The sequence below is a fragment of the Neolamprologus brichardi genome, chromosome 14 (assembly GCF_056152115.1).
Source record: "Neolamprologus brichardi isolate AB-2024 chromosome 14, ASM5615211v1, whole genome shotgun sequence".
NCBI lineage: Eukaryota > Metazoa > Chordata > Actinopteri > Cichliformes > Cichlidae > Neolamprologus > Neolamprologus brichardi.
Window position 1 is genome coordinate 7,561,413 of NC_142117.1, and position 72,089 is coordinate 7,633,501.

At 40.7% G+C, this 72,089-nt stretch overlaps 1 protein-coding gene across 3 annotated transcripts; it reads right to left on the reverse strand.

The window, feature by feature from the left end:
- Positions 1 to 477: 477 nt before the first annotated feature.
- ecel1 (endothelin converting enzyme-like 1) lies at positions 478 to 60,459 on the reverse strand. 3 transcript variants are annotated; one of them, XM_006801179.3, is made up of 19 exons: positions 60,289 to 60,459; positions 48,847 to 49,072; positions 47,877 to 48,748; positions 46,881 to 46,949; positions 46,273 to 46,383; positions 46,097 to 46,189; positions 40,976 to 41,100; positions 26,366 to 26,588; positions 21,820 to 21,918; positions 21,156 to 21,230; positions 17,955 to 18,058; positions 16,955 to 17,013; positions 11,093 to 11,144; positions 7,602 to 7,669; positions 6,962 to 7,086; positions 5,801 to 5,866; positions 5,140 to 5,235; positions 2,287 to 2,363; positions 478 to 2,014 (listed from the first exon to the last, which is right to left on the reverse strand). In XM_006801179.3, the coding sequence occupies exons 3-19, from the start codon at positions 48,732 to 48,734 to the stop codon at positions 1,915 to 1,917; spliced, it is 2,400 nt and encodes a 799-aa protein (XP_006801242.2). In that variant the 5' UTR covers positions 48,735 to 48,748; positions 48,847 to 49,072; positions 60,289 to 60,459; the 3' UTR covers positions 478 to 1,914. The 3 variants fall into 3 exon arrangements, with proteins under 3 accessions (XP_006801242.2, XP_035768091.2, XP_035768092.2); XM_035912198.2 differs by having other exon boundaries at positions 6,962 to 7,110; XM_035912199.2 differs by lacking the exon at positions 48,847 to 49,072 and having other exon boundaries at positions 6,962 to 7,110.
- Between the last annotated feature and the right edge of the window lie 11,630 nt (positions 60,460 to 72,089).

The following is a 72,089-nucleotide window of genomic DNA, read 5'->3' on the forward strand; positions in this document are numbered from 1 at the left end:
TATTGCTCATATTGAGTGAAAAACCTTTAACCGGTCCTTTTTATGGGCACACGTCTTAAATGCACAAAAAGTGGAGCCCCTGCTGCACACAGTTTCTTGTTTACAGTGCAGCAGTAAAGAGAAATCTTAAAGGAGAAACTCTGGAAAGAGCACTGGGTATTTGGGTGTGCCAGACTGATTGAAACACAGGTTTCTCTGATAATCTCCTCACTTGAAACAGCCTTGTGGTTTGCTCAGCTTGTTTATCCTCTGCTGTGCACATGCTTCCATAAATCCAGCCGGGCTGTGCAGGTTCTAATCAAACAGCAGGCAGAGTGGCAGAGGTGGACTTCTACTAGCCAGTGCTGGGAGGCCAAGCGAGCTGGCTCTCATCTTAGGAGGACACAAGCCCGCAAGGTAACACACTCACAGTGCTAAAGCCTGACACACAGAGTAATATTTCTCTCTCACACACACAGACCCACACAGACAGCCTCACACTGATCCTTTGTGTTTATTCAGACATTAAACAGCAACCAACAGAGAGGAAGAGACAGCAGCCACGTGTGAACTAGCAGCTGTAGAGTCGGAAGTGTGCGCGCAATGTCCTCCATGTTTATAGATCAGAGTTAGAATGTCGATCAGTATGGAAACATGCACTCTCTTCAAAACAAACTGTACACCCATAACATCTTAATCCTCTACTGTACAAAAAGTCTCAATTTTTTGTACCAACAGATTCCTTATACAAAAGTTTTGTTTTTTTTAAAGTAACACTGTACAAACGCACGATTCTCCATCTATCATTGCTGCACTTTAATGTACAGAATGTTGGCTTGCGTTATACGTACTCATCATACATTCAGTTACTGTGAATGTATGATGAGTCCCAGGTTGTGTGAAATTGCTCAGAGTTCATGAGGAAACATGGGAAATGTGAAGTGTCCAATAGCAGAAGTTCTCCAGGAGAAAAGAAAGAGCTCATGTTGCTCCATGTGCTTTCAATTCTGGTGAGGGAACTCAATCTTTTTTTACTTTTGTCTGATGTTTGACTGATTGATATACTGGCTTCTTTGAGATGTAGGCTGAATGGAGAGATCCATTTGGCGTTTCACTTTGCTACACATCCTGAGAAAAACACGAGTCTACTTTCTTCTTTTTGTGTGTTTTTTTTTAAAAAGAAAAAAAAAATCAACAAATTTAAAAAACGGTACAAACGCTCACAATAACAAGAGACCAATGCATGCCAGACGATACAGTCATGACGATTGAACACTGACCATTGCTCTCTGCAGCCACAAGAGTGCAGCAGTATGACACAAATCCAATACCAAACAGAGAGAACACTGATGATCTGACAGGCACGAGGATGCTACTCATCTCAGCTTTCTTGTAAATCGGTCAGTTTACATTCTGGACTGAAATCACACGAGTTGTGAATTTTTAATCTTCACAGAGCATTCATTTTTCTAGTTGATGCTACAAAGGAGAGAAACAAGTGAGAAAACGTGTTGCTTGATTAAAAATCGAATAACTGGGGGATCTTTGTGTGTGAGCTAAATACAAAAATAGATGATTTGAAAATAAATGTAAACATAGAAAAATATATGTAATCAAATGATACAGTGTATACATACATAATCATATAATACACACACACACTCACACGCACACTCACACACACACGCACATACACAATAAATGGTCACGTGACCCATGCTTTGTTCGATTAGTACAGTTATTAATGGACAATCAATATAAGAACTCAACATATATGATGATAATGTTGAAAATATACATTTCCTTCCTGTGTCTTTCATAGTTATGAAAGGGCTGAACGCTGTACCATCCTTTTGGATCTGGTGATGTAGTAGGGGAGTGGGTGTTCGGATTGGAGTTTTAAACATGAAGGTCATCCCATGCCAGATGGAGAGGTCACCAAACGGAGCATTTGTGTGTGGGATTCATCGGGGAACTCTTCGGACAGTGGAAAACACGGGCAAACTCATCAAACTGAGAGACGCTGCCGATCACTCTACAGAAGGAGGAAACACAGGAAGCTCTAGTAGTGATGCAGAGAATTAAAAAAAAATGAAGAAAAGCTTAAGAAAGGTAATGTAACCAGCCTCGTGCCTATTCTGAGGTCGTTCAAACTGGCAAGTTGAGCTGCACTGCATCGTACCCACATTACCCACACCAACATTCCCCATCTCTCCCTCTGGTATGTCAGTGGCCCTGCCGCTGTGCGACACTGCCTGCTGTATCAACCCCTCCACCACCCCAGCATCCAGGTGTGTTTCACAGTACCTGTAGTGCTCTGGTGCATGTTTGTCAGTTAGCAGTTGCAAGTAGATGGACTGAGATCTTCTCTTCATACACCAATTCTGAAAAGAGAACATTGCACTTTAGTTGAAGTGGGACAGCCTGTGCTGAATATATTGTCTTTCTCCCATTTGAGGAAGTGACTTGCATTAAATACTATTTTGAGTTACCTATTATTTATTTTAAAAAAAACGAAATACTTCTACCACAAAACGTTTCAGAGGGAAGTGCAGTGCTTTTTGTTTTAAGAGCTAAAGCAGGTACTTTTCAGATGAACGTCTACTTCCTGATCTTTTCAGGAGCCCTTATAAAAAGCAGCTGGAGCTCCCTGTAGATAATTGGAGCTGTTAGCAGTTTTACAAGAATAATTCCCTTCAATACATCTCAGCAATGTTCCCTCTAAGCTGCGCGCACTGCTGGCACGGTCTCTGCGCACAGAAAATCTGCGTTGCGCTCAAAAAAAAAAAACTAACCTGAATTGAAATTAAAACTTTAACAATTCTGTTTTGCAGTGTTAGTCATTAAGTAACTGGCTGCTCCCATATGGGATTAGAACGGTGCCACCTTATCCCATAGTCCAGCCAATAATGCGATTCACATTCGTATATACGCAGCTAACGGGCTGACAGGCTATGAGGCTTTGTTTTAGCTAGCAAAGCAGCGTGGCTGATGTGGAGTGAAGCCACGTTAATGACAACGTGTACAACCATTGGAGATGTGAGCAGGACAGACGGAACAATTGACGGAAAAAGTGTGGACTTTATACGTAAAACCAGAGTTATGTTAACAAAACCAAAAAAAGCCCACCCTTTCCTATTCGTCGAAAAAAAGTACCATGTCGACCAATCAAAAAATGATATGGCAACATGGCATTTAGATGTTTAGGAAAGGGGAAAGTTTTAGGAGTGACGGCGGTGTTTTGAGATGTGAGAGATTTGCGATGTTTAGCCCAAATCTTGTGTAGTTAGTGTGTAGTGTCAGAACAATGAGGCGACTACTGAATGTTACAGGTGTTACAGCAGTGATACATCTCCTGTTGTCAGGCCTGAAGGTATCAGGTTTGTGTGTTTTGTTACTTTTTTGAAGAAGTAACTATGTAATTAATTGCACAACATTGGTCATTATATACTATATTTTGCAGACAGAGAGTTACAGGACTCTCTCTCAGACCACAGACTCATAATACAAGTCAGAGCTTTATAAAAAAAACGAAAGAAGAAAGTTGTGTTTTCAAATTTGGAGTTCAAGTTAATTTTACTTCCAATAGTGTTAACATACTACACAGGTCATGAACAAGATTTTTTTTTAATTTTCATTGTAAGTGGGCTAAAGCAGCTAATTAAAAGTAGTCTAACATAAATGCTGTAATTTGATTATTTAAATAAACCATGTAACTTGGATGGATTCGATGCTGGCGTGACCACAGTGCACACGTCTAATGTTGCTCACAGTGGTCCAAGGGACCGCTCAGGGAGCTTGTGTGTTCACTCAGACACATGAAAAATTAGAGGGAGCATTGCATCTTAGACAGTTTTATTAAAATACCCAGATGAGGTAAAATTACCCAGAGCTCACAAAAAGGAAAGACATATCCGTGTCAAGTTATGAACTCTAAATTAAATGTCTCAGCTGTATCCATTGTGGTTAAAGTGAGTTCCAGCTCGACTCCATAAATACTTCTCTTCTTCCTCTAGTCTATCCTGAGCATCTTGCCAGTCCATGTGTTAGACAACACAGCTAAACAGACAAAAGATTAACACTCATCACTAGACCTATCGCAATTTACAATGCCAAATTAACAAATTTTCATGTTTTTGCAATGCATACAAATGTAAATGTATACAATGAATATATAGTCATGGAAATGTTTTTAAATATTTTGCCCTGTGGGATTCTTGAGGAATCGCTACCCTGCTAAGCAACTTTCAATAATTCAAGTTAATTTTATAATATTTACTTTAAATGAAATAGGTTACTGAAGTTCTACATTCATCCTTTACCTACTATAGGGATCTGGCAGCATATTGTAATGTCAAATATTAACAATATCTGGCAAAGAACTGGTAATAAAATGAATCCTTGCCAAAATTTGAACTGATCAAACAATACTGTATAGTATAGAGGTGAGGTCTATATGTCCTATTTAAACACACATGAAATTAAACAAATCCAATTTTTTAAGCAACTCATTTTAAGGACATCACCTTGAGTGAAACAAACATATTTTTGTCATTTTGTTTACCAAAAAGTAGAAGCAACCCTTAAAAATACATTATATGCAGCCTGATATTTGTTCTTTGATAAGTGAAAAAGCTTGTTTGTTGGCCTGCTGTGCAGATTCAAAAACTTGACCACATTCATTTTTTTATTTGAGGTGGTTGAATTGCCTCAGGCAAAAAATTATGCCTGTTATTCACTCCAGACACACACACACACACACACACGACATTTCAAACAAATCTAAACCCATAACACGACTTTCAAATCACTTCCCTGTGGCAAGATTTTTGAAAAATGTCCTAAAACACTGCATGTTGCGTTATTAAGCGTGTCTAGATTTTGCCTCTGTTACATTAATCCATGAATTTCAACGATGAGTCATAACAGTTACGAGGAACATGGGTGGTATGGCGCTCAGAGACACTGTACTGTCGTCAACACTTTGCTGTTTTGGATCCCTCCAAAAGTTAATGCTGCCATCAGCTAATGTTAGAAGCAGTAGCTCCTACCTGCCCTCTGTGATCTGCAGCTCCAGCTGAGGAAGCCAGCGGAAGGATTTAATATGTAAATGTAATGAAATACGCTGGTGTGAATTCTGTGGAGAGGATTTTGGTGTACCTGTGCAAAGGCAATAAAGAGCAGCTGTTCATGGGTGTATTTGAGGCCAGGCAGGGGTCTCTCTGGACCATGTTCCCTCACCCACTTCTGATATGCCTGGGCAGAGAGAGAAGGAGAGTGTGATGGTACCCGCTCAACTTGTGTCTTAAACAGTAAGCCAAAACCAAACAGGACCTCTAAAAAAACAGTCATTATGTTTACTTCCATCAGTCTAACCAGCTGACTCAACTAACAGGAATTATGACCCTACTGGTGCATTCAGTATCACCATTTACTTATTTTAAAAGCCTTCATGTGCTTCCTTTTAACTTTTGTATCTGCGTGCTCAAAACACTCCTTATTTCAATGTGGGCTGCTCAAAATGAAAATTAATTATGCCGCACCCTGGATTTTCCACTATCTGAGAAAACACACATGCAAGTATTCAAGTAAAAAGGAATTCAAATCAAATTGTTTATCTTTTATCGTGATTCAGGGGCACTGCTGCTCTTTATTTTAATGCAAACAAAGCACAGTGGTTATGAAGAATAAAGAGAGGCGGATTTTGAGACAGAGCAGAGACTCATGGGTTGCCTACTAAAAGAGTGAATTCTAATTTCTAGATTTCTCGGAGCCACACAGTGACCAAATTTGAAGAATGATCGTATCAGTCGGAACTTACATAGTATGACAGTTTCAGCCCTCCCATATCTGCTATGTTTTCTCCCAGTGTCAGACGGCCGTTCACCTACACACAAAGGTAAGTCGTAAAACACTTTACAGTATGTCACGTACATAAGGGATGCAGTTATTCAGCTGTAGAAATACAGTTTTTTTATTTTTTTTGTTTTTGTTTTTGCAGCTTGTACTATTTCACAGAAACATATTTGCTTTTAGGAAGTACATTTTTTGTTCCAATTACATCACTTGAGATTAAAAATAAATCTTATCTGTCATATCTTTGCATGTATCTATAGGCTCCAGGAACCCAGGAAACTGAGCTAAGCTTAGCCAAATGTCTGGAAAAAGGTGGGGTAGCAGCTAGCGTCATGCTATCCCTAACTAAAAAAAATACCCATGCAGGAGCTCTAAAGAGCACTAATTTGGTTATTTCATAATTGTTTGGTTCCTACGTGGCTTACATGTGGGGAGAGTCACATGAACCCAGTTCTTTCCCTTTGCTTAGCTTGAACTAAGCCACATACTGTAAGCTAATCATCCGCTAGGCCAAACTTCATATTTAAATTACAGATGTTAAAGTGGTATCAATCTTCGTGTCTAACTCTTCGTGTTAAAATGGATAAATGCAGTTTTCAAAATGTCAGTCTGATTCTTTACATTTGAAAAAAGTACATAAATAAAGTGCTATTAATATTAAGTGTTTCACAAGGCAATATAGCTAGTAACATATTACCAGACCATTAAAGTTCGTATTCTTTAAAGCTGATAGGCTGGAGAGACATGGATTAAAAATAAAATGGTCAAAAATGAAGTAGCAGAAACCAAGTTTTTGACTTTTTGACATCTGAGATATTAACCTTATGTCAACTGTCTTGCTACCATTTCAATAGTTTGTGATGTTTTTTATTCAAAACTTGTAAATCCTTATACACTGGCTCTAGATTATTTTCTTAGACCTGACTTAGGTCAGTTACAGATTCATACTGTCTCTAAAATTGACAACAAAAGTAGCATTGATCAGAGTTAACAAATCAAGGTGCATCATATCACAGAAGGATACTGACTTTCTATATAAACCTTAAATCAAAAACACATATGTCGTACTACTGTAAAAATTGTATGCACAAGTAGCAACTCGAAAAGTGTGTGTGTGAAAGCCCACCCTCTGACTATAAACAGTGAAGTTATCGTAGAGCTTGACAATACATTCGGCCTTCTTCTGGAACTTTTTGTAGGACTCTTCGGTCCACCACTGTTTGAGGTTACCATGGCGGTCGTACTGGCCCCCTAGGGACATGAACCATTGCATCACTAAGATGAGGGGCAAAAGGGCGAGTGTTAGCATGAAGACAACACAACCTGCAACTTTCCTTCACAGTCCAAAGATCTGCCCAGCATGCCCAAGCCATTAGTGGCAAAACACTGAAAGATGTGGAGTTGATAGTGGTTAATGTATCCTGTTCATGAGCCAACAGAACAAACGGTCCTGCCAAATTATATTTGTACTTTTACAATTGATGGTGGACAATCTGGAAGAGGAGCTTTGCTTTTTTTTCTGTGGATCTCACAGGGCAGCGCATTTGACTGGAAACCAAAGTTAAAGATTGTGCCTCAAAATAGTCTTTGCTGCACATCTGCCCAATAGAAATGTAATAAATTATATATATAAAAATAAATCACAGAACCTTTTTCAGTAAAACTGAACTTATCAATGCAATGATGGTAACACAAATGGGAAAAAAAACTATAGATGTTCAGATCTTATTGCAGTGGGTAATGGGTGCAAGGGTTGTAATTCTTACCCCAGTCATCGTATCCATGTGTCAGCTCATGACCGATAATTGCTCCTATTCCTCCATAATTCAGAGACCTGAGTTGAAAGGAGAAAGATGAACCTTACACAAACTCAAACTTTCTTGATATTGACAGCTCCCTGGATATTACACCGTACACTGTATATGTATAAACATTCTTTATAGGACTGTTTGCTGAATACAATCCAAACTGATAAATGGTAGCAAACTTAAGATTTGCTGTCATTTTGCTGACTTCATCCACTGTTTTTGTAGTCACTATTGTTCTCCAACTGAATTGTGAGAACAGTGCTCACCAAAGTTGGTGGGTCCTTTGGAAAGTATACTGTTTTGGCTGAAGATGGTAGTTTTATATCTGTTTTTTAAATAAGTGGTAAACCTGAAAAACCTAGCTTAGTGTGAAGCTGCTGGAAGCTAAATCTTGGGGTGGGGGGTGGGGGTAAGCCTGGCTGGTGATTGTTGTTTGGACTGGATATGTTAATGGTCAAGTACTAGTGTTACTGTTACGCTATAACCATTTTGTATCATTTGGACTGAGCCAAGTAAGCAATTTTCCTTTCACCTTAGTCTTTATGCTAAGCTGCATTACTGGGTTCTGTTAGTCCTTAAGTTATTATTTCTTGTTTGTCTTTAATTGAAGCTGTGGTTTGGGTCAGGTTAAGGTAAGGGAAAAACATTGACAAAGAAAAGGAATTTGACACAGTTGGGTTGTGCAGTCCACTGCTCACTGGCCCTGACCCCATGTTCCCGCTTAGCTCAGTCACTAGAGAAACTTTTCTAGACTACAGGCACCAAGGCTGGGTTGTGCCACTGTATCCATTTATTTACAACCCATGGAACGCCGTGCAACTGGAAATCTGTCCAGGTGAAAATGTTCTAGTTTGAACTTGGTATTACAGATGTCCAAAGTCTGGACAGTATGTACATTCCCGCGACTTTAGAACAAGGCTTTGTGCCTTTTGATTGATTTAAAGTCTCATTAAAGTCAGCTATTTAGCCCTTTCTCTCTGTTCCCTTGTCCCGTTGTCCTCATTAGGAAATCTGCTCAGCCAAGCTAGGTAAAAAAAGAAAAACAGATGCACTTGAGATCTAATTTGGTTCAGATTGCTATCTATCACATTTGCCTTGCTCAAATTGATTAGAAAACATCAAATTTTAGCTTGACGTGAGGAAACAATAAGCGCTGGGACCTTTAGCTGCACTGTGAACGTAAATCATCATTTTTACAAATTCAGCACCAAGTAAAACAGGGACATGCCCACAACTTGTATACATTTCTTTCTTGTCGCCCCCTGCTCCCAGAAGGCAGCAGGTCACTTCACCTCTCCTTCACCCTCACCCTTGGCTGGGGTGTGGTGTCTTTGCAGCACATGCAGAAATGGAGAGCGATGAGAGGGCAGACTCGGGGCTATTCACATGGCTACATCTGAAAATGACTTTCTGACAGCTAGTCGATACGCTGCCTCACACTGGGCTCAACTCCCTCGCTAAACTAACTGGCTGATTGAAGCTTCATTATACTTGACGTGATAGTGGAGAGCGGTGTGTGCGTGTGTGTGTGTAAGTGTGTGTGTGAGAGAAATAGGGAGAGTTTATGGGAGGTTAGGGCTACTGCAGTAATAACTTCACGGCGACAGGTGCGCACACACTCACACGCTCGCTCTCCTACAATCATTAATTAATATTGATTAGCATGCATGGGAGCAGGTAGTGGAAGTAGTAGTGATCACCCCTAATGAAGACATAGAAATGTTAGCTAATGTTGGGCACACCAACCGTTAGGTCCAATTAGCCCATATTTGTGAGTGTGTGTGTGTTTGTATGTGTGTGTGTTTATTCAGAGGAGCTGTATGAATGCAGCAGGTGTAGCTACTTGGACTGTATTGTATGTATCTGCTCGGAATGCTGCTCAGTAGTGGCGGCAGTGAGTTGCTGCTTTGGTTAACAAAGAGAGTTGAGCGTTGAGTGGAAAAATAGCTGTTTACCCACTCTTGCCTCGGTGCCGCACTGCAATGCTTTCTTTATGACCACACTGAAACTCTCTGGATTGATTTCCCTCCTTCCAGGCAATAGTTCAGTTCTAATTCACATGAGTACTGTATGAAAAACTACTTGTGGAGAGTTAAAGCTTACTTTTGACTGCTTTGCCACCACCGTGAACAATTATATTTCTTTAATTCCAAAACTTTTTCTAATTAGTTAGTTAATCCAAACAAATCAAACTTAGATTCTGTTATGTTCATTTCAGCTTTTATTCTTGGACTGTAAAATAGCTTAAAATAGCAGTTCGAAGTAATTCCTGTTTGTCTCAAAACCGCCACAGGCCTTTACACCATCCACTGACTGTAATAAGCTATTGTAGTGTCTCCAACTTTAAAATAGATTTTCTTCTGATTGGCTGAACAAAAGACAGACCAGGAGGTGGCTGGGGCTTAAATGCTCATAGAAGGAGTTGTGTGTCTGACCACAGTCAATGATAGCTGCTTCGTCTGACATCATACAGAGCCAAGAATAGAAGAAAGGGCAAAAACTTACTGTTTAGAGCAGTATGACGCCTGAACACACATTACTTTTTCATACTTTGGCCATGTTTAATACGCGCAGAGTTGTGGTCAGAACAGTTGTGGTCACATGTTTAAATTCATCATGGACATCAATGTAATTTGGGGATTTTAATGATTTCTTTGATCTCTTTGGTGGAGGTGGAATGATTATGCAGCACACATATTTAGTGACTTCAAAAAATAAAACTTCAAAACCAAATCTGAATTTATTTTGGATTTTCTTGATTCCCTGCATGGTCAAAAGTATGTGTCACAGTATAAGGGTACACGGGAAATAAAGCTTAACATTTCTGCTATAAATCACGAAAACCTGCTTTACCTTGTGGCCATAAGAACTCATTATGTTTCGAACGATCTGTTAACATCTGTGTGACTAAAGCTTTAAATAGATTATCCTACAGTAGAGTAGAAAAAAAGTGGTGGCTCGAAAGGAAGTGAGATATTCCATGAACTCTTGGTATGTTCTGATAAACTATCTGCAGCAAGATACATTTGAAAAGCCGAAAATCATTAAATATAGAGTATTAATTTTTAACTGTCTAAAACATACAAAACTGCCTGATCCTTTAAAAAAAAAAAAAAAGCAACTTCATAATTTTAAAAACAACTGAGAAAAAAGGACTTATAGAGAGAGACAGGGAGGCTGTCTGCTTTCATGCACCATCATATTGCTCAATGGGCTCAAATTTAGGTGACCTCTAAATGACACCTGTTCCATTAGCGGGACCTTGTTCAGTAATTGAGCTCTTGGTGGGTAGTTAAATTGGTTTAATCAGGTGTGGTGGGACTGGAGGGGAAGCAGAGGCTTCCCAGAGTAACGCAGGCTTCAATGACCTTGTTGTGGCCGTGGGGATGTTGTTGGCTCCCTGTAGACAGCAGCAGGGAAAAGGCAGAAAGCATAAGAGAGCTACTTACTGTGGAAACTCTGGGTTGTAAAGAGTGGGTTGAAGGATTCCAGCAGGAAAGACTGCAAGAGATAAAAAAGCAACATGAAGGCAGTCATGTAAAATTCTGATATGCTAAAACCAAAAGCTAAACCCTAAAATGTGCTAATTAGCCACTTGATAGAATAGAGAAAGAACGACTGTTTGAAGGAAATGGAAAACACTGAACCTTTATACCTGCCATGCCCAGGGTATTAATATAAATATACAAACAACTATCTAGAACAGCAGAAACTCTAATTTGCAACAACAGCAACCTCAACAGCTTCCTCGACAGTCATACATGTCCATAAGTTTTACAACTTCTCATAATGATTTGTCCTCCGTGAACATTCATACAACACTAAAGTAACTGAGTAAAAAATGAACAATTGAAAGTTCCTTTTTTCACAATTTGCTATTGAAATTTCTATTTTTAACAATGTGTCGGCAGTAAAAAACCCCAAAACAAAACAAACGAGATATTTTCTGTGAATTGAAAAATTATTATTGTAATTCAATAACAATTACTGTGTTCAATAATTATCTGATTTCTTGTAATTTTACACCTTTATTTCTACAATTTAAACCCAAAGACTTGTGCCTTTTTCTTGTTCTTACATTAAAATATCCCAGGGCCCAAGTGTGTGGTTAAACTTCTTTACGCTGACAGAAAGGGCAATTTCACAGATCTGCCCCGTTAAAGATCAAAGTGAGGTAGATGTTGCTCACGATGTAAAGTGAGGCTACGTCCACACGTACACGGGTATTTTTGAAAACGGAGATTTTCCGTTTTCGTTTTAAAAAATAATCCCGTCCACACGTAAAGGCAGAAATGAAGGAAAACGCTGCTAGGAACATGCCAAAGCAACAGGTGGCGATATATTCCTAACCGTGCAGAAATGTTGGCCAATCAGAAGTCTAGAAGCCTCGGTGGGAAAAAGTAAACAAAGCTGGGGCATAGAAGCAGAACCGAGTCGTATGTGTGGAGGGACAGTAACTGTGTGTGCATATGTAAGCATTTAAACACTGCAGAGAGAACAATTAACAGTAATAGTATTGTAGAAATTAATTTCACCGAAACAATAACGTGGCGCACAGTGTGACGTCAAAAAATGCGCACACCTTTGACGCTGCGTTTTCTGCGTTTTCTCCGTTTTTCTCGTCCACACGTAAATGCAAAAACTGAGTTTTCAAAAATATCCACCCTGGCCGGAGTTTTTAAAAATCTCAGTTTTCAGTGACCAAAAACGCCGTTTACGTGTGGACGAAAGGTGCAAACGCATAGAAAAATGTGCGTTTTCAAAAATACCCGGGTACGTGTGGACGTAGCCTAAGTTTGACAGCCCTGATCTAGAACCTAATAATACAGTTGCTGCAGAGGACAGTTACAGAAACTACCTCTGTTTGCCCAAATGTACAGCTGTGACAATAAGTTTGCATAAAATCATTATTAACTGTAGAACACAGATGGCTTCAAAAAACAGGGTTTGGATGCACAAGTTTGCATTTATTTAGGATTTTCTCTAATCCACAGAGGACACAGGATATTTGTGCCTGTGATGAATGCATGTAAACATCTGACCACAGCTGTAAAATCTGAGCAAACCCGCAGAAGCAATGTAGAAACCAGTCTCATTAGAAGCAAGTTGTTGCCTCTCCCAGAAAATAAGCTGGATTCACCAAAGTCTCTAATCTCTTGAACTTTTCCACATTTTCATACACTCTTCAAAAAACATTCAGTTTGTTAAAAACACTGTCATCTCTTGAAGTCCAAAAGAGATTTCAAATGGCAGCTCCTGGCGCCCTTTGGAGATGTCAATCTTTGAATTTAATCCAGCCTTAAATCTTGATGTATCAGATTGTCTTTGACAGGCTGTTTACAGGATGTTAAGCTTCATGTTTTCTGTGTTCTCTAAAGGTCCTGAAAGTACAAAAAGAAAGTGATAAGCGTTGTTGTCATTGGCTGGAGAGAGCGTTAATCCACTGAGTGGTCAAAGGCTCGCAAACAATCATATCCAGGACTACTTCATCTCACTTTACAAAAATCTGACCAATACTGTATGAAGAGTATTGATTCTTGTGAAAATGAAAAAGCACCTGTAGAAGAGAAAATATGTCCCTGGCATTGAGGACAATTTGGGTGATGACCAGTTAGGTGATCACTGTGTGCAAATCTGGCCAATACTGTAGGAGGAGTAACGATTCTCGTGAACTATTGATGGGTGCACAATCACCATAAGCTATTGGTCCTTTAGAAGGATAAGCTAAAAATAGATCCCTTTCTAAATATAAACCTATTAAGAAAAGTTGTTTTGTTAACAAGGTTACTTTAAGGTTAGGTTTGCCCACCTAATAAACAATATCTTTCTCAATTTTATTGTTCAAAATCCCCACAAAGCAGCAGGAACTCTGGATTCCAAAACATTTTATTTTTAGTATTACTCCTGACAACAATATTGTTAATTTGTGCATAAAGACAATTGTCTCTACTAGATAAGACAGGTAGTCTGCAGATGCCAGTTAATATATCATAGCCACAGGTGTAGCGCTATTTGTTTAATTACAGACTTAGTTTAGAACATGAAGTAATCCGATTTACGATCTTCATCAGTTACATACTGCTTACACCTCTCTCCTCCCTGGCACTGTCTCCTCTCTCTTTCTCATTTTTTCCTGTAGGATAGTTTCCTATAGTTTCCTGCTCTTTCTTTAACTTTGATGCCATCTCTCTCCCTTACACACTCGCTGGTCTGGAATTCTACAGCTTTTCACAGAGTTAACATCAGAGCTACAGATTTATCTGACAGCTCAGGATGAGTGCAGGATTCCTCCCGAGGTGGGCTGTGTTATTATAAACTACTCCACTGTGTAAACCTGAAATCTGTGTTACAGTTGACTTGCACTATGAGTAGAATAACACAAAACATTATTTACCATGAGAGCCCGACTTATCTGCGTATTGAACTTAATAACTGTGCCACATGTTTAAAGGTTTCTGTATACCATGTATTGCTTGCTATTTATTAAAGTCAACATTAATAAATAGTAGTTTAAGAGCCAGACATTAATTTTACACACTTGCAAAGTTTAATTGCTGCATTTTGCCAGAGATTGGATTTTTTTTACAGTACAGTACAGTAAATCTGTGAGAGGAAAAGCAAAACTACATCAAAGTGATTTGTGGAGCTCCACAGCTTGTGTTCAATTCTATAATTTGGCTAACACTCTTAAATGCTGCTAATCTATTGGCTCACTTTAAAAAATATCTTGATTGGCTGCATGTGTGGCTCCCTTTGCATTCCCTACAAATATTTAAAGAAGTCAACTGAAAAAAAAGTTCACGGGCCAGATTTACTAACGCTCTACACCAGAACCAGAATCTCTTTTAGTGTGAAAAGGCCACTGTCAGCATTTAATGAAGAGGCAAAATGTGAGTTTTGAGACTGAAAGCTGGGGACATTAATATTTTTTTGTGGCTGGCCTTATTGGATGTGTATTGTTCCTCTTTCACAGCACAAAATTTTGGAGAATATTTAAACAAGTCCTACAAATGCTAAGGTTTGCATTATGAAGGTGAATGCTAAATTTAATGCTGAAAAACATATTTTGGCTGTGGGATTTGTGATAGTTGGAACATTTATTTATTTGGATTGAAAGAATGTGTCATTGAGATGGGTGGATGAGCCAAAACTGTGCCAAAACTTTGGGTCCGTCCTGAAACTCTTCAGCTGGTGGTTGGATTAGTCCCTGCTCTTCAATAATAATCTAGTATTTATGTCTGTGAAGGTTCTCAGTCATCCAGGTCATCGTAGTCAAAGGAGTTTGCAAAGAAAAGCGTCTGGACTTCTTTAAGTTTACTTGAAGACGTTTCACCTCTCATCCGAGAAGCTTCTTCAGTTCTAAGGTCAAATGGTGGAGAGTCCCAGATGGCCCAGGATGTGAGTGGGCCCACTCACATCCTGGGCCATCTGACCTCAGGAATTCGCATGATAAGGTGGGGCCAGGTTTCACAATGAACTCACCCGAAACTCTGGCTGATTGGGACCCACACCCAGTTCCACACCTTGGCTCAGGCGATTAGAGGATCATCAGGGGGTCCTTTTGTCCCTCTGTGGGGGGATACTCCCACTAGGTTTATATCTGGGACTCTCCACCATTTGACCTTAGAACTGAAGAAGCTTCTCGGATGAGAGGTGAAACGTCTTCAAGTAAACTTAAAGAAGTCCAGACGCTTTTCTTTGCAAGCTCCTTTGACAATCTAGTATTTAATTAAAACCAGGCAGAATGGAACTTTCAGGTTTTTAGGCACATTTCTGCATGAGGATCAGATTCAAACAACTCTGCCTATCCTTTCTCAGCAGTGTGCAGACAGAGCAGTCTTCATGTAGTTTATCATCATTATTTGAATAATTTTTTGGTATCTTATTTATCATGATTACATCCAGTAACTGCCATCCTTATGACCTAGTAGAGACTGGTAGGCTGTGGAATCTTTTCTTAAGCAATAACATTTGTTTGATTTATTTTGTTCAAACATTAAAAAGATGTGCAATTCTTGCATCAAAAAAATTCCTTTGCTCAGAAAGTTCAAGAAAGACGTCAAGCAGGTGCTGGTGGTAGATGAGCATAACTTTCATTTTGGACCTTTCGTTCAACCCAGAAACGATGGTCACTCAACCTTGTTTGCGTGGAACACTATCACCACCTTTCTGGAGAGTATGTTATAAGTTTTTGACTAGCACCAAAATAGTACTTTAAACAAAAGACTTCAATTCAATAACAGGCCCTATAAACAGTGTTCTTAAATATATCTTGCAATTAATCAATTTTACAACCTTTACACAACAGTTTTGCTAAACATAACATTTCCACGTCATTACAACTGAAGTGGTGTCAGAAGCCCCCAAACTGCTGTGGTTAATGGAAAACAAAATGAAAAGTTCACTGCCGATGACTGCAACTCTTTGTGAGCTTATGTGGCTCAAAGAAGCAGCTGATGCAATATTACATCATCACCTACGTATGTCAATCTTATCTGATGCAATCTGTGAGAAACATTAGCATACACTTAGGATGGCAATTACAATTTTAAAGGGTGCTTAACTTTCTTTGAACACCAGTGTATATACGAGTGTTAAATAGGAATTTTAATTAAACCGCTGATCTGTCTCCATGCGGCGTAAAGGAAGCCAAACAGTCACATGTGCAATTAAAAAGGCCAACGTTATTTTTGATAGAAGAGCAAACAGGATGAAAAGAAATACTGGGGAAGAAGAGGAAGAGCTGACGGCGGACTGGATTAAGCGGAGCAATAAGAAAGAGAAATCAAAAATTTGTCTAGATCCTGATGACTGTGTTTGTCTGAATCCTCCTGTCCTCCAGCATCAGCTTGTGAGCGGGCCATTGATTTTTCTGCAAGAGATTTAATCCAGCAGGCAGGCAGACGCCAGCAGCGGGCCAATCTTGGGAGAAAATGAGGGGGAGGGAGGGGTGACACGGCAAGGCTAGATTTGTTAAAACTCGGGAAGGTGTTACTGCTTGTTTTTCCTCCAGGGGGGTATTAGGTATGTGAGGTGGAGATCGAAGTAGAAAGTGAGCGATGAGAGGGAATATGATATGAGGAGGTGGATTTTTTTCCCCCTCCCTTCTTCTCGCGGCCATCGTATTTGGCTTGTTGGAAACAGACGGCAACATAGTGTAATTGTGTGTAACTAATGCGCAGTCCACGTCATGGTGCAGAATGGAAATGGAGGAAGGATTGCGTTTGTCTGTGTGTGTGTGTGGGTGTGAGGAAACAGATGACAGAGAATACAGAAATATCAGCACATACACTGTTAAGGCACACACTCACCCATTTGGTTCTTGTTAGGGAGGTAGTAGGCATTAAGCGCCTGTGGGGGGAGAAGCCACCTGAGGAGAAAAAAACAGTCAAACAAACAGGGTTTTACAGAAGGGATTCCTCTCTCTCTCTCTCACACACACACACACACACTGAAATCACCACTGAAAACACACCCAGATCTGGAACAGAATCCAAAAAAACCTCTGTGTATGTGTGTCTCTCTCTCTAAACCCCCTGGTGAGAAGTATTCAGTGTGTGGGGTCCCACGGCTAAAGCTCCTTTCTGCATATGAAAACACGGACAGTTCCTTTATGGTAATCCACTTAAAGCCAGTCCAATCGATTGTCACGAAATCCCACAAATGACTAATGCTCAAAGTGTGAGATGCCCTTGTTCTAGGAGTGAGAGAATGATGGCTGTGTGTGGACTGCACAGAGATTGAGGGGAGACAAACACAATGAAAAGAAGTAGTATTTCTTTCTTTCTTCCTTTTTTATTTCACAGCGACAAGACCGAGTGAGTGATGAAAGGTTCACTTTTTGGATGATAAGGCGAGGAGGGAGTGTGTGATTTAACTCTTCAGGGCGTTGAGTGTTGGCTAATGATACAGTTGTTTTGAGCACCTTGGAATACTAATGTGACTGTAATGTGTTGTCATAGCAGAGAGGCATTCAATTCAGGCATACAGGGCTGTATTTTAGAAAAATGAGTTGCATGTCCCACAGCACTTTTCTCCTGCCTGGCTGCTGCAGATAAGTAAATCAAATGGATTTTCTGCGGCTGTGTGCGTCGACTGGTATCTGTTGCTTTAATTTACAGGCACGTCAACAAATGTGTCCAACTAGAAAGGGATTCACGGGGACACATGTACAGGATGTCTGCCATGTCGGAAACACACTCTCGGTCGGTGAACCGCAGCATCCACTGAGAGCCTTGTTTAATTGCTCGCAGTGCTTGTCAGTGAACCAGTGCAGCTCAGTGTCTGTGCTAGTGAAATTGTGACACTCACGCTGTTTTGTCCACTTTTTCGTGAATTTTCCTGACAGACAGCTTGATGTTGAACTTGATGCTGTTGAGGATGTTCTTGAAGTAGGCCTTCTCGTCCACGTCGAACTGCACAGCATACATATGAAATGAGTCAGAATTTCATTACATTATAAATCAATAATAAAATCACATTTTTGGAAACATGCCCATTAGATTCTTCCATCTTTTACCATTTGTGACATAAGACACAAAAGCTACTTTTGGGTTTCCACAGCAGGCAGTGCTACAGGTTTGACTATAATGCCAGGTGCCCTTTCTGATGCAAACCCTAAAGAATTTGTGTCTCTTCCCACGGTTGAATTGTTGAACCGGGCAGTGTTAGGTGAATGTGTAAACCACTAGTCTATTAAGCCCTTTTTAGACAAATAGCTGAAGAAGAAAGCTGAAATCTCATCTCTTTAGAGGAAATGGCCACTGATCACTTTTATATCTATGATAAAATACAGGGTCTATCAAACACAGTCATCATATGACTGTGCAGCTGTTCACCAGTGGCAATCAAAACGTACTGTTAGAAGGGGAAAATTTGTGAGTTAGCAGCTGATAACAAGCTCAAAAAAGTATGAGACAGATCTGAAAATCATATAAATGTCCAGATGCTGTGCATCCAGAGAAGGACCGGTTGAGCACTGACAATAAAATGTTCAAATTCTTCAATCGGTTAAGAGTTTAGGTGTTGTTTTCAATAGCACATGCATAACATTAATCACGTATCATCCCTTATAGCTAACAGTACTGCTATTTTCGTATATGTGCTGGTTACATCTTGTATTGATTACTGTAATTGTATCCTCTCTAGTTTGCCACACAAACTTCTACATATACTTTAACGGGATGAACATTGGTTCAGCTGCTTGTGTCATTACCAGAACCAATTCCACAGACCATTATTACCTCTGTCCTCCAACAGCTTCACCTATAAAACACCGAAATTAATGCTGCGATTCCATGCCTTACCTTCACGTTTTTCCATAATCTCGCTGATCTGACCTAATCATCACCACTCCTTTATGTTTTCTGATATCCTCCCCCTCTGTTATATAACCTCTCATTATGCCACCTGACTCCTTCTGACTTCCATAGGCCTAACAGATTTCAGCCGAGTGGCCTCTCGTCTTTGGAACTCACATTTGCAATATTGATTCTCTCCTTAACTTTAAAGCCAGTTTTAAAACACATCATTTTAAGTTTGCGTATTCTATTTTTTAATGAATTATTGACTATTCAATTCTGAGATGTATCAACTTTTATTTTTAAGGTGTTTTCTAGCCGTCATTTTGGTTTTTGGGATTTGGTATTTCATTACTTATAAAGTGTCCTTGAGTGTCCCAAAACGTGCCTATGAATAAGATGTATTATTTATTTATTTATTATTATTATCATCATTATTATTATTATTATGTAGGAAGTGTCCCATGTAAATTTAACTATTCAGTTGCAAACCCAAACCTTTCCACTCTCCACTTTAAGCTGTTGAAGACTTTCGTAACATTTTAATGGGATTAATTAGTACTCTCACTGTGGTGAATAAAATTCTATTTGTTTATTTGTTTTTGTGATTCAGTTTATGGTTGTACTTGCATACACATACACACACAAATATGGTCAATTCTAGCTCTAAAGAACCAACATGGCAGCATTTTGTGGGCCAGTTTGCTTCGTGTCCTTTGTCACCTGTCTATAGCTTTATGCAACAGGTCAAGCTTTTCTGCGAACACTATAACACCTCAGTCAATAAAAATGTTTTACATTATTGAATTTGGCAAAAAACAACAACAAAAACATAAAAATTACACAGTCCCATTTTATGTCCCAGATGCCAGGAAATGGCTGTTTATTAAAGATTAAACATTTCAATTGCAACTTGCTAATTAAAGCTTCAGAGGTGCTCTTCCCTCCTGAGTCCAGTCTTTGCGCCGAACTTCATTTGTAAAATATTTATTAACAAGTCTATATTGTTTGTGAAAGTCTGCCATGCTGTGAGGTAATTAAGTCGTATGAATAGTGGCAAATAAAATGAATAAATAGTGGTAGGCTGCGTTGACTAGAAGGATCTTATTTTTGTTCCAGTACATGGCAGTACTGCTCCTCCTGCAGTGGCGCCTCAGCCCTGACATTAAAATGCACTTGCAGTAGTTTATTGTACACAGACCGATTCTGTTCGCTTGGCAAAAAAAATTTAATGTATCTTGCTTTGTAACATCTCCATCCTTTACACTGGCAATAAACACACCATTGCTCATGCTTGCTTTTTTTGCTTGTTGAGTCTCACAGGGCTAGATGAGCTTCTGTGAGTTTGTGACAAAAATGCACATCTGCTGAAAAATAGTGGTAGCAGACTGAGAAACAGAACTTTCACTTACTTTGATAATGGATGAAATTGTTGACATATATTTAGGTGTTTTAGTCTATACAAAAACAAAGATAAACCATACTAATGAGCTTTAAAGGAGACAATCAGTTTGGTTACCTTTGGATTAAGCAGGTAGCTGTTTCCTATTCCCCTTGCTGTTGCCTATGCTAAGCTCACTATCTGCTGATGACATCCTAAATTGTAACACATTACTTAAGGAAGGAATTCTTCAAAAGCTTAATTTTTTTTTTTTTGCATTAGCTATGTTACTTTAAGTGAACACACAATAGTGTGGACAAAGTCTTTCACACAAGTGAAGTGATGAGGAACTCAAAAACTCTGGGGCTGAAAAATGAAGCCAATACTGAAGCCAAAAACGGCAGTTTCTCTAAAAGGACACTTCAACTGAGCGAGTCCCCATAGACTCCCGTGTTAAAATATCTAAATAAACAACAATACAATCCATAATTACAGTCTGGTATAAAAAAGAATGCTTAACAAACAGCTTAACAAATTTATCAGACCGCATGTTATAAAAAAGAAAGATGAATATTTTAGAATTCTGTCAAAAACTTGTTTAAAACTAAAAATTATGTTGTTATTTAGTAAATAACCGAAATTTTGCATGGTAAATAAAAAAATAATCATGCACTTTACTATGCTAAACTATACCATAATAATGTGTCATAGAAAAACAACTGTAAAGACAAAGACAGAGTGAGGTAGAGCAGGCTGCTGGGCAACTGGATTAGCATAAGTGTGGTAAGGATGACCGCATGCTGCAGAGTGAAAAAGATGATGATGACTCACTTCATACTCTTGATCAATGAGCTCAGGTTCGAGCAGGAAGTCTGGGTATCCTGTCATCACTATCATGTGCTTCAGCTGGGTGAGAAGAGAAAGAAATTAACAGCTGAAGGGAAGAAAAAGTGGGGAGCAAACAACCAAACACCCCACAGCAACTAATAAGCACCCATACACACTTAGTTTAGGACACAGGCCCTGACAGAGCACGCGAGCACACACACACACATCTACATACACGCACGCACGCACGCATGCACGCACGCACACACACACACACACACACACACACACACGCACACACACACGCACACACACACAAAAGCATCTGCTAATCAAGCAAACCCAATGTAATAGGATTACAGGGAAGCTCTTTATATTCAGCATGGCCCTCTAAAAGGATTATAACTTCAGATTGTAAAAGTATTAGAAGGGATATCTTCCAGTGCAGACCCTAAATCAGCACTACAGAGAGATCCGGATTAGGCAATCCTCACTTCTCAATGTCAAGCCCTAGATGTATTCTATCACACACTTCTATCTAACAAGCAATCAGTCAAAGTCCCGGAAAGAAAAGAATCGCAAAGAAATAATTGAATCCTTTTCAAAAACTAATTGGATCTAGCAGAAGTCGTGTTTGTGATGCAGAGGCTCAGTTAGTGCTCCAAACCTTTGCTCTAGCAGCATCCTTGGTGGCTTCATCCATCCAGTCAAGTTCCTGCAGCCGGAGGTCCAGAGAGTGCTTTATGTCCTCTACCAGCTCCTGTACCTGTAGAGAGATCATCCCGCAATTCATTACGTGTTCATTTTAAGCCCCACATAAGTGTTCTTGTACTCTATTCTAGAGTAGCTTTGCATGATTCACATTTCAAAATAATCCTTATTTATTGTAAACTGGGTGTTGGTGCAGCTCCTTTAGTCATCCTATCTGAAACAAACTGTTTTATCTCCACTCCCTTTAAATATATTTCCACTGTCAAATAAGTAATAGCTGCATCTGCAGTGAGCCTGTCATCCTGTGCTTCGTCTGTAGCACGCTGGATTGTAGTTACTGAATACAGTTTGACAAACTACTTGGAGAAGCAAGGCAAACAACTGAACTGTGAGGGGATTGTCCACTACTAAACTGATTACAAAATGTCTTGGTCTTTCACACAAATGAAAAAATTAAATAATACTAAAATGAGCTGTGAAAAACTTGTTTGGTCATGGCAAGGCTGCTAATAAACATGATCTACAAGGTCTTAAATTAAGAAAGAATCTAAAACAACTCTAAAAGGTTGGAGTATTTTTGGTGACTGGTGACCTTTCGATTTAATGGCTGTTTTTTTTTTTTTATCCCACTGGGCAAACTGATCAAGCCAAAGGGACTTGAACTACAGGTTAATAGTGCTGATATCAGCAGGCAGAGAAACAACAGCTGTGACCAGCCCAGACAAGGAAATTTACCATGTGACAAATGAGATGAAATTTAAATGTGTCCATTCATCCTTCCATTTTCTTTCTTATCCAATTCGGGGTTAGACAAGCCTACCCCAGCTGCCACAAGGTAAGAGACACTGTAAAAACCTCTACAGTGCAAAAATATCTGATTGGCTGTTCTGGTCTCCACAAAATAAACTTTTAAGATATTTTCATGCGAGAATGGTGCTGTGTAAAATACCTGCTCGATTCATCAAGACATCACATATTTCCATAAGTGTTCTAACGTTTTCGGCATCCAAGTCTGTGATTGGCTGGTTTTGTGGCACAAATATAATGGCGTACACAAAGAGTTGAATGCGCACGGGCAGAAATGTTGAGAGCGCGAGCAACACATTGTGAGCGAGCGCAAATACAAAAACTGAGCGAGAGGGGCTGCTATTATGTGTGTGTGGATAATAGCAAACACTGAAATACATTTTTTGCAGGCAGCAATGAATTTTGTTCACTCAAATTCAGCTTTTCTTCGCTCAAAATAAATTTCTCCTCAAAATGCAACACTTGCAGCTGCAATTTTTTTTTACTTGCGCTCAAATTTTTTTTTACGTGCGCTCAGAATAGTGGCACAAAAATAACGCCATAGATAGCCTGCCGAAGAACTTGAGTTTCTTCTCCCCCCTCCATGCTGTCAGACACTTGAAAGTGACCCACGCGTGCTTCCCAGCCAATCACAGCGCCTGTACAGACACCCAGCCTTCCGTTTCCATTAAACTCCTTCCGTTTCCACTATACTCTTTCATTCACATAAATTATTCTCTTGCATAAATATATTTTCTTCAGACATGTATGCATTCTATTCTTACATACATATATTATTTGTGAGATTAAATGCATATTGAATGCATGTAAATGAGAGCAAAATGTAGGAATGCATAAATGAAAATGCATGTATGTCAGTAACATTATGTTAGAGTGAAAATTTGTAAATATGTACATTAAAATACATGTATAAGCGAGCACAATATTCCAATGTGTGTAAACATGAGAATAAAAATATCTAAATATAAAAATTAAAATAAAACTATGTGAGAGTGAAAGTATGTATGTATGTGAAAGAAGAATGTATGTGTGTGAGGGTGAAAGAATGAATTTTTGCTTGTACGGCCCCTCATAGTATACCAGTGCTGATTCAACCATGTTGACTGGGTTGTGACTCCAAGAAGAGCAAAAAAAGCAATTTCTGATGCAGATTCTCATGCCTCAGGTGTTTCTTTCCATACCTCCTCCTCCGTCTTCTACCAGTGTCTAAACCTCTGTTAGATAAACTGTTTTCAAGGGCTTGTATTTAGAACGCAACAAATCCAAATAATTAAATAAATGGAAGGTCAAGCTACAAACTGCAGATGTAGTGTTGTTTGTGCTGGTGTGTCTATAACTAATTGGATTTTGATTACGTTAGGCTGCAAGTTTTTGTAGCTCCATTAGTGCAGTTTTTAATGTCACAAGAGTGGAAAGCAAACTTTAATGTCTGATATGTAATTACCTAAACTGTGTTGCTGAAAAGTGTTCAAACCAGCACTCAAGCACTTACATCGCTTTTCTGTTTTCCAGCTCAAGCAACTGAAATTGGAAACTTTTAAGCCCCAGCTCTGCACGCAGGGTGATAAAACTTGCAGACTTTTGTTTTTATTTTTAAATTTCATACCGCAGAAGAAACCTTCTAAAACATTTTCATCTTAACCTGTAATTGAAGATCAAGTACCTACTTAGTGCCACAAATATAACACTAATCTTGATGTTTTTGGCATCGACTGTCCAAAACTTCTCCGGATTACAACTTGTGCTTTCTGGAACTGCTCTAAGCAGAAATGCTATTCCTAGACGACACCAGGACATGTTGTGTCCTTCAGTTCGCTCCACATTGGTGATTCAGGATAACAAGGAGGCTCGTCTTTCCCCCTCTGTCTTCTGTCTTTCAGCGTCAGCTCCTGAGACTCATTAATTCTTGTTGGTGCTGAGATAAGCAGGATTGGTGAGTCAGTCAAGGCATTGCACATCGCCACCGGCTTTGCATCCGGTAATGCTCTTGTGTTGATAATGAGGGCTCCAACCTGTGTGGACATGGCATGATCGTACACAGCGACGTCTGTGAGCAGCGTGAGATATGACCAGTGTGGAAAAGAGTGGGGTTAAAAAACAAAACAAAAGGCAATAACCTCGCTCAAGGCTTCCCTCCACATCTGCAAGAAAGAGGAAGATGATGTTTTGAGTGATTTTTTTAAATGACTTAGAGATGCTCTTGGGATTAGCACCACTTCATCTGATGAGAACTTTCCCTACTGTATGCTTGATCATATAAATCCTTCCTCTCTGGTCTTTTATTAATCAGAAAGGCTCCACTAGCTTGAAGCATTTTTGAGATTTACACTTAGTATCTCATTAGAATCTTGAATGGAATTTAAATTTCAATTAATGCAAAGTGTAAAGAAAGTATTCAGCACCCATAACTTATCCAGTTGGGCCAACTTTCTTTATGTGTTATAGAGATTTGGTAGAGTTTTAAAAGGTTGCAAGACAGATAGCTGATGAGGGATGAAGCATGTACAGTGGACAGTGAGAGTATAAGAAGATGATGAAAGGGAGATGATGGAGAGCTTAAAGATAGAGCATAGGGTTACAGAGGTTAGAAATCCCATTGGGAACCATATCCCCATGTCCCAGAGTAGACATGGGACTGAGATGAGACTATGTATGGGGAAAGATTAAGGTGAAAGCGAACGGGACCAGAGGGCAGAGGTGAGGGGTTTAGTAATGACTGACCTAGGCAGAAAGCAAAATAGCGAATGAGAAGTAGAGACTAGAATCCAGGATTTTCAGATCCCACACCATAAAACAATGTCAAATCACATGGCACACCATCAAACAACAATCTGGCTCGAAATTTTCTCCAGGACCCAGGTTAGAATAACTACTTTAAAATTCTTTTTTTATCTATTGCTATTTTGCACTGCGTTGTCTCACTCGCAGCATGACTATATAATTTCTTTTTCATCTCCTGTTTCTTCTGTTTTACCAGCAGTTAGCAATACATTTAATTGGAGGAAGAAGTTGTACTGCCCTCTAGTGGAAGAGAATGTAATTGTTCTGTCCGTTACTCACTGCCGGTTGCTTAGAGTACCAATCAGGTGAAACCAGACATTCTTCCACGGCACACCTCTGTGCCACGGCACAGTGATTTGGAAACACTGGAATTGCATGTAGGAACATGAACAGGGGTTTCATGTTTTGTTCTAATAATGCATCATTGAGTAAATGGTGCAATGGTGAAACTCATAGCTACACAGTGGGGTGACCGTGGTTCACGGGGTTGGGAAGTTTATTTCAGACAGTGTATGAACTGAGGTGCTGCACCATGACCCTGTATAAGATCATGCACAGTGGCTCTAGTAGAGTGCAAAATTAAACTCAATTAAACTAATCTCAATCACATTAAAGTCAAACAGATTATTTTATGACTTCTTTTCTTGAAAAATAATGACCCCAAGTTTGGTTAAAACATTACAGTTTTGGGTGTATAAATTAATAAACTTATAAACGTAGTTCAGCCAGGCTGGGTCTCTGTTAAGAGCCTAAACTGCTAATAAATTCAAACTGATGTAATATCTGTCGAGTTTCTAATGTTAAAAAAGTGGATTCAAGTCTGAGGCTGATTTCCTTTGAAAACAGCCTCTTTACTACTTTACCATCTTTACCACTACAGCGCCCCCTACCACCAGTCCACCCAGATTTCAGACCTTAGCCCGGCTCTCTGAGGAGAAGTGTTGCTGGACGAACAGGGCTCCCAGGGCCATGCCGAAGTGTTTGTTTGTCTGGGTGAGGCAGAGCCTGCCTAGTTCCAGCTGCTGCTCAGTGCCGTCAATCTCTCGGGAAAACTCATGGATGGTGCTGCGGAAGGCTGTGGACAGATGTTCGCTCAGTGCTGCCACAATACGCCACAGCATGTAGTTATGAAGAACCCTAAGACAGAGGGCACAAGAAGTAGCTAGTTACATTATGTAGTTTAAGGAAAAAATATACTTTGCAAAAATGTTTTTGAGACATACGTTTCTAGCAGAGAACCTTACTTAGATATGAAATGACCTCAAGGAAAACAGTGCAGACTTCAATAAATGAGACTCCAGCGTCATGTGATTGACGCTGGAGTCTCATACCGTCATGACAGCTAGCAAAGTTGTAACATGTTTTTAGTGTCAGAATAATAGACTGACGGTTTGTGGAGCTGACATTACAAGCAGGAAGTGCTAATCACTAGTATGGTGTCCATCTAATGAGACATTATTAAAACAACATTTAAATACCAAAGAGCATTACAGTCACATAACTACCACCAAATTCAGTCCTGTTGCTATGACACACTTTTAATGACAAACACAAACAAGCTGAACTGTATTTTATAGGACACTGGTAAATAGTAAAACAAAAGCATAAAAAGAGAAAAGTCAAATACTCCCTTGTGTCAGTTTTAAGCAAATTAGCTAACATTAGCTAATTTTAGCTAACATTAGCTAATTTTAGCTAAAAACTGCTAGTTAACGGGTAGCAGTGAAAATCCTGAACTATACCAGAGTGTATTCATATTCCTTTTGAATAATGATTTTTACTTCTAAGAACAAGGCTCTGTTACTTTCAAAACCTAAATAGCATTGCTTTCTAGCACAGTTACGCCTGTGTTCTCTTTGTAAAGTGACATCCACTATATCTAACAGTAATCTAGTCCCATCTGGCCCAAACTGCTGTTTTTCCATCTGCCCTCAAAGCCATTTAAGAGTCAGAAAAGTCAGAGAAAAAACAAGAGGGAGACAGTGATCGAAGAGAATAGTGAGCAGTGAATAGTGAGGAGTCAAGAGGGCCCAACAGTTAAAGAACAACTCCCTCCAATCCAGACTGACTCACAGCAGAGGGGTGACGAAAATGTCGAGCGGGAGGAAAGAAAATGGATCATTCATTTATGTATTCAAGCTGTGTCTTCTTCGATGAAGTGCTGGTGTGTCCTCGTGCCCCCACTGGGAGCAAGCATCTACTCTGCCCTGCGGGGACAAATGCCCCCTCCTCCTACTGTGAAGCTCCATGCAAACCTCGAGGCATATTGTTGTTGTTTTCCTCATTTTTATACATAAAAAAAAATTCCCTTTGCGTGACAGATATTAAATCAAAAGCGCCTTGGCAACAGCACCCTGAGGTCTTGCCAGCAAAGCACTTCTGAAGTGAATTTAATTGACGGGAAAAGGAAGAGGAAGGCAGGACGTGGAGGGAGGGAGGGTAAAAAAAAACAAAAAAGGAGAGACTCAGGTGGTATCATCTAATCAGCATGAGTTACAGGTGGGGCTACTTTGTTTCATTAGCCGGTTTTGTTGTCAAATATTTGTTCCACATTACTGAACATGGACAGGTGTGAGTTTATTTTTTTTTAAATGCATTTGAGTATCTTTGTGTGTGTGTATGTGTGTGTATGTGTGTGTATGTGTGTGTATGTGTGTGTGTATGTGTGTGTGTGTGTGTATGTGTGTGTTTGGCACAGGGTGCCCAGCAGGGCAGCCACATGTGTGGAAGTCATCTATATGATAATAGTAAAAGTACAGCGTCTCTGCTGTTTGTGTGGGAGCGATGCGTGAGCTGTTTTACTCGAGGCATCTTTGAGGAACAGTAATGACTGTAATCTCTGAGAGTAAGTGCGGTTACTGAAACCCAAACTCGCATCTAAAGTTTGCTCATTTACAGGCTCATAATTTTGTTTTAAGAGGCTTCTGGAAAAGGTTTTGTAGGTAACAAAACAAAAACAACAAAGGGAGGCACATCCATCACACAAAAACTTTTTAAATTCTCAAAGAATCTAAAACATATATTTACAAGAACAGACACTTTTAGGGTACAGTTTAATTAATGTGCCAATATCAGTTGTATCTGTTTGCTTTCCAGGGGAATGTTCAGGTTGCAGGAATGGGATAACACATGCACCACCCGGCACCACTGGTTTACAGTACTGTTAATTACATTGTCTCTTACATGACCATCAGGTGAGAACATGTAATGTACCTTGGTACTTTATTCAAGTACTTAATTAAAATAAAGTTTTAATGTTCTTGTCCTTCTTATACTTGTGTTTCTGTTGTGCCAATTTTACCTCTACTTCACTACATGTTGTATGAAACTATTAGATGCTGTCAGTACCATTTATTTTAACGTTTTAGTTAGCTTAGCAGGTTGTTTGTTAGCCACATCACCTCCTCTGTGCCTAAAAATGAAAGTCTGCTTTAATGCACTGAAGTAAAAGTACTTTTTTTAATCAGAAAATTACTTTATTTTATCATAAGTAACAGAAGTTGGTTCTATAACCAATCTAGGATTACTCATAGATTGATTATATGAGTAATATCAGTATTAGATTACTAATACTGATATTACTGCGCTAAGCAACATTTAGCCAGTATTGTAGTATTGTAGCCATAGGCTGTGTATAAAAAATGGACATCATGTCTGTCTTTCTCACATTAAGACAGGGGCATAAAATAACAGATTTAGCAACTTTAAAGGTTAAAGTTGAATAAAATGTTTAGCATAAATTAGCAAACTTTCCCTCCCGAGATAAAAACTTCAGACTTTATAAACATTGCATCACATGATTAATAAACTCTTTCAAACACGTAAAATGTAACACTTGATAAGAGTGTTTTCGGCACCCTCATCCATACTGACGGGCACACGTGTGTGTACTTTGCTGCGATTCCATTACTGCACAGAGTTAAATGAAAGCAGTGTCAGTGAGAGCGCTGCACAGATCAAGTCTTAATCACCAGAGGACTGAGTGAAGGCTCATTAGCTGAATGGATTTTAATGGGGCTAGTTAGGGAGATGAAAAGACACTGTCCCCTTGCACTGCATCAGCGCATTACTGCAGGTAATGACCCTGACGGTAATGGAGGAGGGAGGGCCACCTCTCTTCCAGGCTTCACTAGAGGTAAACTATAATTTTGGCCTGACAGGAGAAACGTCTTGCGTTTGATTATTTTGTTAAATCATAAAATTAAAGTGGAATAATGGGATTCGGGCACAAGGCTTTAGGTTGCAAAACCAAAGCACAACAGAGACAACAAATCACATATATTTATACCTTTTAGTGGAGACTTACCCAAATTACCTGAGTGTAGCCTAACTGCACATAAATTCAGCTAAGCTAGGACTCAAATCATGCCTGCTGAAAGCTATAGCGCCATAAAATCTACTGTTTGGTAAACCACTTATTCGCAAAATGCTTTACGGCTACACTGAGCGTACTGTACATTTTTAATGGCATCCCACCCAGCAGGAAGTAAACCCTCCACTGCTGCTGCCCCACTTCTGTGTGGTGAAACGCACAAAAAAATGACAGATTCTCCCGCTCGCCTTCGAATTGCACAGCCCAAACAAAACCGGATTCCCACACACACGCCCTCAAGAGTGACAGATGAACAGACGGAGCAGACAGAGGGAGCCGCAAGGGAGGAGTGTGTGTGTGTGTGTGAGAGAGAGAGAGACGCTGGTGTTGTCATTATGCTTTCCCCTTCATTGGAGGCCTGCTCATCTGGCTAATGGGATTGGCTGCAGTTGCCACTGTGCGTGGGGACCACATACACACATGCAATGGAGGGAGTATGAAGAAGAAGAGAAGGGTGGATGAAGGATGAGAAGACATGCAAGTGTGATTGCTCTTGTCAGTAGATTTGTATGATGAGAAAGACTTGAACGTGAGAACATGGAAGAGAAGAAGAATAAAGAGAAGGACCTTGGCTGTAGCTGCCTGTAAAGATGGAGGGCTTGCAAAACTGGCAGTGGACAAAAAAAAGAGAGAGATAGAGCTGTCAGTAGCAACCTGAAACCACTGAGGTGAAGAAGAGGAAGGGAAAAAGAGCAATAAAGGAAGTACGCAAGATGGAAACACCTGGGAAGGAAGGTAAAGAGTGACAGGCAGATGCAACTTAAAAAAACAACAACTTTGGAGACAGTATAAAAAAGGAAGCTGTCTGGAAGTAAATGAAGCAAAAGGAAAGGAATCAAAGTCAGAGATAAAAAATAATTGATGAAGGAAAGAAGCAGTGGTGGAAACAGAAAGTAGGAATAAAAAGGAAGGAAGAGAGCGAGGAACAAAAAGAAAGCAGGGTGTTAAAACGAAGAAAGGGTGACTCATTAATTTTTAACCAGCCATCCTGTCATCCTACAGGCGGCTCAAGCACCTGTCTGTGCCGTCTCCTTCTTCGCCTGTGACCTTTCACCTCTCAATGTATTTTTTTCAGTTCCTTGACTTTAACAAGAATCCAAACTATCCTGCTTGTTTTTTGTTTTTTTTGTATTTGTATGGATGTCAGCCTGTGATCTTACTTTGTGTGTGTGTCTGTGTGTTAGTAAGTGATAGAATCCAGTAGAGAACAAAATAGTTTCTGTTTTTTTTAAGTAATCCATTAGTGGCCTTGCAAGAAACCAAACCTGCCCTCCATCTGCTCTACAGGATGATGACAACTGCCCAGCACCTCCACCATGACCTCTTACTCCTGCTGTGTGAAGCTAACCTATTTCACTCTGTGGTAGTTGACAGGAAACACATGTTTGGAGGGAGAAGTTTCTTACTACAACTGAGATGAAAAAGGTTATATTTCTGTTTTCTTTTCCCACATTATGCATTATGGTACTTATTTGAATTCTGAGATGGACTGAAACAATAATTCTGCAATGGGAATCACCCTGTTCATGCAGACCTTAACCTTAATTTTGTAGGATAGCGTCAATAAATGCTGATAGAAAAGATACACATCCAGAACTAGTCTATACTTTTTTTGTTGTTGCATCAAGCACTTCACACAGAAATCAGGTGGAAAATGTGTGTTTGTGTGTTTTACATAAAAGACACCCCTCTTGCCTGAGAATGCAGGCAACAAAGAGGTGCCAAAAACTGCAGTTTCTGTCTGGAGCAGCCAGTTAAGGCTGGCTCCAAAAGCAAGTCAGTCCCCAATCACTGACATGTTAAAATCACAGAATTAACAGCAATAAAAAGCATGTTTAATTGGTCTCTATGAATAGACTGGCCCTTCCATATGATGCAGCTGATCCAACTTTATTAAGGCTTTAATTTAGGGTCACTCTGACTGGGAACATGCTGACCCAGTCAGCTGAGGCCTTGCTTCTGAGAGTGAAGTGGGCCTCTCGACAGCCTTAGTACTGTTGGTACCTTTTGGAACAATTTATGGGAAATTTAATGTAAATATCTCAAAAATATTACGACATGTTGTCTGGTACAGACTGTGCAGGAAAGGTGAATAAAATTAGGACATTTTATTAGCCTGTTACTTAGCACTTAGCAGTGGTCAGCTAATAACATTACATTACAAAGTTCCTCTAGAACACTGTAAACTAGCCGTATGATAGTTTATGTTAAAATTCCATCATTTAGAAGTATTCAGTTTGCAATGTCAAGCAGCGCTGTTTTCTTATGATAGTATTTTGCAAAACATGCTAATATGCGTATTTAAGGTAAACCTACATAGCTCTGCTAGCAAGGACGATGACTCCTATATTAATTGGTTAATAGGCACCTTTTGTTATTGTGACATCACTGGTATCACCCCAACCGGTCGCAGCAGATGGCCCCGCCCCTCCCTGAGCCTGGTTCTGCCGGAGGTTTCTTCCTGTTAAAAGGGAGTTTTTCCTTCTCACTGTCGCCAAAGTGCTTGCTCAGAGGGGGTCATCTGATTGTTGGGTTTTTCTCTTTATCTACTGTACAATATCAAGCGCCTTGAGGCGACTTTTGTTGTGATTTGGCATATAAATATATAATATATAAATAAAATTGAATTGAATTGAATTGAATTATTGGAAGTTTAGCTTCACCTTCACGTTATCCGTAATTTTTATTTTGAAGCATGTGTGCAAAACTGGAAAGACCTCTTGATGTGGAAGCAAGTCTTCATAAGTTATGCTAATGAGCAACATCCCTCAAGAAATCGAATAGCTCACCATCTACCTTTGTTTAAAACCTAATAATGAATTTCCTGTGAGACAGAACCTGAGATGGACTGAAGGTGGGAGGAAGATGACAAGAAAGAAAGAAAGATAGTGAGAGACTTGGTGGTACAGGTAGGATCATTCGAGGAGGAGGAGGTAGAGAGGTGACGGGGCCAGAAATGTACGGGAGCCATGGACGACGTGCAGATGGAGAGAAAAGAGAGCGAGAGGTGTTGAGGGATTGAAACTGAGCTGTGAGATAGACAGATACAGTGAGAGAGGAGGAGATGGAGAAAGATGACGAGAGTTGGGAGAAAGAAACAAGTTTGTTGAGGGAGAAGAAACAAGAAGAATATCTGACACAATGAGGGAGAGGGCGAAACGGAAGAGTTCAAATTTTTACCACTGTTGGTGCAAGGAAGGCTATATCTGCCAAGAAAAGAAAAGAATATATGAAATGACTTTTAGGAATGGAAAGAGAAAAATCTTTTGTAAGCCAGTATCATGACGCAAATACAGAAAATGTTTAAGTTTAAGGAAATATATATATGGGATATTGTGTCACACTTCTCTTTACACTTTTAGTTAAAACCCGTCAATAAATGCTCAAATAGGTGTTCTAAAATCTGTGAAAATAACTCTGACAATTCGTCAGGATGGCTCTATGATATTTGAGTCCATCTGCAGCTCCATGCTATTGTATTAAATGAAATGAATGAAATTAATAAAAAAGAAAGGATTTGTTTTTTTTAAATAGGGTACACTAAACTTACTGGACAGATGAAAACGTTGCTTCATCTGAGACTGAAGCTTTTACCTTTCAAATGAAATATAAATATTGGCTGCAATCAAGCATAAAACTCAATGGAAGAGCAATGCTAAACTGCCTAGTTACAATACAGTTTGATTGATTTAGGAAATCTTACTATTGTTTTTTATTTAAAACCGAAAACCTTCGTAAGTCAAATGTCTAAAAAACAAAAACAAACCCAAGTTAGTTGAATAATTCCCATTGATACATATTTATTTCATAGGTTTTATGCTTATCTACCATCTATTTCCCTGTCAGAAACAGACTGCAGTTCTTTAAAGGTCATCAGTGTGCAAAATGGGCAAAATTCACTGGTACAGTTTAGAAATATTAGTTTGACTTCAATGCAGTCTAATAAATGGCACTTGTATTGAGGTGGAGGACTGGAGTGAGCGTGTCATCTAGGGCTAGGCCACATGTGTGAGAGGTTTTAATCTTTGGTTTTAAATGGAAGCAGTTCAGACTGCTTTGAATCCGAAGGTTGTTTCTCCTTTGTGGCAAAGTGAGAACAGCATATCAAAATTTATTTTCACACGTACAAATGGAACTAAAAAGTTAACATTTCAGATTCTATCTTTTTCTTCTTATCCAGTTCAGGGTTGTTGGATGGCTGGAGCCTATCCCAGCTACCATACAGGGAGAACATACAAACTCCACACAGAAAGCAATCAGCCAGTAGGTGGTTTCGATCCCAGGACCTTTTTGCTGTGAGAAGGTGCCAGAGTGGTTAACACTGAGGCAGTAGTGCTACCACTATATCACCACGATGCCCCCATTTTAAAATCAGTGTTACTGAGTAGGTTTAGGTATTAGGCTGAGTTTAAAGAAAAGAGGAGCTAAAACGTCTTGTCAGACAGCGGCATACAAGCCAGTGTAACGTAAAATAGTATTTTTTTGAACTGTGAACCATGCTTCTCAAATGTGGTCCGAGATTAAAAAAGCTACAGTAAGAAATGAGCATAATGGGTTCCTTTACACACAGTGTTCCCAAACACCAGTCAGTTTAACAAGCAGAGGATGAACTGCAGGCAGGTTTACCGGGATAAATACTGCATCTATTGAGTATACGGTGTGCAGCTCCACACTAAAGCCTATATCTGCCGATTGTTATAGCTGACTGCGTGCATGAGTGATAAAAGAGAGAAAACACAGGCTGTCAGATAGTCACTGGTGGAGAGAACAAAAGACAGAAGGAGAGGATGATTGAAACATTGTGCAGAATCTATTACTAAAGCCATCGGGGGGGATAGATGGACGTACCACTACAAGAGAAGATTGGTAAACAACAAGGGAAGAGACAGAGCATCAAACCTGGAGTCTGCAACCCGAAGAGACATGAATTGGTGCTAATGGATGTGACGGTGGCAATGGTAATGGTAAGGGTTAGGAATCCCTTAAAGATATAAAGCTTACAGTCTTGTGATTATTTCACAAAGAGAAGGATTTGTGAAATAATAGGAAAGAACCTGTTTAAAAAGTGGAGCAAAAACAGATGAATTGACAAAATGTGATATGGAGGAGATGCTTTCACTGATGGCACTTGGACTAAATCACAGCAACACATCCTGTCATTCGCAGAAGCTAATGAAAGTAAACAGGGATAACACAAAAGTGAACAATCACCTTTATTTAAATCCTTTAAAATGGATGAAAAGGGAATTAAAAGCCAGCAATAACTTAAGTAAAAGCATCTAAAAAATGCCCAGCAATCATTTATCTTATCTACTTATCTACTCGGTGTCATACCTCAAGCTACACTACACTTTTGCAGCACAGTCTAGCAAAAAATACAGCATGGTGTTTGTCATGTTTATCATCAGTCCATCTAAAATCATTTTCAAGGATGCACTGGAGCCCTATACTTGTCTAGAAATCACCCGACCTAGGTGCATGTCAGAACACTAATGTCTGGATGCAGTGGGAGATCCCAAAATACTCTTTAGGAACTGAGTAAAATTCTTCTGTGATAATCACTTATCAGAAGATTTCTTCTGTAGCTGTTACATTGAAGAAGTCCCCAAAATGAAACAAACTTGCATTTTTGTTTAAATGATGATTGTATTTTGCTGTGAAAAACAGGAAAACATTAGCACACTGACCCCAGGAAGTTGATTCTGTTCATCAGGACGTAGTGCTTTCGGTATGTTAAACATTTCATCACTCAGCCTCAGCTGGCTGCAGGTTTCCCCAGCTTCATAAATGGTGCAGTTGCATAATGGATACGATCAGCTGTGAGCTCAGCTTCATGATCATTAATATGTAAATTGTCATGACCATCCATGGGCATAAGTATTGTTCTCACAGAGTTAGGGAATGGCTGCAATCACAGCAATGTAACATGGTGTAAGATCTTCTTCGATTCAGGAATGGTCATTCTGTTTTCACATAAATGGCCTCCATGACTCCTCGTTTAAACCAGTGTTCCTTCCTCTCCTGGATGTGCACATGCTTATTATTAAACAAGTGGCCACTGGCCTGGAGGTTTAAATAGACCGCAGAGTCCCAGCCCACTGTGGTAGCTCTTCTGTAGCTCCCAGAGGTTTTATGGGTTTCCTGATGTATAATTCACGGCCATCCTCCAGGCAACTCTGTTTGTCCCAGGGGACTCGATCCTTGAGGTGGACCAAATTTTGGTGCAGCGTGTTTTGGGGTTTGAAAGCCACCGAGATGCAGTGTTTTTTAAAAAAAATGTGTCTCAGCTGTTCACCTGACACAAAAGGGATCACCAGTGGTTTTCGCCTAGACAGCAATTGTCCTTATTCTCTTCTGGGTTGCCTGGAGCATACTTTAGGTGCCTTCCCAGCTTTGATAAATGTTTAGCTGGATTAGCTAAATGAATTCAGGGCCTTTTTTAATAAGGCTACTGTGTCTGTGGGGATGGTGTTTGTGTCCTGATGACACACAGTTGTGCTCCAGTGGATGGTGAGAGTTAAATGGTAAATACTGATGTTTATGCATTGGTTTATCTTACAGGTCGAGTTTGTCCCCCATTACTGATGGAAATTTCACAGTCCAAGAATGCTAGCCTGTCATTTTCACATCTTCTGTGGTGAACTTGATGTGTTTGCTCATAAGTTAATGTGAACCTTGAATTGTGGTACACCCAATCCATAGATTTGATTGTTACCCAGGTGCCATCAACATACCTGAACCGATCACTCGGTGGGGTAACAGAGCCTTTTTCCCACTGTCTCCATATACTGTTAACCACAATGTGTGATACTGGGGAACCCATGGCGCACCCATGTTTCGGTGTGATGTGAGCGCCTTCTTGATGCTGATATTGGACACTGGAGGCTTTGTATAACTGGGACAGGCTAAAGCTTTCATCCACAGTTGCAGTTGTCGCCATCGCTCTGCTTTAACATTCGTATCTGCATCTACAGTGTTGTTATTTGTTATATCTGATTCTGTGGCTGTGATCAGTTCTACTAGCGTATTTGCCTCTGCATGAGAGCAAAGTTTGACCCCTTAGGAATAATGTCTTTCTCTGCCTGAGTGAGTTGCTGTCAGACAAATTCTTCACTCACTTGTCCACTTCCCCTGTGGCTTGTTGTTAAGGAAACTCTCTACTCTATGCTGATGTTTCTGGTGCCCAACAGCTAAATCCTGCCCGGTCTTACACTTTTCCTTCTGTGCTAAATGACCCTTCCTGGTAAATTTGAGCACCTGTTGAAGAGTGATATAAGTCTTTGATGGATCTGTTCCTCTTTCAATTGAACACATCACCTGATCAATGGAGAAATTAGTTAGTCTCACCTGCTTATTTAGCAGCTGACTCTGTGCCTTCTGGAGGACTTTGTTAGCTTGGTGGCCCTTGACAGATGATCTCAGTGCAGACTTTTAGGAGCAATCCCACACTGTCTGGATCTGAGACTGGATCTCAGGTGGTAGCTATAGTCTGCCGTCTTACATGCCGTATGCTCATACTCATGTACCAGCTTTAGGCAATAGTGATGGGATTTCCAGCTCTTTTGGTTTGGCTCACTAAAAAGAGCCGGCTCTTTCGGCTACAAACCGGCTCTTCAGGTTGTTTTGTTGCTTTAATTAATTTATTATTAACAATAATATAAAATTATGCACAAAAGAAATTACTAGTGTAAAAAAAAAAAGTAGTTTTATTTATACATGTTTATATATAAATATATGCGGTGGCCCCTAGAGACAAAACACGTACAAACTCCAAAACACATTTCTAGCATGAACTGAACTTCCAAAACAGAGCTACTTAAATTACACAATTGAAAGCATGAAAGCACAAGTGTATTGTTTATGTATTTATACACAAGCATTCATATATAGTCAAATAATTAAAAAAAACAAGTTTATTTACCTGTTACTACCACACACCAAATCCGGTCGTTGGTACTTGCTGGCTTGTGTAGCCACTAGGTAACAAAAGCTCAACACTGCACCTAGCATCCTGGAGCACTTCTGTTGTCTTTTGTACGTGTTTTGAGTTTTTATGTGCTTCTGAGTTTTTACGTGTTTTGGAGTTTGTACGTGTTTTTACGTGTTTTGGAGTTTTTACGTGATTTGAAGTTTGTACGTGCTTTGTCTGTAGGGGCCACCGTAAATATACTTTTATTTATTTACTCCACATAAAATGTAATAAATAAAACATATAATACAAAAATCAACTATTCACATTTCAACTTTTAACTATTTAAATTTTCAGCTTTTTCCTTTTACAAATTTAAAGTGAAACAACATAAAACACTGCAAACCACAACACAATTAAATATAAATTATAATATGAAAACAAAAAAAGATGCACATTCTCTGTCATATGGACCTGCATGAATAAACTTTCTGAATCCTTTATCATCTGCAACTGAAAATAGTTGTGGATGATTACTAAACCTTTCTAATGTGACGTTGTTGTCCCTGTCTCTCCCTCCCTCTCTGTTCCTGTGCTACTGAGTGTAACTACCGCCCCTCCCCCCTCTGCCCAGCGTAAAGCACAAGGCTCGCATGCGGAGTGAAGGGGAAAAAAAGTGCAAGAGAGAGGGTGAGAGAAAGGGAAAAAAAAACAAGGCTTGTGATAAGGAGCCGGCTCGCATCGTTCACGTCAGTGAACCGGCTCTAAGAGCCATTTCGTTCGCGACCGACCCATCACTATTAGGCAATCATCCAAGTAAGGAAATCCCAGGAAGTTGATTCTGTTCATCTGGATGTCACGTTTTCAGTGGGAGAAATGTTTCATCACTCGTCTAACTGACTGCTTTAGCCCACTGAAAAATCACCAGTGCTGAGTGATACAAAGCTCACAGTGAAACTCAGGCTTTCCTTTCAGTCTGTTTAATGTAGGCAGTTGCCATCTGTCAAACATCTGCGCTTCATCTGTACCTTCAGCCGGGTGTGTCCAGAATGTTCTGTACAGTCTGAATATTAAAATGTGATTTTTTCAGATTACAGTAAAATGAGTGATTGGTATATATTGATGTTTAAAAACACTTAAAGAGCTGAAGTCACTGAAGAAAAACTATTGTTCAGTAACTATACTAACACTAGCAGTTCTTTTAGGCATTATAACATCATATAACATTCTGACAAATTTGCATTGGTTAATTCCCCTTATACATACCAAATCTGATTTGTAATTGCAAACCTTAATAATTATTCCAAGCTGCAGGGTGTCAGATAGCTAATTACTTGTTTGTAGAGTTGCACTTTGTGTTGAATTTTTTATGTAATATATCCTAAGATCTGTTATAAATTCTTCCAAGGGGCAAAAGTTTTCTGTTGAAGGTAACAAAGCTGGGTGGGTTGAAACTGTACCGCAGTCAGTTATTTCAGCATTTCTTTTTTTTTATGACAAATCACACAATCATTAGCAAATGAGCCTTAACACAGACTAGAACTAAAAAACTTTGTGTGAAAAAGAAGGAAAAGAAGAAGGGAAGGAAGGGAAAATCTTGTCTATCCTATCCCATTGTATTTTTGTATTGCTGTGAGAACTATGCTCATTTCTACATTTGAATGTGATGTAGGCAGGTTTGATGTATGGATGGATGTGTGAATGAGAGGGTGTTCAACATTTGTTTGTATTGTACTATAAAAAAATTTCAATAAAAATATATGGAAAAAAAAAAAAAGCTTTGTGTGACAGAGAAATTCAGATCTACGTAAAGCAGGATAGTCAACTAGATCAAGCTTCCTGTTATTCAGAGGAATTACTCAGATATTCAAAGTGTGGCTTGTAGGAAATTTGGTCTTCACTTTGAAAAACACTCATGCTGAATTGTATTGTTCTCATTCCGATTAACAAGCAAAGAAAATCTATTAATTGGGTAATAAACCTACACTGAGTGGGAGGTAATTGCGAAAAGAAAAGCAATCAGTCATTTCCACCATAGCGTCAATATTGCACATTATGATTTGTGAGCTTCATGAATAGTATGACAATATAACAATATGACATTGTGACCAACACAACCCCTGTGGAAACGCTGACTTTTGTTACTATTTCAATGTCACTCCATGACCTCTAATAAAGTAGACATGTTACAGTCTGACTTTTCAATTGATTACAAATCTTGTGAGACTGATCAATATCACACCAGCGTGAAGCCCATGACTTGCACAAAATCAATCAAAGGTTTCACAATACAACGTCACCAAGTTTGTAAATCTGAAACAGTGAACAGTGGTAATAAAGGAGCAGCACTGAAAGTCCTCGCAACTTCATGAAGTGGTGAGTCATGAAATTACCAAAATGTCTGAGTAAGTTACGTTGCCACTTACTCAGACATTTATGTTGCTGGGCAGACAGACATGCATCCTGTCTCAGACATAAATGACAAGCAAGTAATCCACCCGCCAGTCATCCAGCCATTCAGCTGTGCATGAGGGCTGAGAGCTGTTGTGTATTTGTGTAGAGCACAGTGACTATTGGCGAGCTGTCAGTGGCTGTAACACACATCCTGACGTACAGCAGCCCTCTAAGGCCTCCCCTGGAGTCTGTCAGGAAGAAGAAGGGAAAGGAAAGAGTGTGTGTTTCTGTATATATATATATATATATATATATATATATATATATGTGTGTGTGTGTGTGTGCGTGTGTGTGCTTATGTGCGTTTGTGTCCATCCATGTGCGTCTGCATCTGTCTGAGACTGCAGGAGGTAGAAAGGTGTGGGGGTAGATCAATAATAATCAGCTGCAGTAGAACTGGAAGTTCACTCAACAGTGACTCTCCACACACACACACACACACACACACACACACACACACGCACGCACACATTAATGTGTACACAAATACATGCACAGCAGCACTCAAAAACCAATCCATACACCTTGTGACACTGCATTGTAGCCCAAACTATAGTGACAACACTCAAATAAAGGCAACCCACACACACACACACACACACACACACACACACACATACACTTAGAACTACCTCAAACTAAAACGCTTACTCATACTCTCAAAGTACCACTTCTAAAATGCATGCGTCTAATCTCATTGATTTTCCATACATTTCAGCGCCTTCATCTTTCTCTACCTGCTCCACACACTCAACCTTCACCCTGCACCAATGCCTCTGATTTCTTTACCTCTTCGAAGTGGTCTTGATGATTTCAGAGACTTTCTGCATGTAATCGGTGGCGAGCACTACGATCTCTTCATCTTCTGAAAAGTTGTCATGGAAAATTCTGTCCAGCAAATGTTTCCAATGAAGCTGCAATAACAAGAGGAATAAAGGGTGGTTTAGATTGTATGTAATCATACAGTTTAACCTTTTAAGAGACAAAAAATTGGATAAATGGATCATACTATGCATAAATACATAGTATGATCCACGGGACTATTACTGTTCCAAATCAAAGTAGGCCTGTGTCAGCCACTCAGTCCAGTCAACCTAAACAACCATCTAAATAATTTGTTCCTATTCTTAGAACCTATACTGGTAACTGGATATGCTGTAGGTAAATGGTTAATGGTAAATATTTAGGTTTAGGCAAAAAGAAGAAAAGAAGTTGCTTGGTGACTGTTTTCAGTTTTCAGTTTTATTTGTCATATGCAAGTTAGCACAGGGTCAACATTGCAATGAAATGTATTTTGGTGGTTACTGACCATTTCCAAGCTGACCAAACTGACGCCCAGGTCAGCAAGCTCCAGACTGAGCAGTACCAAGCAAACAAGGGTTTGTTTAGGTGATACACCATCGTTGGTGGAATTTAAAAGGGAATCTGGGCCTTCTGGTGCAGGTAGTGAAGCTAAGATGAAAATGCTTGTCTATCTGTAAACAGTTTCTTTCAAATGAAGTATAACTGTCAAATGCGATCAAGCATCCATCATGAATGTACAGTAAAAGTACAGCAATAAAGTATTGCTCCAACTAAGTGCTTTAACCCTTTAAGACCTACCATAGAACCAAGTCCGCTAGAGCTTATATTATATTTTTACATGCTGTGGAGCCATTTTTGGGAGCATTTCAAGTTGCTATACATCAATACAACCATTAAAGCCTAAATTTTAATAATATGCATGCATTAAGTGCATAGTAATTATATAAATTGCAAAAAAGTGCAATAAACTACAAAAAAATTGAAAATCGTTTTTGTTTTTTAACATATATTTCTATTTAGAGAAATTTAAGAGGCTTATCCCTCAAAACTGTAAATACAAAAAAGTTGCACAAAATAGTTTCCCACCACAGGAAATTTATTTTGAGTGTCTTCATAGTTTTATTTTTGAAATACACCAATTTTTATATACTGCAGGAAAAACAAAAATAAATATTATAATGCAAATTTGCAAAAAATATGCATCAAAATAAACTATTTCCAGCAGTGCAATATGAATCCTAAGCATCCCAGAAACGACACAGAAAGTCATAAAGTCAAAGATAACTTTTAAAAACACCAGTATAGGCTCATGAGGCTATATGGTAAAAAACTACATTTCAGCAAAAATGACATCACTTTCGGTTTCAGGCAGGTCATGGCGGACATGCGATAGTTCGCGCTGATGGACATAGGAAGTGTTATGAACAGCTGATCGGATCGGCAAAGCGTGTTTCTGGAATATTATGTTTTTGTTGCTGCAAGTGCTTTTTATGCAGTTTTTGCAAAGCTATATGTGGAAGGAAACTGTGACCGAAGACAAGCTGATGGCATAAGATGTAAGTACAACTCCTCCGGTTTCATATGCAAAAAAAATTATTGCACTAGCTTACGTGGTTGCAGAGCTACCGGGATTTAAAAATAGTTATGCAAAACAGAGCGTGCCCGCTCCGACCGGTTTTAAAGGGTTAAACACTGACTAATGTTTCAAACATGGTGAAACATTGTTAATAAATTTAAGTGTTGTTTTGGGGAATTACTGACCATGTCCAAACCAAACAAATTGAAAAGAGACCACTTGACTACTTTATAACTGCTAACTGCTAAACTATACCTATGAAAAGTATTTGATTGTCTGCATTCATACACATATAAACTTGAGTGACATCCTTTTCTTAATCCATAGTTATGGAACCCCATTCCATGAAGTTCTCTATGGACTGTTCTTCTGAAGGCCACATTAAGTTTGGAGGTCTCTGGTCATTGACTCTATAATTTTACATGGCCTACCACTTTGATTTGCTGTCATTCCCAGTTGCTTCTACTTTATACCACTAACAGTGGTAGGAAATTTCACAACTAGATTTGTTGCACAGGTGGCATCCTATCAGAGTACCACGCTGGAATTCACTGATCTCCTGAGACCGACCCAGTCTTTCACAAATGTTTGCAGAAGCAGTCTGCATGCTTAGGTGCTTGACTTTATACTCCTGTGGCCATGGAAGTGATTGGAACACCTGAATTCAATGATTTGGATGGGTGAGTGAATACTTTTGGGAATAAAATATATATAAAAAAAATACTTATTTAGTTCATACTATGTCCCTATTGCCAGTCTTGGCAGCCGGGGGTCAGTCCGCCAGGGCCTCCGCTCCTGGCCGCCACCCGGCACACAATGCACCCGACCCCTATGGCGCCTCCTGCGGGTGGTGGGCCTGCGGGAGGATGGGCCCATGTCTCCTCTTCGGGCTGTGCCCGGCCGGGCCCCATGGACTAAGGCCCGGCCACCAGACGCTCGCCCTCGGGCACCCTCCCCGGGCCTGGCTCCAGGACGGGGCCCCGGTAACCCTATCCCGGCCAGGGTAAACTGTTCCCTCTGTGTTTTTTTCATAAGGGTCTTTTGAATCGCTCTTTGTCTGGTCCCTCACCCAGGACCAATTTGCCATGGGAGACCCTACCAGGGGGCAAAAGCCCCCAGACAACATAGCCCCTGGGATCCCTGGGACACGCAAACCCCTCCACCACGATAAGGTTGCGATTCACGGAGGAGAACACCTCACCGCCTCCTGGGTGAGGTGTTCCAGGCATGTCCCACCGGGAGGAGGCCCCGGGGCAGACCCAGGACACGCTGGAGAGATTATATCTCTCGGCTGGCCTGGGAACGCCTTGAGCTGGAGGAGGTGGCTGGGGAGAGGGAGGTCTGGGCCTCTTTGCTTAGGCTGCTGCCCCCGCGACCCGGCCCCGGATAAAGCGGATGAAGATGGATGGATAGTTCATACTAATAGGATGTAAGTTTGGGAAGCCCATACCTAGCACATAACCAAACACCAACACTGAACACCGTTCTCTAAGTAAAATCTAGTTCTGATCCACTGCCCGGTACATATACATATACATACCTGGAAGCTGCGAGTAATGACTAAAAGAAAAACAGTGCAGATATATGCAAACCCTTAGAGGTGGTGTGATGAGCTCAGTGATTTGGAAGGGGCTCAAGGAAGAGCTGCTGCTGCTCTGCATCACACAGAGCCACTTGAGGTGAGGAATCTGACAAGGACACCTCTTAAAGTGAGGTGTTTCAGGCATGTCCAGCTGGGAGCAGACCCCAGTTAGACACCTGCAGAGATTATTTCTCTTGCCTGGCTCAGGAATGTCGTGGTATCCCAGAGGAGCTAGAGGTGGCAGTAGGGCAGAGGGAGGCCTGGCTGTCTTTGCGACCCTTTCTTGGAGTGGTGAAATGAATGGACGGATGGAATTCTAGACTCCATTCACTATTGTAACATCCCAGATGAGGTCACTAACCAAAAAGGTTACTGTGGCAACAGATGTAAAACATACATAAAACATGGGGCACTCTGGCGGTCCAGGGATTTAAGATTGCGAAGATAAAATGCAGTATCGCCATCGCCCATCATTCGCTTTTTTCTTGCCATCACTATTGTCAGCTGTTCAATAATGTGTAATGTTGAATTGCATGTCTGCAGCAAAACTGAAGAAACATAAGACTGGACTCCAGATCCAGTCAAAAGCAAATATTTTTTCTTACAAAACGCTGAAGTGATTAGCAGCCTCTGATCGAATCTCAAGCCTCTAATATGCTTCTTCCTATGTGTCCCTCTTTTTTCTCCTCAGCATCTCTCACACCCCTTTTATCCACATTCAAGTTCAAACTGTGTGTGGAGTTTCTTTCTTTCTGTTTTTTGGCCGAGAAACTAAAACTCAAACTGCTCATCTCCCTCTCAGTATATGCCCAGTTTCCATCTCTCCAGCTTCCCCCTTCAGCCATCCCTCAGCCATGAAACATAGTGAGGATTTTCTGTCACTGTACACGCTGCTTCACAGAAGAGCTTCCTCCTTCTCTTTCTCCATCTTTCCCGCTGTCTCCAGTGTCCTCTCACCTCCCTCCCTCACTTCAACCCCGAAACACCCCCTCATTTTCTCCTTTTCTCTCTACCTTCTCTCAATCTGCTCGTCTACCCCTGCAGGGGGGACAGCTTTTGTGAGTCACTTAGGCCTCTGTGTGTCTATGTACGTGTGTGTCTAAGTGTGTATGTGTACATCTGTGTGTATGTAGTGCTTCACTGCACCGACCCTCCCCAAGCACACACACACACTCTGGCTGCACAGTCACACACTCGCCACACTACTTAAAATGCTCAGTTTGTCATGGCCTGGGTCTAGGGACCCTGGGCTCATGTATTTTAGTGTATGTTTATGTTTATATTTTCCGTGTGGTGTTTTGGTTTTCTCTCCTTTTTTCTCCTGGTTTCTCCGTGTGAGCTTCCGGATGTTTTGGTTCGCTGAGGAGACTGCGAACCCGGAAGTGTTTCTGCTCTAGAGACAGCCACACCTGCCGCTCGCCCTCCTCTGCCAGCTGCAGCAGATTACGCTCGTCAAGGTAGCTGAGGCCGACGCTGGATCCTTGAGTCAGAACTCGTCAGTACAGCCGTGGACTTTTGTATAAACCTTCGAGATAATAGATGTCCTGCTAACCTTAATGTGTTTGTGTTACCAGGAATCTGGAGCGGAGTGTGTTTTCAAGTCACGGTGTGGGAATAGGAGTTTTTTGGAGTCGCCACTTTTCACCTTTCACGGACGTCTGCACTGTGTGGGATTCAGGGAGAATCGCCACGGGACCACAATGCCTGGATTTTGTATATAGTTGTGTGTTTTCCACCCCCTGTCAATAAATCCACTGTCCTTCACTAAAAGTCTCGCGTTTGGGCCCTACTTTCACTGCAACTGCCGTCGCAGCCCGTGGCACAGTTGGAGTTCAAATCTTAATCCATAACGTCTGCTTCGACCCAGAGTATATCTATCTATCTATCTATCTATCTATCTATATATATATGTATGTGTTCTGGTTGTACATGCACGTGCACTACTCACGCTGGGAGCAATACGCTGCAGCTGCCTAAGGGTGATGCGGTTATACATGGTGCTGATGTCCTTTCTTTGGTCGTCATATTCTGACACAGTGATCTGGAAAGAGAGGAAATTTTACTCAGCACTGCGCACACACTCATGTGAAAAAAGAAACACACACACACACGCAATCAGCTTACATTGGCCAGACGGGTCTCCAGCTGTATAATCTCCGTGGACTTCTGTGTGGCGTTGTGAGCTCCCAGCATGCTCAGCAAGCGCTCCATCAGACCCTTGTATGCCGTCAGGATCTGAGAAGCAGAGTGATATCAGCGCTAATAGACAGGAGGTGCTGCTGAGACATCGTCAATAATGTCCGGAGACGGCGGTGACATGTGGCAAAGTGGACAGCACAACAACACCACAGTGGGTGACAGAAGAAAACAGGTGGATTGATGAAGAAGAGCGAATGAAGAGTCAATAGGGCAGATGGGAGGAGGAGAGAAGGAGGAAAGGACTGAGGGAGAGAAGATGGGGGAAAGAGGGGAAAGAGGAAGGGAGGGTGGCAAAGAGAAGTGGAAAAGAAAGCAAAAGAAAAAGATGATGACCTAGGATGTAGGAAGGAGAGAAGAGAGAAGCGAGAAGGCAGGCAATGGTTGGGGTCAAACAGGAGGTGAGATGAAATGATGATGAAATTTAGGCCAGTGAATGGAAGAAGAATCAGGGAAGCAATGAGAGGAAGGGAGAAGGAATGGAGGAGGAAAAGTGGAGGGATACTGGTGGGTGGTAACAGAGGGAGAAAGCTCACCTTTGTACTATCTTCATCCTGGCCCAGATAGAGACTTCTTTCAGGCAGTGTGAGCCCTTCCTGGTCAATCTGCACCAACATATGCACACATACAGTCAAAAGCTCAGGAGAGTTTAAGATTTTTTTTATCTGCCATGTAGTCATATGTTTTACTAAGCACCCCACTGGTACATATTCAAAGGGCTGATTAATATTTGATACTCTGCAAAAATGGTAACATTTACAAACCATTCTCCACACTGTATGCTAAACATTAATTATTTATAACATTTAATGAATAATTCACACAGAGTAATACATCTTTTATTAAACTGCAGATGTTTGACAACTAATATTACTGGGTTTTGTAAAAATCCTATCCAGAAGTTTTAAAAAACTAAACAAAACTCTCCACACACTTCTGACTAAAATCTAAACATGTGACCCTTGCATGAATCCTGGGTCAAAATAGGGGCTTCAAATAGAATAAAGAATTAGACATTTGAAAGTGAAAATGATAAATTATATTAAAAAAATATTATTAAAAAAAGAAAAGAAAAAAAGCAGCACTGCTGGTGGCTCTCTGTCTGACAGGTAAAACTGGATTTCTGTTCTATGTACCCCATACTGGGCGCCAAAGTAGAAACAGCTGTTTGCTGTGGGCCAAGATCCAGCTACCTTAAAACACACCATTGGTGAGAAAGAGAGTAGTTTAATCCCTGGCTCTATTAGTTTGCCCTCATGTGTACATAATGTAATATTAAATTGTTTTATTCCGTGAGAGTTTTTTTTTTTTAATAAATAAATAATTTAATATGACTTTGGCCAGTTTCGACAGCACTAATGATAATAATATGTTGGTAAAGAGGCAAGTTCAGCTCTAATTTAGACTTCCATTGGACCTTTTGTGCCATTGTTGCACTGTACTTGGAAAAAAACCCACATTTTTTTTAATACCATTAAAAACTCACACAACAAGCATTTTCAAATGGACTGAGTTTTCTCATAAGTTCTCACCCTGATAGCATTCCTTGAGGAGTTTTTGTCATCCACATTGACGGTGAGGGAGAAGAAGACAGCAGTGCTGTACTCTCCCTGCGTCCTATAGAGCAGCTCATTAAAGTCCGGTCTCTGTGGTGCACCCTCCCTTTCCCACCCTGCAGCACCAGGGGGAGCCCCCACCAGGTCCCACCCTCCACAGCTGTCTATTACCTCCATCATGGGGTCAGACCCCAGCTTGTCAATCTCCTGGATGTTGATGCAAGATCGATAGAACTCCTTGACTTTACGCTCTGCTGAGTTGGGCCCACGCCTCCGAATTGGCTCCAGCAGAAGGCGCTGCAGTTTCTCCTCATTATGTTCTCCTATGGCAGTAATGATGCCGTAGCTGAGCTTGTCCTCTGGGATGCCATGGCGCCTCAGCCAACCACCACAGGCGAAGGAATAGAAATCCTGGCATGGCTGGATGGTTGGGTCGATATTGGCCTGAACAAAACGAGCAGCCCGCAGGAGGGAGCGTTTCCGCTGGCAGTCCTGACGGCACTGCATGTCCTGGTGGGCGTCCAGTGAAATGTACTTGAGTGCCAGCATGCTTCCCAGGATGACACACATGCCTGCAGCAAAGACCAGTGCAGAGAGGAGGCAGATTTCCCTCCGGCTCCATCGAGGGAGGCCCCCACTGTTACCGTTGCTCCCTGGATCTTTGTTTCGACCACCTGACCAGGTCCCTCCCCGACTTCGTCCCACGTGACGGTCCAAGCTGCCCCCCAAATGAAGAGTCATACCATTACTGAGGATATCACTGCTGTAGCGACCGCCATATTTAACTTCCTGGAACTCATCATAGTGGGCTGTTAGTGAGTACGTCTTCTCCATCTTAAATAGAGTTTCTAGTCAACAAAGAGAAAAAGGAAGGGATGGAATTGGAGTTATTTTTGTGTTCAGAGTGCTTTTATGATCACTCCTACCGAGGCAGAAGCATGAATACCTTGTATGGGGCAAAACACTCAGCTGATGTCAAAATAATCCTGTTGGCCTTCTTTAGGAAAAGTCCCCTTTATTCTTTTTAAATCAAAAGCCAGCAGAGCAAAAGACTTCCATTGTTAACAAGGAATCTCTCGGGTCCCGCTCTCTCTCGCTCATTCTCCTCCCCTCTGCTCCCTTTCCATTTGTCGCCCCCCCTCCCTCTCTCTCTCCAACCAGTTACAGGTCACCTGTCGATAAAAAAAAAGAAATGAGACAGAGCAGGGCTGTAAGTCGACAGAAAGATGGGAAATTGAATCCATGATAACAGCTGCACAGGATGACAAAACAGCATCTGTTTTGCCACATTTCCCCCCACTTTGTCTCCGTCTGTTTGTCAGCTAAAGCTGTTGGATTGATTGGTGATAGTCAATCCACAGGGAGACGATGCCCCCCCCTCCCAAACTGAATTATGGCTTTGGACAGATCAATGGCGAGTGAGAGCAAAGACTTGAGCATCAGCTGGGCAAAGATAGGTGTGGCAATCACCATAACTTAGGGACTCAGTCCGAATTGATGTAAAATTTTACTATATTGCAGATGGGTAGATAAAATGTATTGCCTCTGTTTTGCCAAACGTATATGAGTGGACCATCATAATACACCTGCCAAGAGCAGACCAATGTTTTTTTTTTTTTTTTTTTTTTTTGCCTGTCCCATTTGGTTCTTTAGCCGTCAGAATTGTTGTCTGAAGACCAACAAGGATACCCAATGGATTTATTTTGCCAAATGGATCATCATGGCATTGCCGTATTGGTCCATTTGATCGACCTTTGTTTTTATTATTTATTTTATTTTATTTTCAGTTGTTACAGACGGGACAGACATGAGTGAGGGATAGGAAAGGGAGAAAGAAAGAGGAAGGAAAAGAAAAACAGAAGGGGAGAGGGACAGTGAGAAAGGGGGGAAAAAAAAAATATCTCCGGGATCACCTGTTGAGAGAAAAAGAATAGAAAACAAGCAAAAAAAAAACAAAACAAAGCAACATACTATACACAACACCATCGCATTAATCTAGCTAAGTGTAAACAGCAGTAAATACTAAATATTGAATGTTGTTGTGCAGCACGCAGGACAGACAGCGCACAATGTGCTTTGAAGTAGCAGCCAAGAAAGGTGTGATTTAAGTCTACAAACAGTGAACACCTGTGTGCACACCTGTGTGGGTCGGCGCGCTTGTATTCAAATGGTTTCCCCATGTAATGGTCTGCAAGAGGATGTAGAGAGCCATAGCCCTGTCCCCCAGGGCATGAAGCAGGCATGGAGGAGATCCAGGCCCCAGACATCCAGAGGCCCCAGAGTGCAAGAGCCCAAGGAGGACCCCCGGAGGGGCATCCGTGCCACCTTCATGGGAAGGGCTGAGGATCCCCAGACGAGGGGTCACCCAGTAGCCACTGGGCAGAAACTAGAGGGGGCTGCACCGGCGTGCCCGCCGGCTCCGCCGGCAGCCAGCTGTGCCAGAGTGAACCGAGCCGCAGGCACAGAGGCCAGAGGCCCGAGGGCCCTCCGCGCCCCGGAAGAGGCCTGACTGAGCAGCAGGCGCCAGGCCCCGCCAAGTAGCCACCGGGAGTGAGCTGGCACATGACCTGAGCGCCCAGCCCCGGACACCAAGAACCAACAATGCACCGACCCCTGAGGGCATCAGTCACCGGCAGGGAGTGTGGTGAGGGGAGATAGGCCTCCACACTTGGAGGGCCTGGGAGTTCCCAGAGAGGTGGAGTCTAAGACCCGACCTGACATATAGACACAGACAAACAGGCACACACAGACACAGACATGCATTCCCACCCTCATGCACACATATACAAACACTCAGCACTCACCCAACGTAGGAATAAACGTAAATGGACATGTACACACAATCACACTCCCCAAACATACTCTATACCCCGGGTCCAGGTATCCTCACCCCCAGAGGGGGAAACAGCACCCAGACCCAAGAGATGTTACCCTTCCCTCCGGGGTGGAGGCTAGCAGACCGCCCCAGGCTCCGCAGCAGCAGGAAGGCCAATCGGACAGCAGACCAATGTTTCTGATCATTTTGAAGAAGTAAAACTGAATTGGAAATGCCTTCCTCCTTAATATAGCTGCAGAAATGCAGTTTCCATGTCACTTTTTTACTTACACGCCTGCCAACTCCCTGTTGGTTAATGTAAAACACAAGGTGACAGAAAAACAGAAAATTGAATCTATAAGTACAAAACCAGAGAATGACAGAAACAGCATCTGCTTCGCAACACTTTCCCCCACTTTGTCTCTGTCGGTTTTTCAGCTAAAGTTGTTGAATTGATTGGTGATGGCAAACGCACAGGGAAACTATGTCCCCTCACCGACTTGTGACACATCAATGGAGAAGACTTGGAACAAAGATTTGAGCATCAGATGGACAAAGGTGAGTCAGTCCAGTTTGACACAAAACATTTATTACTGCAGAAGGACTGAGACAGTTGATCACCTGATGACACACACACATGCCAAGCTGAGTTGCTGTGGACCAAGCTAATACGCCAGCAAAGAGTAGACCAGTGTTTCCTGTCATTCTAAGTAAAAGTGAAGGAGGGCATTTTCTTTTATGGTCTTTTTCTTTCTTAATGTCACTTCAGATATCATATATGTTTGTGTTGCATCTGCCTTCCTGTTTATGAACCCCCCCCCCCCCCCCCCCCCCCTCCAAAAAAAAGAAAAAAGAAAAAAATATCTATATCTATCTATCTATATGTATATATATATATATATATATATATATATATATATATATATATATGTATTAGGGGTGCAACGATACTCGTATCGATATCGAACCGTTCGATACAGTGCTTTCGGTTCGGTACACATATGTATCGAACGATACAACATTTTTAATTTATTTTATCAACTTTCCTTCTGACGATGCTGTCTGTGTTGAGCGCTCAGTGGATCTGCGCTCGACAGTGCAGCCTAGGCGGAGTAGTCGAACACAGATTCACTGGGTGCAGGGCAAGCTAGCTAGACAGAAGTTAAGCTCGTTGCAACATGGCAAATTGAACCTCCCCCACCCTCATTCAGATCTGGCGTTTGGAACTATTTTGGTTTTCATGTGACGTATGACCCTGAAGGTAAGCGTGTCATGGACAAAAGTAAAACAGTATGTTGGATGTGCCAGCAATGCTCAATTGGTGGGAACTAGTGTGTTAGCGCAGTTAGCTCGTTAATGTGTTGACGTCTTCCAGCCCCACTCATGAGGCGATCCGCGGTAGCTCGTTAACGGAGATTTGCCGTGTTGTGACCTTAACCTCATTTCAGATTAACGCTGACAGCACTAGTGGGAACACAACCAATATGACTGCACATTTACTCCGACATCATCCTAGTGCAAAGACAAGTGGAAGCAGACAAAAACAAGCACGCATGCTACAAACTTTACCCGAGTCATTTAGACAGCCGTTAGCACATGATTCTCCTTATGGGGACCTGATATGTTTAATATGCTGCTGAGAATATAGCCCAGAAGAAGCGTATAGTATAGCTTTTATTTTGGAAAGAGACATTTCTCCATAATAAACTCTCTTTTCCAAAGATGAGTGATTCCTCAATCAGATACAGGGCTCGCAAAATCGCTAGCCCCACGTCCTGGGGCTTTTTTCCAGTCGGGCTACCAAAATCTATCTCTGCCCTGCCCGTCGGCCTATCGTAGGAAGGAAAAATATATGTCAATGCTTTTGCATTCTTTCGGAAATGTAGCTGGGTAATTATGTCATTGGCATCGGCCACTGTCAATATGTGACATACTGAAATCGCGTTTGAATTTGCGCTTGTTTTTTGCTTTCACTTTGCAATCGCGTGAACTGTGTATAGAAAGCGACAGTACTGATTGGTGAGTAATGATAATTTGCGCACCAATTCCTCTGACATCGTCTTATCAATCGTTAGCTTACTATGCAAACATGACAAGTGAAATCTCCTGCAGCTTAAACATGTGAGAGGTTATCGCGCAGAGAATCGCTGAGCGTTATGTTAGTGCGTGTGTAAAAGCAGCAGAATATATATTTTAGTTCTGCTGAGCCAAATAAGACAGGTCAGGGTGAAGAAGTGACAAAACGGAAAGGTTATGACAAATCAGACTATAAGGCTATAGTGCAGCTTTATGGTTTCATGGACAAAAGAATTTCTGTGGCTGCAATATGACGAGCTAAATAACCAGGGCTGCACATAAGTGGTCCGCAGGTGCGCATTCGCTGTCAAAATAAAAACCCGCACAAGATAAGAAGTTGCAACGCGTGTTTGCGTACATAAGATTTTAAGGAAGAGGACAGACATTTGTTTAGAACTCTTAAAGATGTCGAAGAAGCTCCTTTAAGCAATTACTGTGATGTTCCTCCACCTCCAAAGAAATGTCAGAAGGAGTCCGAACCACAAAAGAAGCGCGTATTCTCGGAAAAGTGGTTGCAGGAGGTGAGCTGGCTTCAAACAAATGATGAACGCACAGAGATGTGGTGCAGAATGTGCCGTGAAAATTTAATAAATGACAAATTAATAAAAAGGCATGAACATTTTTTTTGTATCGAAAAAATATCGAACCGTGACACCAAAGTATCGAACCGAACCGAACCGTGAATTTTGTTGTATCGTTGCACCCCTAATATATATATATATATATGGGGCATGGGACATGGGGCATTGGTAGACCCTTTGCAGAGAACTTAAAAGAACACCAAGTTCTCACACGATGAGCAGCTGCATTTGATTGTTAACACAAACACTCATAAAGCTCTTATGATGCATTTCTGTAACACATTAAAATGTATTCTTTTTCACTTTTGGCTATGTTCTACATGTAGCCTTTAAGTTATATCATCAAAGATACACTGACTGATTGTTTTTGGATGGTATCCCAATCGGAGCTTGTAAGCGTGCCCAAGTCTGTGTGTGTGTGTGTGAGAGAGAGTGAGAGTGAGACAGAGGTTGTTTTTTAGTGGCTAGGCACAATGGACCTGCTGAACGCTGTGAACGCTATCTGTAAATATTGATCCCTGTTATCTCCACTGAGGATAGCAAACTTCAGCACTGATTACTTTAAACAGCTCTCCTTCGCCTTATACGAATGCTGTATGTAGACAAGAAGAAAAGAAAAAGCAAGAAAAGGAAGAAGGACAAAAAAAAATTAAATAAACTAAAGAAGGCTTTATAGGTAAACAGGTGTATAGCTTTCCCCATTCTGTGGCAGATGGATGATGAGTTGGTTCAAATGTTGAGTTTTAGTGGGAAAAGGGCAGCCTCAAAAAACCAATACTGTAGAAAGTGTGTATGCGCGGTGCAGGGATAACATTATTGCCTATCACTGCAGAGATGTGGACTCAGTAATTGCATGTTTGAACAAATACAGCCATCTTTATTGGAAGGGTATCTACTCTTAACTTCTGATTATGCCTGCATTCAGGATAATTCTAAATAAAGGTATGATTCATGCTTTGGGACAGTAGCAGGAAGCAGCAAGATATTGGAGCAAGCACCAAATAGCAAAATGGAAAGCAAAGACTAAACAAAGCCTTACATGTGGTCATAGTGTCCACAGTGTGTTAAGGGTTAATTTATTTGGAGTCATATTTTGGAACTTTTGTCCAGTACACTCTTTTAGCATTGATTTTCTGTACCAACTCATGAGGGAAATATCTGGCTACACTCCTCTGTCTACTGACTGGTGATGACAAAAGCCTGTGATTGGTTTTACACATTGTTTTGAAAAATGTTTACTGGGATGGTCTAAAGTCGACATTATACTTTATCAGAAATGTTCAATAGGTGAATATCCTCCTGTCCAGCATTTTTCTGTGTCTAACAATTTTTGCACAAGTGTACATCCACTTCACATTGATGCTGAAAAGCTGTGAAAAATGAAGCAGAGTTGTTGCGCGTCATTCGCCCAATGATATCTCTCGTTACGATTGACAGCGTTTTTCTTTCGCCTTTGAGTGTGGCTGGGAACACTTCCTATTTTATAACTGCTTTACCTGCAGCACAGCCTGACACTGAAAGCTTGTATGTAAGGTTGGTGGCTGGTCTGAAGTGCATGATGGTAAATAAATGTTTTTTACATTTTTTAAAATCATAAATGTTTTGGTTTTCTAACAATTTAATAATTATGATACATTTCATGTGTAGCTGCCTTTCAACCCTCTCAAGGTAAACTTGTATACATACAACATTTAAAGCCATATATACAATTATAATAACCAAATAAATAAAATCACAAAGTAAAATTATTCTTTAAAAAAACTGATCACAAGGCCATGCAACAATGAAGGCTATGCAAGTCTGAACAGGTTCTGAGATGAGATTTAAAAATAGAGGCAGTTTATGGTTTGGAGATCTGGAAGAAGTGTGTTTCAAAATCTTGGGGCAGAGCAACTAAAGGCTCTAAGGCTCATGGCAGTCAGATGCAGCAGAGGGAACAGACAAAAGAGAAGCTGAAGAGGACTAGAGTGTGCTAGAGAGTAAGTATTAGGAAGATCAGATAAGTATAGAGGGGTAAGGTTATGAAGGGCTTTGAAAGTGAGAAGGAGAATCTTGAAGTTAATGTGTAGGTGAACTGGAAGCCAATGGAGCTGTTTAAGAACAGACGTTATGTGTTCAGTGGCTCTGGTTCGGGATATAATGTGGGCAGCTGAATTCTGAACCAACTGCAGTTTATGGAGAGATTCATGAGAAAGACTGTGGAGAAGAGAATTAGAGTAACCAGGATGAGATGTGACAAGAGCATTGACAGGTATGGCTGTGGAGAATAAGTGAGGAACAAAGGGGGTTATTATTGTGAAGATGAAGGTAGGCAGACCAGGTGATATTGTTTATGTGCCGTGATGGAAAGACTACTGTCAAGGATGATACCCAAACTCTTAACCCGAGGGGAAGGTATGACAACAGAGGTCTCAATAGACATTTAAAAAGTTATAAGATTTAGACAGTGCAAAATTGGTGTTCAGTTTTATTACCATTAAGTTTAAGAAAATTGTGTGTAAACCAAACTTTACTTGTTCAAAAATGGATGTGGATGGGTGAGCAGAAGTGGGAAGAGAAATAAAGCTGTGTGTCATCTGCATAACAGTGAAATTGAATCTAATATTTCCAGAAAATATTACTAAAGTAAAAGATGACCCCTAAAGCTTGTCTGGGGGCTGGAGGGGATATCATCAACCTCTCAGCCTTTACATCCTTCTAGTGCAGCGCAAAGCTGGCAGGTGGTTAGTGCAGTGCACAGAGATGTGAACAAACTAAAGTGAGCTGAGAGGAGAAAAACAGGATGAAAGTGAAAGCAAAGTATTGTGTGTCTCTGTGCAGTGTCATTGTTAATGTAACTTATCATCCATCAACCTTCTGCTTTGTCACACACACACATGCACACCATAAACATGCTGGATCTATAAAACTGTAACTGATCCCTATTACCCTCTTGCACTTCGTGCACATAATTTATTATAATGTAAATAAAATCAAATTATTGTTAAAATTATACACCACACAATCTCTTCCTGCAACTTCTCCCCTTCTCTCTTTCAGCTACAGACACGAACACATACACACATCTTCTTTGTGTCACAATTCCTTACGCGTTATAATAAATTATGACACACACACTCACATGTGCACACACACCATCACACACTGAGTGGACATCCAGCTTATGGCTAATGGATTGGATCTTGCGGGTTCCATCGCAGAGAAAGGTATGTGTGATAAATGGCTATTTATCGAACATGACAGGGCCTAATATCTGAGAGGTATACTAACGCAGCAGCAGACACACACACACACACACACACACAAACACCCTTTCTTTTTCCTCACTCACACACTTTCCATCCACGTAACAAAAGCACACCCATGCAGATGCATAGCACCATGTCACTGGTCGAATATTTCACTTAAATCTTATAAGGAAAATATAGCCTTTTATTTTCTGATAGCTGTGGTTCTCTAAGAGTGATCTGGTACCATTTCTGGTACTGGGATCTTACTTAAGGGGACATCAAGCTAACACACTGCCGTGGCAAGCTCATTCTGTCAGAACTACTGTAGTTCTAGTTTTCAAAATTTGCCAAACAGCTATTTCTACAACTTTCTATAAAACACTCATTTCAGACAGTTTTTTCTTTACTTGGACCTTTATGACATCACAGAGAGAGGTTTTGCTTAATATGGCCATCTAAGGTACACAGCTCTAACTACGAGCACATAAGTCCCACCCACCTGCCTTCCAACTCTTAGCTTCAAGATAGAGGGGATAAAATTCAATTCAATTCAGTTTTTTTTGTAAAGAGCCAAATCACAGCAAATCACAGCCTCCCATTCTACTTTTAAATATCTTAGGGACCACAAGTAAACCAGCAGTCTGAGAAATGGCGTGTTTCAGAGAGTAGATGAACTGTGGGGATGTACCAAGGCCCAGTATGAAATTGCTGAAGATTAATCTGAACTTTAATTCAATCTAGTTCCATTTAGGTAACAGCATTCGTCCCAAGGCACTTCATAATATAAAGTAAAGACGATACACTATTATACTAAAGAGAGCACATCAACTATCTTGTTGTCCTCTAGAAGCATGCGCTTTGCAGTGGGTGGGGATGAAGAAATCCCTTTTTAAAGGGGGGAGTCCTCTCTGAGAATGAGGCTAAGGGTGGGGCAGCGACCTACTGTAACTGACTGGGAACTGAGGGGCCAAAAAAGGCCAAAATAAAGAGCACGTCTTTTATAAGAAAGGACAGAATCTTGCAATTCTAACAGTCCAGGAGTCCAGGAATAAAACCATGGAGTTTAAATCGAACATAATAGGTCTGTTTGAAGTGCCTATTCCTTCTTTTTGAGGGTGATTTGAGCCAGCTGTGAACACATTTGATTTCCACTGTGCCCAGACAACATGCTGTACAAACTAACTCTGACTGAGTATATCCCGGCGCTTAGGTGGATCCGTTTCTGATTCCAGGTTTTGCTGGTAAGAAAGATGCTTCAGTGATGTGTGCAAAAAAAACTGCTTTTGTATAGGTGCTAGTGTTTACATATGAAACTGCGGTTCCGTAAATGCCCTCATGGGTGGACTGTCAGGACCATGGAGATTGCCAATTTTAAAGTTATGAAGTTGTCCTTTAAGCAAACTGCAGACTCTGAAGGTTGCACGGACCTTCCCATTGCTTTTCTCACCGCTAATAATAAATCCTTGAGAGGAGCTCAATGCATAATCAATAAGCAGAGGCCTCCAATCATATCAGGGTCAGGTTCACACCACTGTAGATGGATCAAAGTACTATAACTGGGCTTGGAATGTGGAGTTACTGGTGTGAGTTAACTGATTTCAGTAATGTGGACAGGCAATTTTACTGGTGTAGATTTATTTACTCCTCATTTCCTAAAACGAGCATATCAAATGCTCATTGTGTATCAGCATGAGCTGTACTAACACATCAACAGATCTAAAGTGTTCCCCGTGGTCTGAGGAGGCAGACAGATTTGCTGCTAGCGAGATGGAATGTCACCTGGGGCAAACATCGGCTGGCATCAGAGCTGCGAAGTTGCTTAAACGATTGCTAGGAAGACCATCAAGATTAAAACCATAAATACCAGCTCTGCCAGTGTTATGCATTCACCCATTAACAAATGGCAGCAAAATAGTGACCCCACCGACAAATACATAAAGAGCTACACCCTCATATTCATTTCCTAGCTGAAAACTTTTTTTGGGCACAGGAGTTTGATATACTGTACTTGTCTTCCACAAAACAAAACCATACTCCAGATGCTGCTTTTTACCCACCTTGCCTTCATATTAGTACAAATTGACACAGAGCAAACTTCCTGCCACACCTTCACTGTAGTTTGTGAGGATATTTAGTGTTGCCCAGAAATAACAGCTTAGCGGCACCCTCTCCCCTCCCCGCCACTTTTATCTCTGCTCGGGTAAGTTACGTCACCTGAAAGCATTCTATAAATGGACTTATTATCCCTTAATCAAAGTGGTCACAGAGCCTGCCCCAAAAGCTTCACGGTGCTCTGAAGGTTCAGCGTGGAAGCCAGCCTTATCGCCGGTCGCCAGAGGCAAGGGTATAGTGCTGCGGTGCGTTTGTATGGGCTACAGATTTGGACACACAGCTCAAGGGTCCTGCAGTGTAACGGGACTTAGACATGTACCCAAGCAAAGCCTCCTTTGTGCTGCTTTTAAAAACTATGTGTGTTGTGTATACGGAGTAAATGTCCCACATCAGACTTACTGGAGAACTTTTTTTTTTAAGGAACACACTGGGCTCCTTATTCTTATTTTATTATTAAAACAGATGAGTTTGAGTCATCCTGAAGAAAAATGAAGTAGCCCCCACCCCACCCCCTGCTCTCTCTCTCTCTCACATACACATTGGCAGGAATGAAGTGCTCACATACTGTAACTCTATTATCTTTAATGAGTCCCCAGGCTCTCCTTTTCCAGCACTGTGCCAAACTACAGTTCAAACATCAGGATTATTACAGTTTTAATTTGATCTAGGCAAACATTTATTTGATCTGCTTTATTTTATTAGTTAGGCACTTTTGGTGGATTTCGCTGAAAAGAACCAAGAACCAATATTTTTAAAGAAATAAACTACAATAAATAAACAAATAAATTAAATCGTGCTTCATGGTGCCAGATTTTCATTATAGAAAAACTATTTTTTTTAATGGTTTTTATGATTTTAGATGGAAATTTCTGACCAGAGCAGAGCAGTTTCTCTCATGTGGCTGTTGGCACAGAGGTGCTAATTCACAAATAAAACTTTCTGGCGCTGCGAAAAGTGAGTAAAAAGTGCGTAAAGACGCAGAATGAACTGCTGTGAGCGCGCGAGGAGAACGCATACACATGTCATTTATTCCCAAGTTTATTCCTTAGTAAGTTTGTGCACGTTATTAATTTCAGCCGGACACACGGGCTGCATTTAGAGCCAGCGAGGCACATCGACCTGTCGGACCAGCGCACGTCATTCGACCGGAAAAGAACGCACTCAGTCAGCAGCCAATTAAAGTCTCTTCCACGCGCAGCATCTCGCGCATCAATTTCTCTCTTTTTACTTTTGCCCACCAAAACTTCTGGCCACGTTCGCACAGACACACCGCGAACTAGGAGCACACGTGCATGGCGAAAGCGCAGACTTCTCACCGAAAGGGTGTCTTACTTGGACGTGATTCCCAAGTCAATCTGTGGCACTTTCCCGCCCTATCCTCGCTCTCCGTAATTCAGAAAACACACAAAATGATCAGATTTGGAATCATAAGAACCACCCAGCCCCCTGGTCCCAGCCTGCCGTCACATACGGTGCGCCCTGGCTGGCTCTCTGAGGGAGGAGCAGTTTCAGAACGCTCATTAGAGGTGTGGATATCCACAGACTGATGGAAACTTGTACAAAAAAGATCTTACCTGTGGTGAGTCAATTAAAATCCCTGCTGGGAATGTAAAAAAAATAAATTAAAAAAAAAAAGCCGCTACTGCATGTGTGTGAAGGGAAGGGAAGAGATCCACTCCTCTGAAGGATCTGGCAAGATTATCCGACTCCCCCCCCCAACTCCTCCTCCGGACATCGGCACACACCGGGATCCGCACCGCGTTCTGCTGCCGCTGCAGCTCACAGCCTCCGATGTATGGAGGAAAGAGAGAGAGAGAGGAGAGAGAGAGAAGAGAGAGGAGGGGGTCCATTAACGAGAAAAGGTCCACACAGACACACACATCAACACTTAGGCACAAACAGATGTTCCTCCTTTAGTCCACTTAACATTTTCTCTAATTGGCGCTACTTTTAAATAATCACTACTCTGGTGAGTGATTATAAAACCAGAAGCACACTCGGTACATTTTCATGCTGGTGCAAATGCTTTAACTTAATATACTGGCTCAGTAATTACCGTTAATTCTGATCTCTTATGTAAGAAGATGGACTTTTGAGACTCAGTGAGCGTCACAAAATTCTCATTTCATTAGAAAACGCAGCCACTGCTGACTCATGCAGTGGCGCGCAGTTCCACGCACATTAAAATCACCTGAAACCTGCTCAAAACAACGTCAGACCTCCCGTTCACTTTGCTGTAATATTAATCGCTTTTCAACTTTCCCTCACACAGCGTTGAAGGAGTTTTCAATTAAAATCGCCGATTCTACCAGCCCAGAGAGGGAACATCAGCTCATTCCCAAACGAGGGAGCCTATTCCACTGATTGATACCATCAGGCTGAGCGGAGCCTCCAAGTCTATTTGAATAAATCTTGTGGTCTAAACAACCACTAAAACCATGAGCTACAGAAACATTCATCTCCACGTGGCCTCAAAGTCACACTAACCAAAGTAATCAAACCAAAAGCTCCACTAATATTATAATGTAAATCAGCAGAGTAACTGAGTGTCCGGTTCACTTGCAGTGATTGTTCAGCGACTGGTTTATGGTTGATTGGAACCCTAATTTCATTATTTTGTCCCTGACTTATTAACCCAGGAGAAAATTCTCAATGTATTTTAATAATGAGCAAAAACAGCATTAAAAAATTGCTTTGACTCTAAATATGATATGGTTTAAATGTGAATTAAAAATGACACCAAAGCAGAGGAGTTTATGTTTAGAAGTTTAGAATTGCTACTGAAGTCAAAGGTAAATGAACAGATTTACATTTGTCAATGGAGGGAAAGGCCAAACAGTCAGAGAAATCCAAAAGGCTTGAGCAGGAAAGCCCTAAAAACAACAGAGGGCAGAAAGCCAGTTTATAGAACAGCATGAATTGAAAATGCTGTTTTATTATTTATTATTTATTATTAATTGTTAATGAGAGCCAAGTGTGCCAACAGTGGAAACTCTGAAAGCATCTGCTGAGCAGGTGTGGGATGACAGATCCTGGAAAGACTGATTTTTGATTAGTGGCAGTTTTAAAGGTGCACCAATCAATTTTCTTTAATTCAGACACTTTGTAAGTAACACTCAGATTATGCAATAAGCTAAGCATTACTTACATACACAGTCAGCAGTGAAGTCCCAGTTTGATTCCCTTTTTGCTGAACCTTTTGCCCCTATGTGATTATACACCACTCTACACTCCCCTCACTACCAGCCAGTCATGGCAGATGGCTGTCCAACCCTGATTGGTTCTGCTGGAGGTTTCTTCCTGTTTTCTTCCTGGAGTTTTTCCTTGCCACTGTCACCAAGTGCTTGGTCATAGGGGGTCGTTTGATTGTTGGGTTTTCTCTGCATTGTTGGGGCTTTACTTTACAGTATAAAGTACCTATAAAGACTGCTGTTGTGATTTGATGCTTTACAAATAAATTGAATAGTTGCTTGTTAAGTGATGACAATTCATACGTGAAAGAAGTTGTTGTCTTTTTTATGGTCTGCAAAGCTTTATCTCTTGTTTTTTCAACAGACAGGAGTGTAGCAAAATTATTTAGTCTCTTAATTGTTGTGTGGTTTGTTTGTTTTTTTTAGCACAATTCATATTTTTTACATTACCCATTTAATAACATGTAATCACTGACCTTGGATGATTTCTCAAGTTTTGTCTGTTTCTTTGTACTCTAATATGCTAGCAATTGGGGTACATCAGTATATTTCTAATCTTCCTCCATCTTCTTGGTGCTAATGTGTTTACATTAGTCGGCCATGAGGTAGCTGACTATCAGATGTCAACCAGCAAACTTCATTAATCCTAAAAACATCACGGGCATTTAGTTGCCAGTGATGTGCCAAGGGATAGCCTTCATATAAATGTTAATTTATGGTGACAAATTCACAAAAAACTATCCTTTCATCTCTCTCTTTGTAATATTTTTGTAATATTATTTTCTATATTATTGTAATATTTAATTAAAGTCATTTTGGTTTTATGGCTCTGAATGTTATTGTTTTGATCAACCTTCAGTACCATGTCTTGAACTTTAAACCAGTGGAAGTAAACTAGTGAGCAGTAGGGGAGATGGCCAGTAGGTGTTGGGCTTCTGAGTCATTTCAGTTTTCCATGTCTGCTTATGATACCATTATTCAAACTCACTCTTATAGCAATCAAGTAGTTAATAGGTCTGAAAGGCAGGTATGTTTGGGTATGTGTCTGGCTTGATTGCAATTCTTGATCTGGAGTGATTAACAAGCTGTTCTAGTGAGTCAGACTAGGAGGGCCATTTACAATTTGAGTCACAGCAGTATAATAAAGTTGAGCAATGACAGTTGTTTCTTTATTTTTAATCAAAAAATGTACAATTTTAAAGCACTTTAGATACATTTTGAGACTTGAGTAGGACATGTACGATGCACCTTGGTCTTTTGCTCACATACATATGATACCTTGCACTTGCCTATGTGCTGATCAAGTTTCATCCTCTCCTCAAGCCTGAAAAGATGGCACCGACTATTCACTGTGACCTTGATTTATAGTCTGTGGCTTTGGTTAATTCTCTTATGTAGAGCAGGCATTTCCTTTGAAAAGGCTTTGATAAAGCCACTGTACCCTACCCAGCAACAGGAGAGGAGAAAAACGCTAGTGTAAGTTAGCTGCTCCACCAGTTCTGATGAACAGAGTTAAAAGAGAAAATACAAGACAGATGGCCATGTATAAAATGTGCTAAATTTATACATATTTGAACCTGTTTTCCCAGGGTGTCAAGAATTGCATCTTTGAGGAAACATCAGGCATCTCTAAGATATACATTAGGTGTCCAGTATTTAACCTGACAGGTTAAATGCTGGATACGGAAAACACTGAATAAATCAACATTAAGGAGGCAGTGTGAGAGGGGTGGCTGCCAATAAGAAGACCAAGGTACTCTTTCCAGATGTTTTGCACTATGTATGTACCCAAACACATTAGCACATAATAAAGCAAAATGACTTTAAAGCTTACATAATATTTTGAAATGAGAGAGCAAAAAGACTTTGACAAGCAAGAACCTAACAAGTGGAAATCGCCTTAACAAGGTGACAATGTTGTTAAACTACCCCCTAATGGCTAAGAAAACAATTATTGTAGCTTTTAAGGTGACTCATTTTGCTTACTTGTAGCTCCATGTTTTAATTTTGGACTCTCCTAGAGTAGCTTTGCATTATTCAAAGCTTCCTTCTGTTGGAGCCTACCTTTCTTTATTCTGATTGGCTGTCCCTTGTAGGAATAAAAAGCTTTAAAAAGCAAGTGGCTTGTCTGTGCTGACAACTACAGTTGTAAGTCTAAGATGACCCCCTTGTTGATATCATATAGTACCAAGAGTAGAAAAACTGCCTTAAACAAGGGAGCTTTTAAACTCATAGGATTAACAGCACTTAAAATTTCAGCCATATAGAAATTTTGATTTATTATGAAACACCACTTATAGGATTATTACATACATAACACAGTGATGAGGCAAAACATTATGACAACTGACAGGTGAAGTATGTATCACTGATTATCTTTATTGTGGAACCTGTTAAGGAGCAAGTGAACAGTTTGTCCTCAAAGTTGATGTTAGAGGCAGGAGCGAGTTAGACATGGACCAAACTGTGATAGCTAGACGACTGGGTAAGAGCATCTCCAAAACTGCAGTGGTCAGCATGTATCAAAAGTGGTCCAAAGAAGGAACAGTGATGAACCAGTGGCAGGGTCATGGGAGTCTAAGACTCATTGATGCACATGCGGAATGACCAACCAACAGACAAGCTACTGTAGCTAAGTTAATGCTGGTTCTGATAGGAAAGTGTCAGAATACACACAGTACTTTGCAATTTGCATCATATGAATCTGCATAGCTGCAGACCAGTCAGGGTGCCCATGCTGACCCTTGTCTACCACCGAAAGCACCACCAATGGGCACGTGGGCATCAGAACTGGACCACAAAGCAATGGCAGAAGGTGGCCTGGTCTGATGAATCATCTTCATCAGACTGTATATATATATATATATATATACAGTGGGGCAAAAAAGTATTTAGTCAGCCACCGATTGTGCAAGTTCCCCCACTTAAAATGATGACAGAGGTCAGTAATTTGCACCAGAGGTACACTTCAACTGTGAGAGACAGAATGTGAAAAAAAAATCCATGAATTCACATGGTAGGATTTGTAAAGAATTTATTCGTAAATCAGGGTGGAAAATAAGTATTTGGTCAATAACAAAAATACAACTCAATACTTTGTAACATAACCTTTGTTGGCAATAACAGAGGTCAAACGTTTACTATAGGTCTTTACCAGGTTTGCACACACAGTAGCTGGTATTTTGGCCCATTCCTCCATGCAGATCTTCTCAAGAGCAGTGATGTTTTGGGGCTGTCGCCGAGCAACACGGACTTTCAACTCCCGCCACAGATTTTCTATGGGGTTGAGGTCTGGAGACTGGCTAGGCCACTCCAGGACTTTCAAATGCTTCTTACGGAGCCACTCCTTTGTTGCCCGGGCGGTGTGTTTTGGATCATTGTCATGTTGGAAGACCCAGCCTCGTTTCATCTTCAAAGTTCTCACTGATGGAAGGAGGTTTTGGCTCAAAATCTCACGATACTTGGCCCCATTCATTCTGTCCTTAACACGGATCAGTCGTCCTGTCCCCTTGGCAGAAAAACAGCCCCATAGCATGATGTTTCCACCCCCATGCTTCACAGTAGGTATGGTGTTCTTGGGATGCAACTCAGTATTCTTCTTCCTCCAAACACGACGAGTTGAGTTTATACCAAAAAGTTCTACTTTGGTTTCATCTGACCACATGACATTCTCCCAATCCTCTGCTGTATCATCCATGTGCTCTCTGGCAAACTTCAGACAGGCCTGGACATGCACTGGCTTCAGCAGCGGAACACGTCTGGCACTGCGGGATTTGATTCCCTGCCGTTGTAGTGTGTTACTGATGGTGACCTTTGTTACTTTGGTCCCAGCTCTCTGCAGGTCATTCACCAGGTCCCCCCGTGTGGTTCTGGGATCTTTGCTCACCGTTCTCATGATCATTTTGACCCCACGGGATGAGATCTTGCGTGGAGCCCCAGATCGAGGGAGATTATCAGTGGTCTTGTATGTCTTCCATTTTCTGATGATTGCTACCACAGTTGATTTTTTCACACCAAGCTGCTTGCCTATTGTAGATTCACTCTTCCCAGTCTGGTGCAGGTCTACAATTCTTTTCCTGGTGTCCTTCGAAAGCTCTTTGGTCTTGGCCATGGCGGAGTTTGGAGTCTGACTGGTTGAGGCTGTGGACAGGTGTCTTTTATACAGATGATGAGGTCAAACAGGTGCCATTCATACAGGTAACGAGTGGGGGACAGAAAAGCTTCTTACAGAAGACGTTACAGGTCTGTGAGAGCCAGGGATTTTCCTTGTTTGAGGTGACCAAATACTTATTTTCCACCCTGATTTACGAATAAATTCTTTACAAATCCTACCATGTGAATTCATGGATTTTTTTTTCACATTCTGTCTCTCACAGTTGAAGTGTACCTCTGGTGCAAATTACTGACCTCTGTCATCATTTTAAGTGGGGGAACTTGCACAATCGGTGGCTGACTAAATACTTTTTTGCCCCACTGTATATATATATATATATATATATATATGTGTGTGTGTGTGTGTATGTTTGGAGCTGGCTAATTACAGATGACTGACTTTGCATGTTCACTTAATGTGAGATGCTGATACTGAGCTAATTAGTTTCTATAATATTTTAACATTTGCAGAAAAGACACAGACATTCCCTGATGCTTTGCCTACATTTTCATTTACCTTAATTGCTAATCACTTTGTACACAGTGCGTCCCTCCTTGCTCTTATTGATGCAATTTTCCAATTCAGATTACTTTTAGCTCGAGGCCATTTTATCCCACCGTCCCCACCAGTTCCCGTGCACATTTCAATACCAGGTAACAACAGTGAGGGAAACGAGGCAAACTGGCCTATAATTCGGCTTAGCGAAGCAGTGGATTTGGGTTCAGCTGTCAGCCCAGAAGCAGAACACTTGGCAAAATTATGCCACAACACTCGCGGCCTACAGACCCAGAATTATAACAAGCGCCCCAGTAGACTAGAGAGGAAGGGAGGTAGTGCAGTGCAGCCGAGGGACACTGATGATGAGCAGATGAGCTGGGATCAGTGTCAGGAGTCTGAGGAAGAGAGGGGAGGGTGTGTGTGTGTGGATGAGCGGCGTTCTGGTCCCTCAGCACTTTGATTCAACCTCATTTTATATTAGGGTGTTATTTACACACCTGCTGCCACGGGGATAGGCAAGAAAACCCAGCCGCTTCTGGCTCTACTTCACACACACATACAAACAACAGGATGGCAAGTGAATGCACACATCTGTGTGTGTTCCCCAAACACTTCCTCTTGACAATAATCGAAGAGTTTATAAGAGGTGCAGACTGCAAATCTATTTTTTCCAGTGACTAAAAATATCCCTTATGTCCTGGTTCACTTGATTCATTAAGGTCCCTCATGAAGCAGACATTTCACAAAGGAAAGTAAGTCAGGAACACAAATGATAATATACAGTGGAAAGTCAGCTGATTTTTACAACACCATATTAGCCTGTATGACCAATGATATATACTCCACCCCCCTCTGGGATGCCTGTAATAGAATTAGCGAGTTAGCCTCCAGGTAGCTTAGAGCTTTAGCAGACTTAAGATGGATGGAGGCAGTTTGCCTAAAAGGTACAACAACTTAGATAAGAGGAAACGGGAGGAGGATGAGGGGATGTTTTTTCTCCTGTCTGCTCAGCACCTGAGCCTGACCCCACCCTATGTGTCCACCCCCTACATCATCCTCTCAGACAGAGTAATGGGGAGCTGGGAGTCCCATTTATATTCCTCACCCCCCTAGTGGCACCTTACCTCAGCTGTCTTATAGGCCGATTTTACCCCCTGGAGTTAAATAGAAGTGTGTCTGTGTGTATCTGTGGTTTTGTACTTTTGTTCTAATGAGAAACAAGTTTCAGATACCACTTTACAATATGTTACACAGTGAGTAGCTATGATGGTCAGGAATAAATCTATTAATCTTATTCGTCTGAATCAAGGACTATATAATAAACAATGATGAGTTACTGGAGTTGACTTGGAGAAGCTCTTTTAATGACTCACGAAGTTATAATTAGTTCTTCAGTATCCATGAAACAGAATAACAATCACTTTATTCATAAGTAATAATGATCATTTTCATAATTGCACCTTTTTGCTTGGCTGATTGTAAAGTATTTGATGAAAGTCCTGCATGTGCTTGTTATTTTTATTTAATTAATTAATTTTTTTAAATGATGATGCTTAGGGACTGCAAAAAGACTAAGTAATTATCAGATTAACATGAAGTGGTGAATAGTAGTAGTGGCATATTTTCTTGCTAGTGAAAAGACAGGAAATTATAATTCACCCAATGATAATGTACACAGATAAATAAGGTATTTCTGTGTGATCTTCATGGTCATTATTTTATAGAATTTGGTAAAGAAAAACTACAAAATTAATTTCATGCACTGGCAGATCAAGAAGCTTGGAGAAATATTGGAGAAGACTACTTGAAATTAAAAGAGAGCTTGTCTAAAATGGGGTTATACCAAATATTGACTTGGAAGCTCATTAGAATTACACCAACTTTTTTTTGCTTATGTAATGTAATTCCATGTATGTTTGTATATTTCAAACAACTGTTGCACTTATTTCCCATATGCAGTATATTAATACCATTGTTATGGTGTAGAGATAAGCTTGATTAATTGATTGATGAAGCCTTTATTTGTCACTTGCAATTGCCTGTAGGGCTGCCACAAACGATTATTTTGATAGTCGACTAGTCACTGATTATTTTTGCGATTAGTCGACTAATCAGATCGTGCTTCCATTGGGCTACAACATACCGCTGATTGCACCAGCATGCATCTGCTCTTATATAACCATCATTAGCTTACAGCTTTAAGTGTTTAAGGTATGTGCTAACTAAAAATAAAGACAAGATGATAGTTTATTGAATTTAAATGAAATTTGCAGATTGTTTGGTGAAGTTTAATAAACTCCTTGCTATCTAAAATATAACAGAACACAAATTCTCGAGCATCTCACACTTATCATAATCAGTTGTCTGCTTGACGTTTATAAAAATAGTAGTTTGTAAAAACTATAACTTTAATCTCAGCCAAACCGATTTACTCAGGAACAAATAAAATACTGAAAAAAGCCAAAAATTAACATTTTTAAGTTATCTAAGTGACTTAGATATCATGTTTAACCTGAGTAGTGAAAGATGGAGGTGGGTTTGAAAATGATTTGCTGGGGGTCCGGTGTTCTCACGGGCTCTAGCGAGCCTTGCCCCCGGCTAGCTATCGAGCTAGTGGGTAACAGACGTCTCCGAAAATGTCGGAGTGCTTTTGAAAATATGAGGTGTCTTGATAAACTGAGCAGATATTTGAGGTTTACACAGCTACATTCTCGCCTGAAAATATGTTAAACGTTTATTTTGTGACCCAGAATAATAAGAGTCATATTAAAACTAACTAGCTGCTGCCATTGTTAGAAACTGAGCAGGGCCGCGATGGGCCGTGCTATGAATTCTGGGACACTGCTTCTTCTTCTTCTTCGGGGGTTTAACGGCAGCTGGCATCCTTGTACATGCAGTGCTGCCATCTTCTGTTTCAGTCTATTATTACACTCTTAAATCCTACTACTTATTCCTACATCTTTTGGGATCTTACAAAGCTTCAAACGACGCGCCGACTATTAAATTAGTTGTCGACGATTTTGATAGTCGACGTAATCATGACTAGTCGACTAATCGTGGCAGCCCTAGTTGCCTGCAGCAAAAGTAGACCTCTTCCAACCATACATACATTACACAAACATCACATTGGGGAGACAGGTCAGAACAGGTAGCGTAAAGAAAAACAATGAAATGTACAACACAATAGGGCAGGGCGTGGCTCGGACGGCCTTCCACCCGGAAGCTCCGCTGCTCGGCTGTGGCCTCACCTGCACTTGATTGCTCTGGTAGCTGCTTCTAATCAGCCTCCATCTCAGAGCTGCGTTATATAAGGATGATGCGTGGCAACAGTCGACGTTGGATTATTATTCCAAGCTGGTAGCACTCGTTACTTAAGGGAAGTTGATAGTCGGTTAAAGAACTCTGCTAATTCTGTGTTTTGCTTTGTCTTCACCTAGGAGTTTGGCTCGGAGAGGAGGACCAGGAAACACAACTCATGCTCGGGGTTGCACAGACGAAGGAGCACTTGGGGATTTAACTGAAACACCTTTTTGGATAGCACCTTTAACTGTTTGTGACACCTCTTGGACACTGTAAATAAACACGCTGTTCACCATGCTAACCTGAGCTCCACATTTTGGGTCTTCTTTTTCCCCTGCAACCTTGACATGTTAATCAGGTAGGCTTCACCATCAAAGTACATAACATTTTTAGCCTGATTTTAAGATTCTTTATTGTATTTTTTGTAGGTTAGCTTTTATGTAACGAATATGTTACATGTCAATGGTGGCCAGCGAGCTTCTGCCACATATAAAATAGCTCAACATGCTAGGTAGCTAATTTGAGGACTGGGAAATGTGTGGAAATCATAAATGTAGCTCCTTGAACAAGAAAATAAGAAAAAAAAACTTTGACAAGCTGACAATTAATAAAATGTGCCTCTTGCAAAATATTATGTATGTATTTTTAATTTAAAAGGGAGCACTTTTTATTCTATTTTTGATTAATTCCAATACAGCAATGATCATCTGAAATGATCAAGTTAGCCAGGTATACTGTACTCCTGCTACTCTTGCAGACGTTAGCTATCTGCAGATACTCTGGGAGCTATAAGCTAATCAATGCTAGAGAATCTTTTTTTTTTTTTTCGGAATTTCACTTTAGCAAATATGTGAGCGTAATGGTCACACAAGAACTGTAGATTTAGCGTTCTGTTGACTGACAGTAATTTTTGCAAATGTCATGATGACTTCCCATCTAAAATTTCCTACTGCCATACAACTTGACAAGAATAAAGCTCATCATTCATCAAGAAAAGTAACCCTAACTAAATTGTGAAATTGGGACCTTGTGAGGGCAATCAGCAATGGATCATTAGCTACAAATAAACAATGTGTGTTGGGCTGAGTGCTCATCCTTTACATGTGCTTGTAAAAAACCTTCAAAAATTAGAAACCAGGTGTCAAAGCACAATACATACAATCCAGTACATTAAATGTCATATCGACATCTAGAGCAGGGCGATATGACCAAAAATATTTATCACGATATACATTTGAAAATTTGCGATAACGATATAACTGACGATATAATTGACACTAGACAAAATACTTTACAACTCCACAACTTTATTAGTGCAAAAAAACCATCAATGTATTTTCACTTAAACAAGCAGCTGTTTTTTATGTGCATTAAAGTTATATAAAAAATTAACAGTGCAAATGCAAATTCCTTGCTGACAGTTTAACCAAAAGGCATTTCTAGTGGAAATTGGCCAACATATCCTCAGCATAACCATGTATAATATCCACTGAAGTTAAAAAGAGGTTATGCACACACAATACGGTAATATTATGTTGAATCACAGCACATATCACTCCGCGAGGCTCCTGCCTACGGTAGCTGTAATGCTCCGACAATCCATCAAGCGGTGCGGGTTCGTAGCTTAGCAAAGTCTTAGCAAAGTGGCAGATTTTCGAGTGCCGTGTACCACATAAAATCGTTTCGAGGTCAGTAAACACAACCAGAATTCATACATAAGGCACACGGGATTATAAGGGTCACTGTCGACTTTCAGAAAACTCAAAGGATTGATTTTAAGTGTGCCGTATTTTCCAAAAACACGGTAATAACGACGGCCCGCTAGCATGCGCTAACAAAAATAGTGCTTTGTTGTGTATCTGATGGACGAAAGCTAAACCAGTTCCACACCACTGAAGTTGCAGCAGTTTTACAAACCAATTCTGGTTCATCCGTTTCAATCAACGATCCACTTTCGCCCTTCTCATTCTCTGTCGCCGCCATGTGCGTATGAAAACACAGGCACTGCGCGTGTGCGTTTTACCCATATTCTATTGCGATATTTCATTTTCTTATCTTTGCCCAACATTATACCGGCATTACAGTGAACTGATATGGCCCAGCCCTATCGACATCTATATCCTCTAGAGGAGGATTTCTATAGACTTTGGAGAACCAGTAACTTTTTCTTTCTGAGGCCCACTATCGAAACTTAAGCAGTTCTTTAGATGACAGCATGTCTTTAAAACTGCAT

What these genes read in the sequence shown, in the direction of transcription:
- ecel1 (XM_035912199.2), bottom strand. Translation starts at nt 48,734, where the DNA reads ATGGAGAAGACGTACTCACTAACAGCCCACTATGATGAGTTCCAGGAA. An exon ending in TGCAGCGTATTGCTCCCAGC is followed by an intron (nt 41,101 to 46,096) that starts GTGAGTAGTGCA and finishes TTGTTATTGCAG; the next exon opens with CTTCATTGGAAACATTTGCT. An exon ending in ACATGGATACGATGACTGGG is followed by an intron (nt 7,111 to 7,601) that starts GTAAGAATTACA and finishes CCCTCATCTTAG; the next exon opens with TGATGCAATGGTTCATGTCC.